Below are 72,089 nucleotides of genomic sequence, written 5' to 3'. Positions count from 1 at the left end.
AGTGGACATGATCTTAATTACATAACTCGGATCTTTTTTCTTGTATAAACTATACTTACGGTATCACTCAATTTATAATGTCCCCCAAACTTCAAAACTACCAAGCGTTTTTATTTAGCTTCTTGCCAGTTAAATTTTCTGTTAACTTAGATGGTTAATGTATCACGTGATGTAAAATGTTCGTTACCTATATAATTTATGAAAAATACAAGTATGCCCTTAAAAAAAATTCAGTGAACTGACCCGGACCCACGGCCTAGTCTTCGGTCATGTTTTTCTTCTTTTTCATTTATTTATTTTTTTTTTCTTGAATTTTTTATTTCATGAAAAGGCATTTTTGTCATTTTTGCTTCTGTTATGATTTAACAGAAAATTCTAGCATATGAGATAATTGAACGGGTGTGGTAGATTAGTAGGATACATATTTTTGAAGTTTGGGAGACATTGCAAAATAGGTGGTATTTTTTTTTGGTGGGGTTGGTGTTAAATTGCAAGTGACCAAGCTTACTCAGCATTCACTAACACATACCTTTAGGATGCTAAGTGTTTATTTACACCAGCATAAGGTCAGACCTGAGAAGAGGGTTGCTTGTAAAAACAGATTTCGGTGGCTGACTTGGAGGTTCACATCTTGAGCTGTTGTTTGATCATGATAACCATTTTCTATCTTAACTTAGAATTCTAATAAGGGGAGTTTTGTCATTGTGCACCGGGGACCCAAGTCAGAGGCAGTAGGACAGAAGAATGCGAGAAAAGAAGGTAGATTGAGAATTAAAAAAGGCTTGATGGCCTTCGATTCAATGCATTAAAAGATTGTGGATAGAACTGAATAACTTCAATGGATTCATGTAGTCAATTCCTGATAGTTGGGATAAGGTTTCCTGGACATTTTACTATCATCTTGTTGCTCTAGTATATTCACAGGTTACCACTTATCATCTGTGTAGAAATACAATTATGCCCTTGGATTAAAAAATAAAAACATTTTTCGGTCATGTTTGGGAAGACATTGCAAATTGAGAGGTAATTAGAGGGGTCATGCAATTAAAGGTTGTGGTCTGCATATTTATTAGTGATTTCCTACTTGGAGCAGAAGCCTAATTAAAACAATTTTAGTTTTCTATTTATGGTTTCATTTTGTAATTGATTAATTGCTGCGTATGCTTTCATTGTGTTTCAGATGTGGGTACGAGTTCTGCTATACTTGTGGAACTGAGTGGAAGAACAAACAAGCAACGTGTTCTTGTCCACTCTGGGATGAGGACCAGATTTGGATTGACCAGGACAGAGACTTCGATGAAGAAGAAGATGAGGGAGAAGACGAAGAGGACGAGTACTATGACTCTGATTATTCAGATCATTACTTTTAAATTGATATTTACTCTTCTCTCTCTCTCTCTCTCTTGTTTGGAACTGCTTGCCTCAAATTTATTCATTTTATCATCTTTTCTTAGGGAGAATGAATGAAAGAATGGGTAAGAAAAGCATTAAGTACAGTTTTATTTTATTATTTTATTTTTTATTCAAATAAGAGAAAGCGAGTTACATGGGATCGAACAACGATAAAATACAGTACATAATCGATAACAGTAATAGTAACAAAGTATAGACAATGGTTTCATTCATGATTCAATGAATCATAAATAAGTTGGGTCTTTTCAAGGGCCACACAAGGCGGTTGACTAACGGCAAAAGGACTCAGTTAAGAGTCCCAAGCGGTGAATACAACTACCTCAATTAAGAGGTAGTTGCAGGAAATGTATTGTAGAAAATGTTGGAGATAAAGATGTGGGAATTGTAGGGAAAAAATAAATGTAGAATACAAATAGAATGAGAAGTAAGTGAAATCTAGACAATCAGAGCAATCTTATTCTCAGGATACAATACTGTCCGATGTAGTGTGCAGATTGCAAACTCTTAACATTACCCATAACAGAAATACCTATCCAGAATAGAAATATTTTGTAACAGCCATTAATAATGGTGAGAGGAAAGAGAGAAAATAAAATTATCTGTAAAAAATAATAAAACTGGTGGGAATTAAAATATATCTATATAATTCCATATTATCTCAGAAGCAGTTTTTTAATTGAAAATAACGGTTACATATATTTTAAAATCTAATGTTGAAAAAGCAATTAAAACTTGAAAACACATGATTTCATTAGTTGAAACTTGAAAACACATGATCTCATATAACATAATAATAGGAGATAATGATGAAGTGGTGGTAACCGATCAAAACAAGATAATAGGATAAAAAGTTATTTATTTAAAATAAATAACTATCAAAACATGATAATAGGAGATCAGTTATTTATTTGAAATTCATAATAATCATGAAATAGTAATAAATTCGAAATTTTAGTTTCATGAAATAATATCAACAATCCCCCACTTATTTCAAGAAAATAAAATTAAAATAATAATAATAATAATAATAATAAAATTGTTGTTACTCCAAAATGTTGATACATAAATGAAAGTACCTTTAGGCCTTGTTTGGTTCGCGGATTATCTAGTCCATTGGAAAAGGATTAGCTACCACTGGGATTAACTACCACTTGGAATAGATTAGCTAGTCTTATTCCTTTGTTTGGTTGTAACGCTGGAATAGACTACTTAATCTTATTCCTTCGTTTGGTACAATACAATATGTTGGTGAATGGAATCGTATTGTGATCTTATTTTCTAAAATACCCTTATAATATAAATATAATTTATATTATTAAGGACTTTCATTCTTTTCTTTTTTTTGAAACATAAACAACTTTACTATAATTTTTTTTTTTTTAGTTATGTCATGTATGTGGTTTTTTTTTTTTTTAAAAAAAAAAAAATTACGCTACAAAATTAAAATTATTTATATAAAAAAATTACATAATCATCATATCACCATATTTTATAATTAAAATTACAAAAAGCACATTAACCATCTTGATATCATTTTGGTAAGAACTCAATTAAAATGGTATAGCAATCGTTCTTCCTTAAAAATATATATATCACTAAACATCTTAACCATCAAAAAATGGTATAGCAATCGTTCTTAATTAAAAAATGTAAACATGCATGCAAACTAAAAATAGTCGATTTTCTGCAACTCCTCAAGCGTCATTAATAATTCCATGCACCAATTCTTCTTTGTCATAATCTGGAACGCTGAAGAATAGATCCATTATCTCAGGCTGACAAACAATCAATCTTGCTGCTTTGAGACGATCCTTACTGCTAAGACCAATTATTTTTGATAGCTCCTCATTAACTTTTAATCTACTCTCTCGTTCTACTGAACCTGTAACTGCCTTGCTAAGATTCTCTGATGCAGTAATTAAATTCGTCGCAAGCTGGTTACCAATTTCAAGAAATTTTTTGGCGATGTTATCTTCGGTACTCTTATTAGGCTTTTTTCTTTTTCGACCCGAAAGTCCTTCTCCTCCATTGCCATTGGTGGGCAACTGTGTGCACGACACGTCTTCATTAAACTCTTCGAACCCATCTTTCTCGTTTTGGCCCATATTGTTTTCATCAGATTTTTCATTTTGTAAATCTTCACAAATGTCAATTGGTGTTTGAGCATCTCTGCCAGTAGCATGGTCTTTTGCATAGACAATGCAAAGATCTTCATATAAGGGAAAAGATTTATTTTTAAAAGCAGCTGCCCCTTTATGACTCTACAAAACCATCAAATATGATAATGTCCAATTAATATATTATGCACATAATAAGATTATAAATATATCAATTGCAACATGATACAAATTTACCTGCACATACGCTTGCCACACAGCATTTTCAGCAACCACACATTTTCTAACATTGTCCCATCCAAATCCACTTGCATTAGGACCACACAACATTGCATGGACTATTTGAAATTCCCTTTTCAAAGTTTTCAGTCTTGATTCTATGTGTGGTTTTGCTTTGATTCCAGCATTTGGTAATGTCTTTGAGAGCTTTACCTCCAAGATTCTAAGATAACCTGGTTGAAGCCTAGTCTCTTGCCTATCGTTTCCTTCATTGTAGTGCTCAACCAAAGCCTGAACAAGTTTGATATCTTCTTCAGGAGCCCATTTCCTTTTAACAGAATCTTGAGAATCCAATGTGGATGAATTCATATCTAAAAAAAAATGATGAACAATGATACATAGAGTAATAAAACTATAATTATCAAGGAAAATATGCATACCAATATGGCTAACATCAACAATAAAGACCAATTGCCAACATGCAAAGAAAGGTTTCAATATATTAAAAAGAAATTGATCCATAATATAGTACATCTTAACATGGTCAATTGCCATCCACACATAACATATTTAAATAATTGTTACATATCAATTGCCTCGCCTAATTCCCCTCCACGCATTAAACATTTCATTTGCCATAGTTGTTCTCAATGCACTCCATTCATCTGAAGCCTCGATATGTGTTATTGGATCATTATTATTTCCGGTATGTGAGTGCTCTTGTTGGTCCAATTCTTCCTCTAATGGATCCATAGGCATCATCCTTCGTATGTAGTTATGCAGAAGACAACATGCCATAATAATCTGATTATGTATCTTAATTGGATAAAATGATGGACTCCTTAAAATAGCCCAACGTAATTTAAGCAACCCAAAACATCTCTCAATAGTATTCCTAGCCGACGAATGTTTCATGTTAAAGAATTCTTCAGCTGTAGTTGGTTGATGTCCAACTCTCCAGTCATTTAGGTGGTATCGCTGCCCTCTATATGGTGCAAGAAAACCCTTGCAATTTGTGTAGCCAGCATCAACAAGATAGTAGTAACCTATATATGTTTTTTTTTTTTTTTTAAAAAAAAATGGCTTTAGTACAACAAAGGATTATTAAAATAATGAAATTGGCAAAGGTATTTTCCTTACCGTGAGGTACAATCAATCTATTTCTCCTATTTATTGCATCTCGAAGCACTCTACCGTCTGCAGCAGAGCCTTCCCAACCAGCTAAAATGTAGATAAAATGCATGTCTTGTGAGCATACGCTTAGTACATTTGTGGTGATCTCTCCCTTTCTGTTGCGGTATCTAGGTTTATCGTCTAAAGGTACCCTCACCCTAATATGTGTTCCATCTAATGCACCTAAACAATTCTTTATATATATATCAGTATGTAATATCATAGTTGGATGAAAATAAACTTAGCAAAAAGCGCATTATAATATACCTTAAACCATTTCCATCTCTCATCTGTAGAGTTTTCGGGAACTGGCTCCGGTTTCTTAAGAAACTCTGCGTGTAACCGTATAACTGCATGTAATACGCTTTTAAAATGCCTACTAATTGTCTCTCCTGAGCACCTAAATTGACGTTTTATAATTCTATTTTTTACGTAATGAGCTAAGATGTATAAAAACATTGCAACTTGCTCATCTACTAGCATGTGTTTTGTGGCTTTTAATCCACCTCTTGCTTCAAGCATATTACATAAATTGCTGAATGCATTTCTATCCATTCTAAAATGGTTATGGCAAGTTTCATCATCCTCATATATTAAACGGTAAAGATCTCCTTGCCTTGAATAAAAATCAATAAAGTATGTAGCTCTCAATGATTTCTGTCGAATATGGTCTTCTACCAAAACACATAACAAATCAAAGAAAGCAACAACAACCGAGAACATATCTATCCAAAACATCAACACCAAATTCTTTCTCTTCTTTATCATGTTCCTTGCAGCTAAATTTAATCGTGCCATAACTGTAAACAACATACGTCAAATTTAAAGATAGGGTCATCACGTTCAAAAATAAGGGCAATTCAAAAACTCCAAACCACAATCATTTATAATTACAAAAAGACACAAAAAAACCACATGCGCGCACAAATTGTAGTGATAGCAACATAAAGATTAATACACACCAATAATCTACAAGGGAATCACACTAAAAACCCCCAAAACAGGTATTTATAACCTGTGTTCAAGCGTATATATATATATATACCCAAAACAGGTATGAATATATATATATATATATACCCAAAACAGATATGAATAACCTGTGTTCAAGCGTGTGTGTGTATATATATATATACCCAAAACAGCGATGAAGAGCCTGTGTATGTTCAAGTGTGTATATATATATATATATATATATATATATACCCAAAACAGGGATGAAGAACCTGTGTACGTTCAAGCGTGTGTGTATATATATATATATACACCCAAAACAGGTATGAATAACCTGTGTACGTTCAAGCGTGTATATATATATATAACTGAATTAAAAATCAAATTGAGAATAGAGAAAGAGAGATGGAGAAACAGAATAAAAAAAAAAAAAATCCCTAAACAAAATCAAAGAGAAACGATACAGAGAATCAAAAAAAAAAAAAAAAAACTGAAGAAAAAAAAAACTGAGAAACATTGCAGAGAAAAAAAAAATCCAGGAAACAGAGAGAGAATGAAATAACCAAGAAACAAAGAAGATAAATCGAAGAGAAGAGAGGGGGAGAGAGATACCTTGCGCAGAGAAGAGAGATTGTTGCTCTTTGAGAGATGGAGATCGTTTTGCAGAGTCTCTTTGAGAGACGTAGGTGCTAGTAGGGTGGGGTTTTTGTGGGCAATTTACACGATAATTTTAATCCCACAAGAAAGGATTAGCTAAGCCACTCATTTTTGAGTGGCTTAGCTAACCCTGTGTGTATAGGATTAGTAATCCCATGGCAATAGACTATTCACAGGAATAGAGTGTTACCAAACAAAGGACTAGCTATACCTAGTGTTAGCTAGTCCAATCCAAGGGTCTAATCCGCGAACCAAACGGGGCCTTAGGGTTTGAACTTTCACTTAGTGTATAATTCTCAAAGCTTTATCAGTGTGATAGTAGACTCAGTGTCTTTGAACTATCATACTTAATGATAAAACCATAGAATTAACACATATCAACATATTAAAATTTCTATAGTTCTTTTCAGCCGCGCATTAATGGCCATGCGCGTTATCCTAACTTCATGAGTGCTCTAGGTGGCTTACCAAGCCCCGACAAAAGCAGCCTGACTTTACACTCACATAGGTAGAGTTCTTCTAGGTGCTCCTGTAGATTAAAAAACACCTTTTATGCAAACTCATTAAGAGTTATATTCAACCTTTCCTTTTCATTACAGGACTCGCACTAAACATCAATTATTCCTCTAGATTGTCTAATTTAGTGCTAACATCATCACCATCAAGATTTGGTTTTCCCATTGAACCTAGAGTTTGTTTTCCAAAGTCTAGGTTGGGTTGCCATCTTGTAGTGATCAATTCAATTGGTTTTAGACCCATCTCAAATGAGGTTTTACGAATCAGATCCTTACTTAGGCCTTTTGTAAAAGGATCTGCTAAGTTCGTGCAGGATTTTACATAGTCTTCTGTGATAATGTCTTCTTCCAGTAATTGTCTCACAGTATTATGTCTAAGACTGATATGTCTTGACTTCCCATTGTAGGACTTACTATATACTCTTGATAATGTAGCTTGGCTATCACAATGCAAGGAAATTGGAGGCATGGGACTTGGCCATAAAGGCAAGTCAATCAAAAAATTTCTCAACCATTCAGCCTCTCTTCCAGCAGCTCCTAAAGCAACTAACTCTGACTCCATAGTTGAGTGAGTTATACAAGTTTGTTTCTTGGATCCCCAAGAGATAGCTGCACCACCAAGGGTAAAAACCCATCCACTCGTGGATTTAGATCCATCATTAACACAATTCCAATTAGCATTACTATACCCTTCAATTACGGAGGGGTATCCTCTATAATGTAGAGCATATGATTTAGTTCCTTTTAAATAACCCAACACTATGGAAATTGCTTTCCAATGTTCAATGCTTGGACAACTTGTGTATCTACTCAATTTGCCCACGACAAATGCAATGTCTGGACGTGTGCAATGCATTGCATACATCAGACTTCCAATAACACTAGAATATTCTAGTTGTGATAGACATCGATTTTTATTTATTCCAAGCTTTAAACTTGAGTTATAAGGAACACGAGAAATTTTGTCATGCAACTGACTAAATTTATTCAAAACTTTATCAATATAATGAGTTTGAGATATGGCATATGCATTTTCTATTTTGTGTAATTCAATACCAAGTATAGTGTTTGCTATACCCATATCTTTCATATCAAAATGTGATGATAAAAAATATTTTGTATCTTTAATACAAGAAATGCTTTACTAAAAATTAGCATGTCATCTACATACAAACATATAATGACAATATTACTATCGAACATTTTAAAATAAATACATTTATCAGCTTCATTCAAACGAAAACCATTAGAAATAACTACGTTATCAAATCTTCCATGCCATTGTTTTGGACCTTGTTTTAAACCATATAATGACTTGACTAATTTACAAACTTTGTTTTCTTGTCTTGGAATAATGAACCCTTCTGGTTGTTCCATATATACCTCTTCATCCAAATAACCATTTAAGAATGCTGTTTTCACATCCATTTGATGGATTTCAAGGTTATATATGGAAGTCAAAGATATCAAAGTTCTTATTGAATAAATCCTAGCCATAGGAGCATATGTATCAAAATAATCAATGCCCTTTTATTGTCTAAACCCTTTGGCTACTAATCTAGCCTTATATTTGTCAATGGATCCATCAAATTTCATCTTTTTCTTAAAGATCCATTTACATCCTATGAGTTTAGAACTGGAAAGTAAATCTACAAGAATCCATGTGTTATTAAACATAATGGACTCCATTTCATCATCAATAGCTTCCTTCCAAAATGTGGCATCCCTAGATTTCATAGCTTTTTCAATGTTAGAAGGTTTATTTTCTATATTGTAACACACACCAACTTCATTCACAATCACTTGAGAGTTGCATTCTATAAAATATGTCAAAAATCAAGACCAAAACTCTTTTCTTCACTAATTCTTTTGGATTTTCTAATTTCAAAATTTTCTTTATTTTCTGAAACAATATTTTCAAAAATATTTTCATTATTAGAAGTACTTGCTTCAGAAAAATTAGAGTTTTTAATTGTATTGGATTCAAAAAATTATGCATCTCTTGATTCAATAATTACATTAGAATCTAATTCAAGAAAACAATAAGATTTACTATGAAAAGAATAACCGAGAAAAACACATTTGGAAGTTCTTGGTCCTAATTTAGATCTTTTAAAATCAGGCGACCTAACATAAGCTAGGCACCCCCACAACTTAAAATAATTTATGTTGGGTTTACGTTTAAACCATAACTTATAGGGAGAAAAATTATTTCTTTTAGAAGGCACTCTATTTAATATGTGAATTGCAGAAAAAAATAGCTTCACCCCGAAGATTTTCAAGCAAACCAGAATGGTTAAGCATTGCATTTACCATATTCATGAGTGTTCTGTTTTTTCTTTCCACTACACCATTTTGTTGTGGTGTATCAGGTGCTATTCTCTCATGAATAATACCATTAATTTCATAGAAATTGTCAAAGTCATTATTAAAATATTCTCCACCTTTATCACTTCTTAATGATTTAATCTTGCAACCAAGTATAATTTCAACTTCATCTTTATAAATTTTAAACATATCTAAAGTTTCATCTTTTGTTCTAATCAAATAGATATAAGCATATTTAGACAAATCATCTATAAAAGTAATAAAATATATTTTACCACCTCTTGTAATTTTACCACTCAAATCACATACATCAGAATGTATTAATTCAAGTAAATTCGAAGATGATCTATTAACACTTGAAAATGGTTTTCAAGTTAACTTTGTTTTAACACAGATTTCACATTTATCTCTATCATCATGCAAATTAGAAGGCAGCAATCCTAATTTAACCATTCGATTCACAGAATTATAATTTACATGTCCTAATCTAGCATGCCATAATGAATAAGAGTCAACAATATAAACAGAAATATTCTCCTATATTAAATTGAGTTTAAACATTCCATTTATAGCAAATCCTTTGCCCACAAACATGCCATTTTTCATCAAGACAAATTTGTCAGATTCAAATACAAGTTTATAGCCATGTTTGGACAAAAGACCACCAGAAACTAGATTCTTTCGAATCTCTAGTGCGTGAAATACATCAATAAGAGTAACTATTTTGCTAGAAGTAAATTTCAACTCAACAGTGCCTTTTCCAACTACTTTGGTGGTAGTTGAATTTCCCAGGTAGAGTTCAATCTCATCACCAACTTTCTCATATTTTTTGAAGAGATTTCTATCTCCACAGATGTGACGAGTTGCACCAGTATCAACCCACCAACTTGAATCATTGATTACCATATTCACTTCAGAAATTACTGCAATAAGATTTTCTTCAACATTGTTGGCCTATTCCTTCTTCTTCAGAACTCTGCAATTCTTGATGAAGTGCCCAGGCTTCTTGCAGTAATGACAAATCACATTTTTCTTGAAATTGCCCTTTTTCTTTGGACCTATTTTACTAGGACCACCAAATTTATATTTGTGCTTTTCCCCTTTTTTGTTGTCTATTTCAACAACATGGGCAGATTTGCTCATTTCAGCCTTTTCTTCGAGTTTGTCTCAAAGCCTTGACTCTTCTTCAATACGAAGTTGTCTCTGAAGACCTTCCAGAGTCAGATCATCACCTTTTCTCTTAAGTGACTTACGGTAATCCTTCCAAGTTGGTGGCAATTTTGCAATAATAGCACCCACTTGAAGATTTTCATCAATTGGAATGCCCTCTAAATACAATTGTTGGACAAAAAGTTGAATCTCATGAACCTGATTCAAAATAGGCTTATTATCCACCATTTTAAAATCAAAATAATTACTGACCAGATAGCTTTTGTTGCCAGAATCTTCAGTTTTGTATTTGTTCTCCAATGCCTCCCAGATCTCTCTTGCAAACTTCTTTGGTGCATACATATCGAACAGTGGATTAGTGAGGGTGTTGAGAATACTCCCCCTACATGTGTAGTTGTCTTCCTCCCATTTGAACTTTACATCAATTTGTTCATTAGTTCTCCTTCCATAGGAACATTCGGACAGGGTGTGTCAAGCACATAGTGAACCTTTAATGTTGTCGGTAGAAATTCAACTTTCTCTTTCCAGCGTTTGTAGTTGTTGCCATCAAAACGATCCAATTTGAAAAGATCTTGTGGCATCACGTTCAGAGAAGTAATAGCAGAATTCATTGTTGGAAGCGCCATTGAAGAATGCAGAATGTTTATCTAAAAATTGTTGGAGATAAAGATGTGGGAATTGCAAGGAAAAAATAAACGTAGAATACAAATAGAATGAGAAGTAAATGAAATCTGGACAGTAAGGCGATTGTGACTCTATCTTTTAGATAAACATTGCCTTCCACTTGTATTAGAAGTCTTACAAAAGGGAATAAGAGCAATCTTATCGTCAGGATACAATACTACCCGATGTAGTGTGCAGATTGCAAACTCTGAACACTATCCAGAACAGAAATATTTTGTAACAGCTGTTAATAATGGTGAGAGGAAGGGAGAGAAAATAAATTTATCTATAAAAAATAATAAAACTGGTGGGAATTAAAATATATCTATATAATTCCATATTATCTCAGAAGCAGTTTTTTAATTGAAATAACGGTTACATATATTTTAAAATCTAACGTTGAAAAAGCAGTTGAAACTTGAAAATACATGATCTCATCAATTGAAACTTGAAAACACATGATCTCATCAGTTGAAACTTGAAAACACATGATCTCATCAGTTGAAACTTGAAAACACATGATCTCATATAACATAATAATAGGAGATAATGATGAAGTGGTGGTAACCGATCAAAACAAGATAATAGGATAAAAAGTTATTTATTTAAAATAAATGACTATTAAAACATGATAATAAGAGATCAGTTATTTATTTGAAATTCAAAATAATCATGAAATAATAATAAATTCAAAATTTTAGTTTCATGAAATAATATCAACAGAAAACTGGATAGGAGTCGTTGAGGGATGAGAGTCGTCAACAAAAGTTTCCTTCACAAGATCAAACTACTTTAGATCAGGGAAACAATAACCCACAAGAAACGGAAAATAAAGCAAAGCATAGCAGAAACAGAAAATACAAGAAAACATTAAAAAAAAAAAAAAAAAACCCACCAACAATGATCTAAACTCCAGCAACAGGTACGCAGTTGGAGGAGCATGAGCGGCAAGGTGTATCCTCTTGCCGGCGCGTGGGTCGTGTGGGTGTCAGATCTAAGCACTGATGGCGGCGTTGCAACGCTGGGGAAGGTGGTGGGCGGGGATGACTAAGGAAAGTAGATCTAGTTTTGAAACTAGATCTAAAAACCAAGCAAAACCCGTCAGCGGCAGAAGTTGAGAGACGAGGATGACGGGATGCAGCAGATCTGGAGAGGTGGTGAGGGTGGGCAGTGGAAGGCGAGGAGGCTATTGGTTTGCGGTGTTGTGGATGGCGGGGAGAGGAGAAAAATGACCGAAAAAGGACACCAAAAAGGGAAAAAAAGGAAGGAGAGGGGAGGAGGATGGAGGCCATACCTCCTCCTAAAAAACACTCATGAGGAGGCGGCTAAACACCACTAAGGGTGTGGAAGAAAACCACTAAGGGTTTTGGAGAAAAGCTTCTCTCAGGATAAAATAAGGAAGCTTGATCTCTATCTGTGACTGAATGTAGCATTAAGTACAGTTGAATTTGAAGGATACAAGACTAAAATGTTGTTCTAACATGGGGTGTATGATGTGGATAGGGTTAACAAAAGCGATTATTTGCATATGCAGATGTGAATAACGATTTTAGGGTATGCGAATGCGGTTATTATGCATATCATTTATACATAATATATGTTATATATTATATTTAATGAATTCACCAAAACAACGTCGCTTTGTATTAGGTGTTTGTTATGTTTACATTGTTTAAGTTTTTTTTGTTTCTTCACAATTCAGTCACTTACTTGGACAAAAAGACAAAAGCAATGTGAGATCAATATATTTTCAAAACGTTAGGGCTTGAAAAAAAGTTAAAACAAGTCCAAAATACTAAAAATCAGTCTAAATTATTTTTAAAATCATTTAAAGTATGTTATAATAGAGACTCAAAAAAAGTTCAAGAGACTAAAATAGGACTCATTACTTAATAATCTTATTTAATAACCACAATAACTGTGCAAATGCGGTTAGTACAAACACATTGTATATACAAATTATTTAAGTGATATTTACATTTTGCAGATGTGGTTGCAGATATTACAAATAATTAGTATTGCAGATACACTCTTACGTTAACTCTTTGACAAAATTGAGAGAATGTTAAGTTTTTATCCTCTCCCACAACAACACAATAGGGATGATTCCATTCTTGCTCACCTATACGGGGTTGGAGATCCACCCCGGCATGCCTCTATTAGGGGAGGGAGATCTACTCCCACAAAGGCTCTACAGATGGCGACTCCACCCTACACACTTCAATGGGAGTAGAGATACATCCCAACGAAGGTTGGGTATACTAATTAAATTTTCATCAAATTCTTAAGGGTTAATTATCTTTTTAATACCTAATTTTTCACTTTCTTATTTTTTCGCACCTAATTTTCAAATCATATCACAAATGGTACTTAAGGTAAAAGACTAACTTAGTACTTTCGTCATAGTCCGTCAACCCAAACTAACGGATTACCTCCTGTCGCCATATAAAAATGCCATATGTCCTAAAAAAAATAAATATAACTAAAAATACTAAACCCTAAATTTACTAAACCCTAAAGGTACCTGAGTATCTACTGCTAGTGCTAAACCCTAATGGTAATCAAATATACAGTAACAAGTAAAGATCGGGTATACTTCAAAATTCAAATAAAATATATAATACCAACAGGGCCACTGGCCACTGGCCACTGGTCACACCCTATTGTTGACTTCTTTGGCAAGCTATCTTTTGGTCGCGTTTTATTCTCTCTATAAAACACCAACCGTTTCTGGTCATTGTCTCTGAGTCTCCTCGCTTTCCCTCCCAGCGAGAAAGTGAAAGAAACTTCAAACAGACCAACCCACGGCAACGATTACAGTCAGGACTCAGGGACGACGACCTCAACACCGCGCTCTGTGGAGTGCTCATGACGGCGAAAAGCCTAGACTCCGACCTCGATCTTGCCTATCACCTCCAATTGCAAGAAGCCATGACCGCCTCCCTCGTGAACGATATCATCAACATCCCCGATGAGGAATGGGAAAGCGATATCGTCGACATCTCCGATGAGGAAGGGGAAAACGATATCATCAACATCCCCGATGAGGAATGGGAAGTCACTCTGCACAATTACCGCCGTCCGTACGAAAGCACAGACCCTTCGTCTTCATCTTCGTCGGCCGCTTTGGTTGAGACCGAATGTTTCAGGTTGTACTTCATGGGGTTTTTGAGCGAAGAGAGCGTTAGGGATACGAAGGTCACCGTGGCCGGAGCAGGGGTCGCGATTTGCGATTCGAGGGATAATCTGATCTTGGAGGTGAGGAAGAATCTGGAGGCATTGGTGGATGTTCAAACGGTGACGTATGAAATTGCTGAGCTGGAGGCTCTGATCGAAGGGCTTAATGAAGCTCTCAGATTGGATTTGAAAAGGCTCACCTTTTTCTGTGATCACTACATGCTTTACCAAAATGTGAGTCACTTCAACTATAATTTGTTTTTGCCTTTTTAAAAAGTTTGCATGATTTGATTTGTAATTGTCTTTATTTTTGGGTGCTGCCTTGTTTGAGGAAATATTTGTGTTCGTTATATTTGATAATATAGCTTGCTTGGTGGGGCTTTGATGGATATAAATTTATAATGTGAGAAATGTTTTGTTAATTGATGGTTAATATGCTAATGCAAAACCCTTTCTTGTGACACCTGGATGTTGGTAAGAGCCTAAGAGGTTGGGTGATTTTGAAGCTGCCTGAAAAAGTGATGTAAATTCCCATTTTGATTTATAGATAGTTGGGTGTTACATACACAATGAATATCGCTTTTGTGATTAAACAAATAGCAGGCACACTATTTGGAATTTAAAAAATATAGAATTTAACAAGTTCTGTGCAAATACCTAGTAGGAAAACAAGGGTACGATTGGTAGCGCAACCATGTAATGAAATAGCTATCCATAGGAATAACTATTCAATTCCTGGGTCTATTACTGCGTACCAAACGTGCCCCAAGTTCTGCATATGTTGCTTCATTTGAGCCACTTCTTTAAAATTTGTTCTATTAGAATGTGCAGAAGCTGCAAGGTCCAAACTATTGGAAAAGCAGAGTGATTTCGTTTGGAAGTATGTATTACCAATATTTTATTGTTGTAAAAAATTTCCTTTTTGTTTTTCTGAAATGATTTGCTCCATTAAAACTTTTCCTACTTAATGTTAAATGATAATACATTGTTTTGAAAGATTTAATAGTATAATGGTTTGGAAAATTGAATATTATTTCTTATTCTTTTTGTTTGTATTCTGAAAATTTATTTTAGTCATCACAATTTTTTGTTTGCGTGTAAAGCATGGTAATCTTAGCCGTCTAATTGAAGCTTGTGTTTAGTGCCACATAATGATATTGTATTCTTGAATACAGATTACAGGTAGAGCACCTCCACGACATAGTAAGATTGCAACATTGGTGAATCAGGTGGCTCTTCTCCGAAGAAAATTTACATACTGCAACCCGTCTCTTCTGGCACGTAATGATGTTAAGTTTGCAATTAAATCTGCAAGAGGTGCTATAGTTTCTCAAATTACCTGTTTGAAGGAGACATGTGTGATATGTTTTGAAGATACAGGTGCTGATAAAATGTTCTCAGTTGATGGTTGCCAGCACAGGTATTGCTTCTCTTGTATGAAACAACATGTGGAGGCCAAGTTTCTTAATGGGATGATGGCAAAGTGCCCTCATGAAGGCTGTAAGTCTGAGGTTAATATTGATAGTTGTGGAAAATTCTTGGCACCCAAGATGGTGGAGGTGATGAGTCAAAGAATGAAAGAATCTTCTATTCCTGTTACAGAGAAAGTTTATTGCCCATATCCCAGGTGCTCGGCATTAATGTCAAAAAGTGAGATTTTACAATATAATAAGACTATAAATGCTGCTGCTGAAGAAACTGGAGTAAGAAAATGCATGAAATGTCATCTCTTATTCTGTATCAATTGCAAAATCCCTTGGCATTCTAATCTGACCTGCTATGATTACAAACGATCAAATCCTTATTCACATTCAGAATATCCAAAGCTCCAGTCTCTTGCAGAGGCAAAACGTTGGCGCCAGTGTGTTAAGTGCAACAACATAGTTGAACTAGCTGGAGGTTGCTACCACATCACTTGCAGGTACTTTATATTCTTCCTTCTAATTTTTGACATTTTTATTGAAGCAATAAAGATACTAAAAATAAGATGAGGAAGATAAATGTACCTTTTGGGAAAGCTAGATGATTGAATAGCTACTTGTATCTTTCGCATGCAATGTTTTTGCAGATGTGGGTATGAGTTTTGCTACACATGTGGTGCTGAGTGGAAGAACAAGAAAGCAACATGCTCCTGTCGAATCTGGGACGAGCATTACATTATACGAGGAGGATGAATATAAGGAGTATGCTGACTAAGATCATCATGATAAGTCTGTATCTATTTCTCTCCCCCTTTCCCCTCTAATTTATTTTTGGTTTTGCTTTTGGAAAAACAAAATAAAATAAAATAAAATAAAATTTATCTTTCTGCTAATGCTGGTGATATTAGGCCCACCATTTTCTTAGTGTTTGTGTGTTTTGCAAAAGATTGAGGTTTACTGTGCACTGCCATTGGAAATCGAGAAAATCACTGGGGGGAGAGAAAGTCAAATAAAGTTAAGACTAGACAATAGGTGATGCTACTCACTTTTAAAAGCATTTTGAGATTACAAGTGTCATATTTTTATTGGTTTGGCATGGATAATATATCTAGTGGCAAGTTTGTTTGCTAAGAACATTCCTAATGGAAGAGCCAAATGTTACTTTTATCTAAAATAGCTCTTCAAATGTTTAAAAAACTTCCTACATTGAATTAACAAAAAAAAAAAAAAAGTAAAATAGATATTTGATTGGAAGAGCAAAAAAAAAAAAAAAAAAAAAACTAAATATAGCAACACTTTTTAAGGGAGCCATTTTATTTTTTTATTGTTTCTCTCACCTGTTTTATCTTTTTTCCAAATATTTTCCTACTTTTTCTCTCACATGTTTTCTTTTTCCCAAAACTTTTTCCATTTTTCCTCTCACATGTTCTATTTTTCCCAAAATTTTTCTCACTTTTAATAATATTTAAATTATATAGATAAAAATATAGTTAATCGGATATAGGAGACCTTTAAAAATTCATTAGCTAAACTAGATAAAGTGTGTTTTAAGAAGTCATTTTGCAGAAAAATTTGGCTCCTCCATTGAGAATGCTCTAATAACTAAATGAAAAATATGATGGAATGACTTACTTGCCAATCAAAACAAATTGAGGGTTTTAGTTAGGGCTGTAATTGAGCTGAGTCAAGTTGAGTTTTAGGATTTCAAGACTGACTTGTTTACGAAGATGTTTATTCGAGCCAATGTATGAAATGTGTGTTCAAGACTGATTTGCTAAAAGCCCAGATGAGCTCGAGTTCGAGCTCGTTGAGAATGTTATTCGAGTTGAGTCGGGCTCATTTATCTATAGTATAAATATATAATACGTAACTATATAAGACATATTAAACAATATAAGAATAGAAGAGCATGTAATGATATAGTTATTTATATTCTTTGATTCGGTAACAATATATATGTTTTAATTGGAATTGAACCACAATTACAAAAATATCCACATTATTTTTTTCTTTTTTAAAAACTCATATTTGAATTAAAATTTTTTAAAAAAATTGTTGAATTTGGGGTGGTTGGCCCGCCCCCCCAGTGAGTACCTTAGGGTGGTCTCATTGGGGCAGCCGGCCAACCACCCCTAGAGCACCTTTGAGGGTGCTTCATGGATGGTGTGACCACCCTTGACGCTCTTTCGAGGTAGCCAAGCCACCTATGATTGGCATCGGGAAAGGCCACGGCCACCCATGATTGCAATGGGTGAGGCTGTGGCTACCCCCGATGAGATTTAGGGGTGGCCAAGGCTACCCCAAAATCCACCGAGGGTGGTCGCACCATCCCCAAAGTGCTTTATGCGTGGTGCGACTAGACCCAAGTACTCAAGCAACCAACCCCCAAAATTCAACATTTTATATTTCCCTTTTTTCTAAAAAAATAAAAATAAAAATTAAAGAGTTAACGAGATTTTGAAAAAAAAAAAAGAAGAAGAAGAAGGTATTGTTTTGGAAAATGATGTCTATTCTTCAAGGAATAGCCATTCATCTCATTTTTTAGAGCGCTATTCCCTTATGAAAGGGATTAGTAATTCCCACAAAAATAACTATTTATAGGAATAGACTCATACCAAACAAAAGAATAGTTATTCCATAAGAAGAATTATTTTATTCCATGAGTCAATTTTGCAAACCAAACAGGGCCTAAATGAAAAATATAATAGAATGACATACATGTCAATCAAAACAAACTGAAGGTTTTAATTATCAAAATTACAGTCCCCAAGGGGTAGCTCAATCGGCTGGGAGCCATGCCTTATAAAGCAGATGTCACTAGTTCGAATCCCTCCTCCCTCCTCTTGTGTGGACTTGTTAAAAAAAAATTAAGGGTAATTACCTTTTCCCCCAATCAACCACAACACCTTAGCAATTTTCCCTCATGAACTACCAACTGTGACACCTAACTCTCATGAACTACCACTTTGTGCCCAAAACCCCCCTTCCGTTAGTCAAAGGAGTTAACTCAGACGGTCTACCCGTCACTTTGCCCCCAGAAACTACAATTCATTGTCACTTTGCCCCCATGAACTACAACGCATTGTCACTTTGACTATATGAGTTAACGTTTTTGACTGACGGAATGGGCCTTTGACTGACAAAATGGGGGTTTGTGGCACAAAATGGTAATTCATGAGGGTCGGGTGTCACAATTGGTAGTTCATGGGTGCAAAGTGAAAATGTGTTGTAGTTCATGGGGAAAAAGGTAATTACCCCCAAAAATTATCAAAATTACAAACTCATGTCCTTAGTAGTTATTTGTGACATATCTAACATAGACATTTGAGACAATTTCCCATTTAAAAACATCCAAAAGAGAGAATTGTAAGAACATGTCATCCTTTCTATTATGTCATTCATGCAAACGACTAGCCAAGCTATTCCCAAGTTGGCATGATAGATTGATCATCTAGTTGCTAAATTCAATCGGATAGAAGAAGAAGAGCTTCAAAGTCAGCCAATGGTTATCAGACACTACATGATTGATGATGATGACTCAAGTAGTTCTCATCATGAGCATGTCCAAGCCAACCCACCCACACACACACAATCCACACACCCCCCCCCCCCCCCCCCCCCCAACCCCAATTGAGCACCTGAAAAATTCATATATGTTTAATGACAAGGAAGTGAGCCCTGAAGCTTCTTCGTCTATCACTTTCCCTCTTAAGACACATTAAGAACCCTCAAGCTTTATTTCCTCAATGTCTCAAAGAACCATCTTATGCCAAACTTCTCAAGGACTTATGCACACAAGGTCACAAACCTAGGAACCATCTTCCTAAGAAAGTCCTTCTAAACAAGCAAGTTGGCTACCTTAGACGACAAAACACTCCTCTAGAGTGTTACGTCATTTTGAAGAGAAGATAATGAAAGGGGTTAATTGGACATCCGAAGGATCGAGGAAAACACCTTTGACCTCGAAATCAAGCTCAAACGATTCAGACCCTAGAGGGATCAAGTGCAATCCCTGTGCACCATAGTCTTCCAACGGGTAATTGGGATCGGGATCGAGTGTAGACCCTGAACATTCAAACCCTGCAGAAGATTACTATGCTCAAGCACACTCAATCGCTCAAATGTCTTGGCATCATCTAAGGCACATGACTCTTCCTTCCCGCCTCTCGAGTCACACTATTTTCTTTTTTCTTTTTTTCTTTCTTTCTTTTTTTTTTTTTTTTTTTTTTTGGATGAATAAGAGATTTCATAAAGCTCAAAACTCAAACAAAACAACACATCAAACCCTATTTCAAGCCTTTACAAAAGGCCAAACTAGAAAAAACACAAAACCAAACTGTAACTTAACTCCTACATAAGTATTCTCCAGGAACAACCCCCAAAAGACCATTACAAGTCTTTACAAAAGACTAAAAACTGAAAACAAGCAAAACCAAAAAAGGAAATTCATCTACAACCTAGCAACTACATGAGTAGCTCTTCAAATAAGTTCCACAAGGAACAAAGCATGATGTTCTCCTTAGTTCTGGGATATTTTCCTCTCCCAGAAATTCTATTTCGAACTTCCCAAACAATCTCTTTCAAAATCTGCTCCTCTGTACACGGCTGTCCATCATGAACAAATTCATTCCTAGTGAGCCAAAGGCTATAGACAACTGATCCCATAACCAATAGATAAAGCAAGCACTTGAGAAAATTGTGAACCCAATTACTGCATCTTTGTTGCACAGTGTCATCCCATTTCACAGGAAGACTTTCAACTCTACACCTCATCATACAAAATCTCCAAATTTTGTAACTAAAGCTACACTTAAAAAACAAGTGATCAGGATTGTCCAATTGGTGATGACAAAATCTGCATTGAACATTACCTTGATAACCCCATTTCAGCAATCTTTCCCCTATTATTAGTCTATCCTTCATAGAAAGCCATAGAATGAAAGCCTGCTTAGGAATAACAAGAGGAAACCAGACCAGCTTACACCACATAACCTCCTCATTCTTCTCCCTAAGAGCCTCCTAAGTATCAGAGCGAACATAAACTCTTTTCCTGGAGGCATTCCAAACAGGTGTATCACAAAGACCCAAATCAACTTCAGTTAATCTTGCTTGAATCTCAACCAAGTCCTCTGATATAGCTGGTCTCCAAAACCAATTACCATTTTGAATAACAGTCGCTAGCTTGGCTTCCAAACTACTTATGGCATCATAAACAACCCTATAACCAAAATTTTCAAACAAAACTCCAGCAAGATGCCACCTGTCCAACCAAAGATGTATGCTTTCTCCATTTCCAACCTTAAACCTCAAGAATCTTTTAGCAATATCCCTCAATTTCATAATCTTCCTCCAGCTCCAAGAACAATTTTGAGGTATGTCAACACTCCAAAAGCTCTTCCTTTTTAGCATATTTTCTTTAACCCAAGCCACCCAAATGGAACCAAACCTAGCAAAAAGGCTCCAAACATGCCTAAGCATAGATGACTGATTCCAAACTTCTAACCTCTTCAAACCCAAACCACCCTCCTTCTTAGGAAAACAAACATAAGACCAAGCTACTTTGACCTTTGTAGTCCCTTTAGTCTTCCCATTCCAAAGAAATCTATTGAACTTTTGCTCAATAGCTTTTAAAACCTGTTTGGGAAGAATGAAAATTCTTGTGCAATACACTTGTAAGCTGTAAAGAATAGAAAAAATTAGTTTTAATTTGCCTGTATAAGAGAGATTTTTAGACAACCAAGAATCTATCCGACAAGTGATTCTATTAAGCAAAACCCCACAATCAACTACAGAAAGTCTTGAAGAAATGAGAGGAACCCCAGGATATCTCACAGGAATATGACCTTTAACCATTCCCAAATCATCCAACAAAATAAGCTTCATTTTGTTAGAAATACCAGCACAATAAAAGGAACATTTTGAAGGATTAGATTTTCAGGCCAGAAAAGTCTTCAAACTCAAGCAAAACATCCTTAATAACATTTATAGAGCTAAGACTAGCCTCAGAGAAAATGAAAAGATCATCTGCAAAACATAGATGAGTAAGCTTCATACTAACATAGACCAAGCAAACTTGAAGAAATCTGCAGATAAACCATCATGACTAGGGGCTTTATTTGCCTTCATATGAAAAAGAGTATCCTTAATCTCTTTTGCAGTAACCTCCTTTTCTAACATAGTTACTTGATCAGCAGAAACAACAGCAGAAATAAGCTGCCTTATGCAAATTGCCTTTGAATCGGTGAACTACAGCTGATTTGAACCTAATAACTTCTTGTAAAAACTCCTAGCTACTTGCTTAATTTGTTCAACATCCTCTACTCTGTTTCCATACTCATCCCACAAAAGAGTGATAGTATTTTTTGCATTCTGGACCTTAAGAGATCGATGGAAGAAACTAATATTCTGATCTCCCAATTTCAACCATTGATTCCTATCCTTCTGCTTCAAGAAAGATTCCCTAGCCTTTGTAATGGAAACATAAGCATGTAAACACTCCCTCTCCTTAAGTAAACAGTCAACCCTCCCAAAAGAAGCAATGACCTCCTTTTGAGCAAGAGTAAGGTTATCATGAGCCTGAATAACTCTATGTTTCAGATTCCCAAAACAAACCAAATTGTGTTCCTTCAAAACAGCCTTCACAACTCTAAGCTTCATATAAAGCTTATACATAGGAAACCTCTCAACCTGAGTATTCCAACCTTCTTCCACCCAATTCAAGAACATTTGATGCTCCAACCAGTAATTAAAGAACTTAAATGGTTTAGGGCCAAAACTCTGCATAATTCTAGCTAAAATAACAGTAGGAGAATGATCTAAGATGCCCCAAAATGAAATTCTACAATAGTCTTCCCAAAAGAGCTCATCCAATATTCATTAGCTAAGACCCTAACCAATTTCCTGGCAACAAATCAAGGTTCCTCACTTTTATTAGTCCAAGTGTAAAAACAACCACTAAAGTTTGAATACAAGACCTCAAGGTCATTTAAGCATTTACCAAACTCAGTTTCATAAGAATTGAGCTTAGTAGAACCCCACTTCTCATCCAAAGACTAAACCGCATTAAAATCTCCACAAATCATCCAAGGGTTATTAGCTACTCTCACTTTCATAGTATTTAACTTGCCCCACAACATCTTCCTGTCCACACCTTTATTAGCTCCATAAACAAAAGAATGGAACCAACAATAATTGGTCTTAAGAGATTTAATCCCACATTATACTATGTTCACTCTTATCAATGATATTCACTTCAAAGTCTAATTTCTTCCAACACAGCCAAATCCTACCCAAGAAATGCTGATCATAGTTGAAAACATAATCCCACTCACGAACTATACAAGATTTAACCCTTTCAGCCTTATTCTCCTTCACTCTAATTTCAATTAGACAAATTAGACTAATCTTATGCCTTTGGATCATACTTTTTACCTCCTTCTATTTAGAGGGGTGATTCAAACCCCTCACATTCCAAATCAAAAAATTCATATAGTATGAGAAAAACCCTTCATCAAGACCTCCTCATCTTCCCCCATTTTACCCTTTCCCTTAACCCTCAATAGGTTATCACTCTCCTCATTCAAAGCATTTTCTATAACATTTTGAAGAGAATTAGGAAAAGTACCTGAACCCTTCACTACACCACCATCAGCCCTGGCCAGTAAATGAAAAGAATTAGTCCAATGCCTGACTATCCCTGATAGGATCCTTACACACCGGAGTTCTCCTGACAGTCCTAACCACATTCCATTGATCTTTAGCCATAGTACTAGGAACAAAACTCTTCGTTGCAGTTGCCTTCATTTTCAGATGATCCTCCTGCACTGGTAACTCCTTCTGGATAGGTTCAAGCTTTTTAGGAATCCAAACCTTCTTTTCAACCTTAGTACATGCATGAGATAGATGACCAAAAGTCCTGCATTTCTTGCATTTTATAGGGAGCCAAGGGTATTCAATCCCAAAAACTACCCTACCCCCAACAATACCAATAATTTCAACTTCTTTAGGGAAAACAGATTCCAGATCCACTTCAACCAAAACTCTAGCAAAACCAAGCCGAATTTGCTCTTTAGTAACAAAATTAGCACAAAGTGGTTTGCCAACACCACTAGCCATATAACTCAAATATGTGGCATTCCAAAATTCAATTGGCAAATTATGCATCTTAATCCAAACAGGGACAATAGATAGGGAAATATTAAGAAGCTGCATACCTGGAGTCCATTTTCGCAAAATCAGAGGTTTATTGGCTATATGTCATAATTTCGCCTCCATAACCTCATCTCGAGTCCTTAGATCTGGAAATCTGAACAAGAACAATCCATTCTCCAGCAAGAACACATCAACTTTCCCATATTGAGCCCACAACTACCCACATCACGTTTCACAATATAGTAAGGGAGGGGTATATCAAGAAATTGACCTACCAAGGAGGGAGACCATTTCGAGATACCTTCCTCAATTGCTTCCTTTGGTGGCTTCACAACAATTTTTCCATCTTCACTAGAGGGAGCAAAATATTGTAATGCACCTAACAATTTCTCCGATTTGAACAATTGCCTCCAATCCTAAGCTAAATTCTTTTGATCAACCTTTACAGGATCAGCAACCCGTAGCCCAAACTCCTCAACATGAACAATAGAATTCCTCAGAACCTCCCGCTCATAGAGAATAGAAACATTCTTTAGCGATTTCAAACCAGATATGCTTTCAACAGGAACTCCCTGAACATCCACCAGCGAAGAACTTATATCTTCACTGGCCAAAAGATCACAATTCTCCTCCTCCTCACTCAATTCCACCTCACAATCCAAAGATCGTGAGGCAACATCCAAATCAACCGAAACCTCCTTCAGATGCAACTTGGAATTCTTCTTCCCGCCACGATCCCTATTTGCTCGTCTGGCCATGAATCAGCAATTGAGCATTCTACTTTGCAAGTACCAAAAATTGCTGGCACACCTTCACCAAAATCTTAGTCGTCGGATAAAACATGCGCAGATTCAGTAAAGCGCGTCGCTCCCAGCCTCAAGAAAACTAATAGATTCTAACCATCTCTAGGAAACCAATGCCACGTTAGCAAAAGTCCCAAAAAACTTCAGCCCCTCTTTCATTTTCTTCTTATTGTTCTTTTTTCTTTTTCTCTATCATTATTTTTTGGAAACGATGGGATCTTCTCATAGGAAGGTGGTACTAAAGGTGCAAAAGTCTCTGTCGTAAAGACCCTATCTGCCAACACTCGAGGCACAAAGGCATCTGGGGAAGAAAGTCTTAAAGAAGGGAGCGCGATCAGCAAATCTCGGGGGTGCTCGGAACTTGCGAAGGCCGTCATTCACTATTTTTGTTTGATTTGAAATTAGACAATGTTTAAAACAGCCTTCCAGCTTCTCACCCTGCATCCCCTGCAATTCCATTTCCTTCCTTCTTCAAGAGCTTTGTCCTTTCTGACATTCTCCCAACTATAAAAATGGCCTCTTCCTCTACCAACTATAGATATGTTGACCTAAATGTTGTGCCTCTTGCACAAACAGCCATCTGGAGGCCAACATTTGACACTGCAAATGGCCCCATCATAGTGACTGATTCTGTGATGAATTATGATGTTATTGTTGTGCAAATTTATTTAACTCGCAAGTGCACGAATCAATTGTAGTTTAATGGATTGCAAGTGCGAGGTTGATCCTACAGAGAATTGTATTTTTGAAAGAACAATTTAAATCTAAACTAATTTTACCCTAACATAGTTCCAAAAGGGTTTTGATTTTGGTTTTAAAAATTAAAAGACAAACATAAACTAAATAAAATAAAACAAAAGGTAAAGACTAAGGTTTAGGAATCCACACTCACAGAATCATAACAACATACTCCATGTTAATCAATATTTATCCGAAGTTCTCACAATTTAAATCTTAAGTATGTTTGACTATGCTTCAAAGAATTAATCAAAACCATCCCATGTATCCATTCATTGCCCAAATCACAAAAGGAATCCAAATTCAATTGAACCACCAGATGTATCCGTAGAACAAATCACAAGGGATATCCAATTTTTATGAGTTAAAAACCAAGCAATCAATCATATGAAATTATCTTAAATCATCACATGTATCCTTGAATCACAAGAAATATCCAAGAATCACTCCACACATTGATTAGAAGTAAAACAATTGAAATATAACACTCAATAAAATCGGATAAATAAAGACTTACATAAAAGTAATGTCATTCTTCATCAGTGAGGCTTCATCCCCAACCTTAGTTGGGAATTTAGCTCCACATAAAAATAAAATCTAAACCTAAAACTAAAGAAAAACTAAAAAAAAAAGAATTTTGCTCTCTGGAATTGTGTCTCTTTTCTTGAATGCAAAGAAGTCTATTTATAAGCTTAGAAAAGTCCTAAAAACCTTATTAAACCTAGATAATTCGGAAGTCTGTCTCCCAGTCAAAATAGAAGTCTGAAATCGGAATAGGATTCTTTCAGATTTGTGTCTCTTAATTGTAGGGCGATTTTGACATAGTAACTGTACGAATTAGAAAAATCCTATTTCACAACGAATTGTAGTATTTTGAGTTAGCTTTCCAATGCCATTTGAATCACTTCAATGCGAAATTTGAGCGGAGAGTTATGGTCAAAATACCGAGACATATACAGAATCTGAATTTGAATCCGATCCGAAATCTTATCCAATTTGAACTTTAATCTGATTTAACCTTTTCTTGGATTTGGTTAGACTTAACCACATCATCTAGGTCTTCTCAAAGTATGCTTCCTTCCAAACTTTGCATTTTTCCCTTTAAAGCTGTAGTTTTTCTTTAATGATCTACAAAACACTAAAAACACAAAACTAACACAAAATATTAAATAACGACACAGCTAAAGGATTAACTAATATAAATAAAGAGGTCCAAATATGCAATATTTGGCACTGATCAAACACCCCCAAACTTACATTTTGCTAGTCCCTTAGCAAAACAAAACGAAAAATAAAACGAAAACAAAATAAAACAAAACATAAATCCTCTTTCGTGGGAGAAACGATTGTATTTAGCATATGCAACAAGCCTTTTAAACTCCTAGGCATCCCTAGTGGACGAGTGAAGTCTCGTGAGGGCTTAACAGGAATGATACCCACAAACATTGTAGCACTATGTTGTTAACAAGAAAAAAGTTTCACATAAACCATGGTTTTTATTCATGAGCAAACTTAAAAAGACAAACACCATCATAATAGTCGAAAGGAAATCCAAAATCAAATCACTCATAAATGGACAATTGAGACCTCATATGTTCTGAAATGTGTAAAGTGTAATTAGCATACAATCATGAAGCTTTCAGTTTAAACTCAAGACAAGTTCCATAAAATTTGTAAAAATCTTTATCAAATGAAACAACCAAGGCAAGATACGTTTTTTTTTTTTTTACAGGCTCTGCAATGTCTAACTCCCTTAAGCTTTCTAATTGACTCATGTAACAAGTGTTAGGCCAATGACTCCCAAGCCAGGTAGTTTTAGGGCACTAGATGTAGATTATCCTTAAGGGCTTATTAACTTAGGTCAAAAAGGCTACAAAGTCAGATTAGCCATATCATAAATCAACACTGAACTTCACACCTTTTGACGCGAACACTCAATGCTCAATGAGGCAAGAGGTCCGGTTACTTAGTGAAAAACTCAACATGATCTTTCTTTTCTTTTTCCTTCTCTTTTTTATTTATTTATTTATTATTATTATTATTATTTTTTATATCTTGCAAGCCAATGGTTATTCATCAATAGGTCATCCAACAAATCTCAAAGAGAACAAGCCTAAGCTCAAACATCATACCTCACAGAAAACATGCTAATGTGCTCGTAAAATTTTATCTCAAAAGAAGTGAAATCTCTTTTACCCAAAAATAAGTCAAAGGACTCAGACTCCTAATGACATAATGATGATGTTCAACCCTTTAAGCAAGCTAATGAAATGCAAACCACAGTCACAGTTTAACTCAAACTTGACAAAAACATAGCATAATTATTATTATTATTATTTTTTTCAAATTTTTTAACACAAAAGACAAATAAAAATAAACAAATAAGAACAAAAATAAATAGACAAAGTGTTTTTCCATACCCCCAAACTTGAATTACACATTGCCCTCAATGTGTAGTATAGAAATACATTACCGGAAGTAAGAAAATCTGAGTGTGAACAAGGCTAGGGCATCCCCCAAACTTAAATACCAAAACACCTGTCAACAAAAAACTAACCGCAATATTTTTTTTTCATAGAAACAAATATCAAAAGATTAATTGCTGTTAGAAACAAAAACAAATAAAATTAACATGTAATGAAAAAGGAAAGAAAGAATTTGTGGAGTGAAGTGCAGAAAATAAACTGGAGGAGAAAACTTTACAACGCTTCCCCCTATCATGCGGATGTCCAACCAATCCTTTCCACCCTTTCTTCTTCAAAACTTCATAGCCCTCTGGAAGGATGTTTCGCCATCTTATGTAGACTTCCTTGCTTCGACGGATCTTCTTAGGAAAGTGGTTCCTAGATTTGTGTGCTTGTGTGCACAAGTCCTTGAATATCTTGACATAAGATGGCTTCTGATGTGCCTCAAGGGGGACAGTGATGTAGGCAGGAGCTTCAGTACTCACTTCCATGTCACTGGGCAAATTAGGATCCATTGGAGGCTTATTATTCTCAGGGTGCTCAACTTGCTCCTCTTTCTCTTCCTCCTCTTTGTTATCCACAATTTCCTCACTCTATAGTGTGATGGTGACTTGGGCATGCTCATGATAAGAATTTTCGGAATCATCCTCATCAATCATGTAGTGCCTTTCAGCCATCAGCTGACCTTGAAGCTCTTCTTCCTCTATTCTGTTGAAGTCAGCAACTAGATGACTGATCTGTCCTTCTATCTTGGTCATGGCCTGCTTAAGTTCTTGTATGTCTCTGCCATTAGCCATGTTGGAATTCCTCAGCTCCTGTACAGCTTGGGAATTGCTCATGGTAGCATTCTTCATATCTTGTATGTTCTTATCCATTGATTGCATGAATGCTTTCATCATGTCTTCCAGTGATGACTGTGATGCAGGCTGTGGCACTTGAGTGGTAGACTGATAAACAGGAGGTTGAGCTTGATAATCGAACTGCGGATATTCTGAATGGTGCAATTCATCAAATTGGTGAGCATAATTTCCTGTAGCCTGAGCTGATCCTGAGAAATCAAATTGGTTGCTCTAGTCCGGGTTATAACAATTGAAATTTGAATCAAACCCCGGGTTGAAGAAACCGGTGTTTATTTGTTCATATGAAAAGTTAGATCTAGCTGCTCTGATTTGGTCTAATTTGTCCCATAAGTCGTTGAGCTCAGCTCGCAGATCTAGACAATTGTTCTCCTCATGATAAGGATTGAAACAAAATGAACATGGTTTAGGTGGGTAAACATTTTGAGGGTAGTTGGTAGGAGTTGGTGTCCTACAACTAGGAGAGGCATTAAAATCATTAAAATGAAAATTCATGCTTTTCTTCACTTTTTAGCATGCAGATATCCCACATAAAACATTAACCAATGTTTTTTATTTTTTTTATTATTATTTTTTTTTTATATAAAATAAACTAAAAGAACAGCTAACACAATAAAAAAAAATGAAAACTAAAATTAAAAAACTCACCAAAAATGACCAAAAATAAATTTTTGGCAAAGATCTATAGAACTGCTGCCTTTGCTGTGAGTGCGCTCAATCGCGCTAATTGGGGAAGGTGCTGCGGAAGAACTGTAAAACAAGCCAAACAAAACAAAAAAAAATAACAAGAAAAATCTTTTTATTTATTTTTTATTTTTTATTTATTAGTAACACGAATAAAACAAAGCAAATTGCAGAAAAATAAAATCCTAATTATAACTAGTAGAAGAATAAAACTAATTTAGAAATAAATTGGTTTAAAAAATTGAACAATTCTCCGGCAACGGCGCTAAAAACTTGTTGTGCAAATTTATTTAACTCGCAAGTGCACGAATCAATTGTAGTTTAATGGATTGCAAGTGCGAGGTCGATCCCACAGAGAATTGTATTTTTGAAAGAACAATTTAAATCTAAACTAATTTTACCCTAACCTAGTTCCAAAAGGTTTTTGATTTTGGTTTTAAAAATTAAAAGACAAACATAAACTAAATAAAATAAAACAAAAGGTAAAGACTAAGGTTTAGGAATCCACACTCACAGAATCATAACAACATACTCCATGTTAATCAATATTTATCCGAAGTTCTCACAATTTAAATCTTAAGTATGTTTTACTATGCTTCAAAGAATTAATCAAAACCATTCCATGTATCCATTCATTGCCCAAATCACAAAAGCAATCCAAATTCAATTGAAACACCGGATGTATCCGTAGAACAAATCACAAGGGATATCCAATTTTTATGAGTTAAAAACCAAGCAGTCAATCATATGAAATTATCTTAAATCATCACATGTATCCTTGAATCACAAGAGATATCTAAGAATCACTCCACACATTGATTAGAAGTAAAACAATTGAAATATAACACTCAATAAAATCGGATAAATAAAGACTTACATAAAAGTGATGTCATTCTTCATCAGTGAGGCTTCATCCTCAACCTTAGTTGGGAATTTAGCTCCACATAAAAATAAAATATAAACCTAAAACTAAAGAAAAACTAAAGAAAAGAATTTTGCTCTCTGAAATTGTGTCTCTGTTCTTGAATGCAAAGAAGTCTATTTATAAGCTTAGAAAAGTCCTAAAAACCTTATTAAACCTAGATAATTCGGAGGTCTGTCTCCCAGTCAAAATAGAAGTCTGAAATCGGAATAGGATTCTTTTAGATTTGTGTCTCTTAATTATGGGGCAATTTTGACATAGTAACTATACGAATTAGGAAAATCCTATTTCACAACGAATTGTATTATTTTGAGTTCGCTTTCCAATGCCGTTTGAATCACTTCAATCCGAAATTTGAACGGAGAGTTATGGTCAAAATACCGAGACATATACAGAATCTGAATTTGAATCCGATCCGAAATCTTATCCAATTTGAACTTTAATCTGATTTAACCTTTTCTTGGATTTGGTTAGACTTAACCACATCATCTAGGTCTTCTCAAAGTATGCTTCCTTCCAAACTTTGCATTTTTCCCTTTAAAGCTGTAGTTTTTCTTTAATGACCTACAAAACACTAAAAACACAAAATTAACACAAAATATTAAATAACGACATAGCTAAAGGATTAACTAATGTAAATAAAGAGGTCCAAATATGCAATATTTGGCACTTATCAGTTACTGCTGCAACTGTAGCTCAAGGCCTTATCATCCCACGGAATGTGGAGATGTTGGCCGAAATGACTGATGCTAATGCCATCGAGGACTCCTTGGCATTTAGCATCCAAGGAGTTGTTTTGATATCAAACTTGGCTTGACGATTGAGCATCAAAGCAAATGAAGTAAAAGCATTAGTGACGCAAGGCGGAAGGAGAACAATGGAAAATATATAAAAAATAACAGAAAATAAGATAAACCACGTTGATCAGAGTCTCACAGGTCAACAATGGGGTTTTGGTAGAGTCTCACCAACAAGAAAAGAGCAATCATGCCTCCAAGAAAACATTTTTTTTACTAATCATCATTTGATCTCCATAGGAGTACAAAGAACATTTAAATAAACACAGTATGATAAACCCTAACCCTAATTTGACTAACTTTGGGGTAAGCTCATTATCTAATTATAAAATATCACTAACTCTAGATTAGATGACTTTGGGCCAAGCCCATTACAATAACTCTTAAAATATGGATAAAACACCCATCTAAATATAAATAACCTAATTAACTAATAAGACTCAATTAAAATTAAAAAACGAACTTATTTATTTTTCCTTCTACATCAATTAGACTCCAATAACAAGCTTTTGAAGGAATGGGTGAAAGGATTTAAACATGAAAATGAGGAACGTAGGAGAGAAAACATGGTCCTGAAGAAGATGGTGGATCATTATGCCATTGAGATGAAAGAAGAATGTGCTAGGCAAAAATATCCCCGATTTTTTTAAAAAATAAAAAAATAAAAAACATTTTGGAATTAAGGGTAAAGTTGAAATTTTATAAAAAAAAGTCAGGGTATAAACGTCATTTAAGGTTTAAAATATGACGGAGGAGTCCAAATTGATTGCAATTGAAAGTTCAAGGGACTAGATTGAGAGATTTTGAAATTTGGGAGAAGGGGTTGTCAAATCGGGTGGAAGTTCAGGGATCTTCAGTGAAGTTACCCCTTTATTTTTTGTTGTTATTTCTATTATTTTAAACTTTTTGTGCAATTTGTAAAAATATAATTATTTCTTTTTAGTGTTTTATTTTTTTCAATGTGATTTTATTTTTGTTTTTAACAGCAATTAATCTTATGATGTATATTTCTGCTATGGAGAATTGCTGTGATTTTTAGGACGTGTGTTCTTGAGTTTAAGTTTGGGGGAATGTTGCACCCTTCACATGTATAGATCCCCCAAGTATTGTATTTATATACTACACATTGCGGATAATGTGTAATTCGAGTTTGGGGGTATGGAAAGACAATGTCCATTTGTTTTAATTTATTTGTTAAAAATTATTTTAATTTATTTGTAAAAAAAATAAATAAATAAAAATGTTGTTATGTTATTCCTAATAATGGGTTGAGCTTTAACTGTGATTTGCATTTTATTGGCGCGTTTAAAGTTATGAATGCATGATCATTTCATTATGAATCTAAGTCTTGTTACTTATTTTTGGCAAAAGAGACTTCACTTGTTTTGAATTGAATTCATCACGAGCACACTAGAATATAATCTGTAAGATATGAAATTTGAAAACAATTATGTTTATCTTGAGATTTGTTGGTTGACTTATTGGATGAATATATATATTAAAAAAAGATCATTTTAAGTTTTTCACTCAGTAACCAGACATCTTGCCTCATTAAGCATTAAGTGTTCGCGTAAAAATGTGAAAAGTTTGAATTGATTGATAATATGGCTAGTTTGGTGACATAACATTTTTTTACTCAAGTTAATTAAGTTTATATGGATGTTTTACATCTAGTGCCTTAAAACCATCTGGTTTGGGAGTTATTGGCCTAACACTAGTTGCATGGGTCAATTACAAAGCTTAAAGAAGCTAAGCATTGCACCAAAAAAAAAATTATAATAAAAAAATATTGGTAAATAAAAGCCTTAATTGTTTCATTTGATAGGAATTCCAGTAAATATTGAGGTGTGATATGTCAGTTAACTCAACACTCGTATGTTATGAGCATATTTACCTTTTACGCAACTTGGTAACTGTCTTAATAATTGATTAATGAGATGCATTGTATGACATGATATATTGGTATGTGTAATATAATGGCCATAGGCTTATTATATATACTTGATTTTATGGTCAAATGTGTATGTGTTATAGAAGTCTTGGATCCAATGTTTGTTTTGTGACCGGTGTAGCCATGTATGATTGGTGGGTCACTACAGGGCGTATATTATTAGTAGCATGGGCCACCCTTAGTCGAACTCGATCGGGCTGCTAATTATAGACGATAGCGTACAATGGCTGAGGCATCGGCATTGTATTATAGGTCCCCTGGGACATCGTCAACTTTACTGAGAATAGGTGATATCGTAGGTAGACCATGCATAATAGTTACGACATATTAAAGAATTAGTTTTTTTGCATTAAAAATTATTGGCGATTACCGATGGGATTACACCTACTTATTGTCAAAATAAAACTATGCTTTATGGTGTAATAACAGAGACACACATTCAAATTCTTACTAAAAAATACACGTTTATTTTCGTTCATAAATACTGGCTCATTTCATACTCGACTATGAGATTTACTTACTAAGTCCTTAAACTTACGCAATTATTACGGCTTGTAGGTTATCTAATTTGAGGGAACCCCTTCTTGAAAAAAGGTCAGTGGTATGTTCGTCACATCAGGTTATTTAAAATAAGCTAGAGGTGTAATTTGCATAATCCAGGTTTGCTTAGAATATTTGTATTTCTAATTAGTAGCTCCCTGTCAATGCTCGATGTTAATGTATGCATATGTTACTATTTTAGATACCTTAGATTTATCAAATTCACCTTCTTATACATTTACTGTTATTATGCTGAAGAATGACGATTCCTAAGTTAGTTACCAGTTAGCTGAATTGGGGCAACTGCCGGTGACCCTACCAAACTAGTTAAGGCCATTTTTGGGGGTGTTACAGTAGCCCGGGAAAACCACTCAGACCATGCTCTTGGAGATTGTTTTAGACCATAAAAAACCTTCTTTAGTTTGCACACTTTTCACACTGTGGATCAATCTTCTAGTCCAAGAGGAATTTTCATGTATACTTCTTCTTCTAGATCTACATGAAGAAAAGCATTTTTTTACTTCAACTTGATGAAGAGACCAATCCAGATTTGCAGCTATAGACAATAGTACTTTGATCGAGTTCATCTTTGCTACCGGAGCAAATGTCTCCTTATAATCAATCCCATAAGTTTGTGTTAAATCTTTTGCAACAAGTCTGGCCATGATGGTCTATTGTTCAACCTTAAATTACGTGCCAGTCAGCAGTGTGCCAAACTACAGGTTATTTAAAAAAAAAAAAAAAAACACCTGATTACAGATTTATGAGTGTTGATGAGTTGCTTTTAGTAATTTTTCTTGTATTTGCAAATTTTCTTTGAGCCCACTAGTTGCGTTGAAGCAATTTATTTTGTAGGATGTCTAATTCTGATTTGAAAATGTCCGAGATAAATCAAACAAAAGGGGTTGAGAGTCGGGTGACCTCCCAGCTTGAAAATCCAACTCTCCAAATCACAACGGTCAAATTATATGGGCTCAACTATCTTTACTTGGTCACATTCAGCTCTGTTTTCTATTAAAAGCGGATGTAAGATGGGATACTTGAATGTCAAAATTTAAGAACTAAAGGTCGATGCTCCTACTTATGATAAGTGGGAAGTAGAGAATTCTACTATTATATAATGGTTGTTGCATTCAATGCAACTGGAAGTCAGTTAGGGATACTTGTTTCATTGTACGAAAAAAGAGGTTTGGGATGCAGCTATTCAGACTTATTCCAAAATGGGGAACACCGTACTGAAATATGACTTGAAGTGACAAATACATGGACAACCCAAGGTGACAGGTTAGTGGCCACTTATTTTCATAAGCTCCGGAGTTTGTGGCAGGAGTTAGATCACTATCAAAACTTACAACCTGAGTGTGTCGTTGATGCTATGAAAATTAAGCAGATGATTGAAGAGGAACGCATTTATGAATTCTTAGGTGGAATGAATTTAGGGGTGGTGTGACCACCCCCAAATCCATCGGGGGTAGTCGCACCACCCTCGGGGGCACCTCGTCCATGCCAAGGTGCTCTGAGGGTGCTGCGACCACCCCCAAGTCTTGCCAGTGGGTAGCTGGCCACACAATGGGGTTGCCGGCCATCCCTTAAATTCTAGGTTTTCCTTTTTCTTTTTCTTTTTCTTTTTCTTTTTTTTTTTTTTTAAATAAAAAACAAATTTTAGGGTTAAAATGAAATAAAAAATAATAAGGGTTTTTTTTTTTTTTTTTTTTTGGAAAAATCTATTCCATTCTATAAGGAATAGCTATTCCACTAATTTTTTAGAGCAATAGCTATTCGTGTGTGTATGAGATTAATCATTTCATAGGAATAACTATTTCCAAGAATAGACCCATATCAAACAAAAGAATAACTATTCTATAGGAATGACCATTCCATTCTAGAAGTCTATTCTGTTACTGTAAATCAAATGGACCCTTATTTTTTTATGTTGTTAATGTCAACCACTTTGAGATAGGGGTGCAAAGGCGGGCGGTTAAAAACCGCCCGCTAACCGCTATAACCGCCTAACCGTCTAACCGCATTAACCGCTAACCACCTAACCGCTATAACCGCCTAGCGGTTAGCGGTTATTGGGTCTACTAACCGTAACCACTAACCGCTAACCGCCTTTTTATATAATATATTTTTATAATTATAATTATAAAAATATTTATACATATAACATAATCACTTAATCATTAAATCACAATTTTTTTTAAAAAAATAATTAAATCACAATTTGAGTATTAATATATTATCACTATATTTATATGATTATATCATATAATCACTTGATCATTAAATCACAATTTTTTAAAAAAAAATAATTAAATCACAATTTGAGTATTAATATATTATCACTATAATTTATATGATTATATCATATGAGATTGATCATTAAATCATTTGATTATATAATAACAAATTATACATATATAATATGACATAACTCATAAGTATACCAATTCATACTAATACAACAATTAAATATCTAGAGACTTATTTCCAATGTATGTTATAAACTTATAAGTCTATATATGTTATAAGTCTATATAAGTCTACATATATATATGAATAATATAAATGTATAATATCAATACTTAATCATATGATTCAATGGCAATTCAAATACTTTATTCAAGAGTTCAAGTGAATCATATTATTAATGTACAATGATGATATAATTCGTATTATATCAAATTAAGTAATTGACATTGGATTAAACAATGACCAATGTGTTACTTATAAACACAATTTAAGTATTAATGTATTATCATTATAATTTTAGTAATTTATATATTATCACTATAATTGATATGATTATATCACATGATGACTTGATCATTAAATCATATGGTTATATAATAATAAATAATACATATATAATATGACATAACTCATAAGTCATAAGTCTACAAGTTAATCATATGATTCATGTACAATAATAATCACAATTGATTCAATTGAATTAAACAATATATTACTTATAACTACAAGTCTACAATTTAATTAAAGCATTATTAGATACTTTAGGAATTTAGGATTTAGGAGTTTGAACATTACCATTTACCATTAGATATTAAGTTCAATTCAAAGAAAAAAGATTATAAGTAAATATGATAAGAATTTAAATAATTAACCGGTTATGATTTAATATTTAAGGAAATTTTTTTAAAGTACAAGTAAATGTAAATTTTGGATCAAATATTTTTTATTTTTCAATATGAGCACTTTTTATAGCAATTGGGCCCAAGAAGATATTAAAAATACAAGAAAAAAAATGAGGGTAAAAAAAAGCCCAAAAAGCCCAAAAAGCCAAAAAAAAAAGCTTAATTTTAAAAAAGCGGTTAGCGGGCGGTTATCTATTTCGCTAACCGCTAACCGTTAACCGCTAGGCGGTTAGCGGTTGCGGTTAGTAAAATCTACTAACCGCTAAGGCGGTTACGGTTAGCGGTTATTGCCACTAACCGCTAATCGTAACCGCCTTTGCACCCCTACTTTGAGAGTGAAATTTATTTAATAGACATGAGTGAGTTAAATTTATAGCTAAGGCTAGAAATTTTTGAGATTATTTGTTATTTTTTATAGATTAATAATTGAATGTCGGTAATAATTTTAAGGAAAAATTACACTTTACCTTCTAAAGTTTGAAACGATTTTCAATTTAACCTTCAATATTTTAATTTTTGCAATATACCCTAAAATTTTCAAATTTTTACAATTCAACCAATCTATCAGACAAAGCCGTTTGATTAACGTAACAGTGATCCGTGGGTCGCATGTGATCACTTTTGAAGTTTTGTTCCCCAAAATGCCCCCATCCCCAAGGCTGCAGCATCGTCTCCGACCCCGCATTCTTCCCGGTGAGATTCGAACGCAGGGCATATCTGGGTCGTCCATGGAAGGCGTTCTTGAGGACCATAATCAGGGAGACCCACATTGACAACTTGATCCAGCCGGAAGGGTTGTTGCCTTGGTTGGGGGATTTCGCGCTCAACACTTGCTTCTACGCCGAATTCCAAAACGCAGGCCCCGACGCTAATTGTCAGTATTTTCCTTAATAAGTCGATCTTGTATTGTATTCGATCGCCTTGACCGGAAGAATATTGGATACATATCAGCAGTATTTTCCCCAATTATTGGCAAAGATTAGTGTAATTTCCTCTAATTATTTTGTATATTAGGGAAAATTCCGTGCTTTTCATGTTTTTCATGTTCCCTGTATTGATACGTGGCTTAGATCGCCGGAGGCAAATATGGAAAATTCCGGTCAAGGCGAAGAAGCCCAGGTGGGAATGTGAAAAGCATGGATGCAAACAGCTAGCCTAAGAACTCAAACAGCTTCCCACCTGGGCTTCTTCGCCTTGACCGGAATTGCCCAAGAGCTCTAGCGTCAGAATGGGCAAGATCCACGAGGACAGAAGCTTTGACTGACGGATTGTGTTTTGATCATCGGCTTGAGTGTTGTGTTTTGAGAAGCAGAAGCTACGCTGTCACAAAGAGAAGTGTTGTGTTTTGATCATCATCTCCTGCAAACAGTCTTGTGTTTTGATCATCGGCTTGAGTTCCTCCGCCGTGGGAATCCTCCGTGTGGGTGGAGGGCATTTTGGGGAAGAAAACTACAAACGTGATCATGTGCTGGTCAAGTGATCACTTTTCTGTCGATCAAAACGGTTTTGACTGACGGATTAGTCAAATTGTAAAAATTTGAAAATTTGGAGAACGCATTGCAAAAATTAAAATATAGGAGGTCGAATTAAAAACTGCCTCAAACTTTAGAGGTAAAGTGTAATTTTTTCTAATTTTAATTTGAGAGTACTTTTATAAGAACAAATTCATTTTGATTTGTTATAATTTTTGTTTATATCAAATACTTATTTTATTTGATTTCATATGATTAGAATCGATAATAAATGCTTAATTTATTTTGTGTCATGTTATCAAAACCGTATTCAATTTATTATTTATTTTTTATTGGTGTTTTATTGCTTTATCTTTCTATTATTGGAATTGACTTTTTTTAAAAAAAAAAAAAAAAAAAGAATGGACTTTCTACTATTCTTTTTTTTTTTTTTAACGGAAATTGTAAATTTTATTAATAAAAGATCAAGAACATAAAGCAATATATAAAGTATAGGAGTGGGCAAATCAACCGATTACCGACTTTAATTGAACCGATATTAACCGTAACCGATAGTTATCGGTCGGTAATCGGTTAAAAATTTTATACCGATAAGCTTATCAGTCGGTAATCGATCGGTTAAAATTTTTTTATCGAAAAACGATATGACCGAAAAGCTATTTTAATTTTTAATTTTTTAGAATTTTATATTTATTATTGTAGTGGATCAATATGAAAAAAAAAAAAAAAAAAAAAAAAAAAAGAGCTTCAATAAGCTATTTTAACCAAAAATATACTCTAAAATAATTAATTTTTAATAAGCTATTTTAGGCTTTAGCCCAACAAAAAGTATTTGGGCCTCCAAAACAATTAATTTTTGCCCAATTAGCAAACAGTAAAAGTCCAATAAAAAACTCACAAAAGTCCAAACCGATTTAACCGACTGGTTAACCGATTACCGATATGACCGATAATTTTCGGTTAACACTTCTTATCGGTCGGTAATCGGTTAGGATTTAGTTAACCGATAGCTTATCGGTTAACCGACAGATAAGCCCATTAACCGGTCCGAACCGACCGATACCCAGCCCTAATAAAGTATAAAGCTCTAAAAAATCATAGCAAAATATTATGAGATTACAAAATCATAGATGCAAGCAAAAAATTCTTACAATGAAGTGCGTATCTATGACTTCAAACTTTTGCTACCCCATGTACAACTACGGACTATAGTTATGGAACAGATATGTTCCCAACAAACTAGATCTAGGACATGGGTAACTCAAATACAAAAGCAAAAACCCAAAAAATTTGGTCGTGCGACATAACCCCCACACCGATTTACTCTTCCTTTGCCCAAAGGTCAGGAGACAATTCAAATCCTTGACCCAAAGGCAAGGAGAGAAACATGGAGTCAAATAAAAATAAATTAATATACATATTAAGACACCACTTTTAGCCCAAAAGCTTAAGCTAATGGGCTTGGTTCTACTTAGGTATATTAACCACTCTGATTATTTATACTTTCTCAATGAGGGACACAAACCTTACAAAAGCAACAGCGGAACACCAAGGTAGTCAAACAAGAGTAAATTAATATACATATTAAGCAGGGCCGGCCGAACCGCTAGGCAAGTTAGGCTGACGCCTAGAGCCCCTATTTCATAAGCCCCAAAATTTTTTTTCTAAGGCCAAAAAAAAATACAAAAAAAATTGCATAAAAATTTAAGACCCTCAACATGCTTAAAAAATATATTATTACTTGTTTATAATATCAAGGCCCTCAACATGCTTTCTTAAGGCCTTCAACGTAATTTAAACATTTTTTTTTTTTTTTTTTTTTTTTTTTTTTTTTTTATAATATGGAGGTCCTAGCATGCTTTCTGCCACAAGGCCCTCAACATGTTTTAATATATATATATATATATGTTATTTGTTTATAATAATGAGGCCCTCAACATGCTTTTTTAAGGCCATCAACATGCTTTTAAAAAATAATTTTCGTTTTTTTTTTTTTATAATATTGAGGCCCTCAGCATACTTTCTCTGCACAACAACCACAATTCATAAGGCCCACAACATGCTTCCTTGGCTGTACAGTAAAAAATAGAACAATAAAACCACAACTCAGTTTTATTGTTCTATTATTTTATATATATATAAATCATGTTTGTTTAATTTTTTAATATTTTTAATCAAATATTTCTACCAAAAAATATGCATATGGATATGAAAACTTAAAAAAAAAAAAAAAAAAAAAAAAAAAAAAAGAAAGTAGAAAAGTTGATTGAATCTCAAAGAGGAGCTCTAAATAAATTTGTTATTAGCAATAAACAAAATATATATGATAATTTAGGTGAAAAACTTGTAAATGAACAAGAAATTCATAAAAAAGAATTAGAAGATAATGAATATTTGAATAGTATCTAACTATATCCCTTTCCTCATTTGAATAGGAAAAAAAAAAAGAAAAAAACTCGATTGTTACAAATATTTATGACCCAGGCCAATAAAAAAATATTGATGCAAAATTAAGGGATTTATTAGTAGAAAAGGGGTTCAATAAGATAATAATATAGATTTTCTTAAAGATGAGAACTCTAAGCATTTTTTTAGTACATATTATTATATACGGAAATTATCAAATGGGGAGAAGCATAATAGAAAATGATTAGTTTATTCAAAAAATTTAGATAGAGTATTTTGGGGGAGAATAATGATTTTTAAATAAAAATATAATAACAATAATATTAAAATAAATATTATTTAATTAATGTTTAAATATTTTAAAAAATAAAGCAACATTTAAAAGTTGCGCCTAAGACCCTAAAAACCATTGGGCCGGCCCTGATATTAATACACCACTGTTACAAATATTTATGACCCAGGCCAATAAAAAAATATTGATGCAAAATTAAGGGATTTATTAGTAGAAAAGGGGTCCAATAAGATAATAATATAGATTTTCCTAAAGATGAGAACTCTAAGCATTTTTTTAGTACATATTATTATATACGAAAATTATCAAATGGGGAGAAGCATAATAGAAAATGACTAGTTTATTCAAAAAATTTAGATAGAGTATTTTGGGGGAGAATAATGATTTTTAAATAAAAATATAATAACAATAATATTAAAAAAAATATTATTTAATTAATATTTAAATATTTTAAAAAATAAAGCAACATTTAAAAGTTGCGCCTAAGGCCCTAAAAACCATTGAGCCGGCCTTGATATTAAGACACCACTTTTAGCCTAAAAGCCTAAGTTATTGGGTTTGGGTCTACTTAAATATATTAACTATTCTTATTCTTTATACTTTCTCAATCTGAGACACAAATCTCACAAGTGCATGCACAAAAAAAAAAAAAAAAAAATCACGAGCAGCAGCGGAGGAGCACGACATCGTAAACATCGCTAAGAAGACACGTCTTAACTGATGAAGACAATCAGATTTAAGTCTAAAGAAATAGATCTATATCTATAAACTAGATCTATAATACACCCGCCAAAAATAGAGATCTTAAGAGACTACAAATAAAATACCAAGCACCACTACCAGGGAAGTGGGAAGAGAGAAGATTTTGATCTTCCCTCCTTTATGATTTCTTCTTTAAAATTGTCCTAAGGAAGAGAGAAAGAGAGTTTTAGAGAAAAAGCATAGCGTCTATCTCTAGAAAGTTAAGAGGGTAAAACAAGCTAAAATTGACTTTCAACTGGTTGAGTTAATTATGTCTGTCGAGAATAGGTAATACTACCCCTTAATGTTAAATGATAGGCACAGCCTATTGTTTACTTGTTTGGCAAGCTATCTTTTGGTGGAACTTATTTGGCAAGCTATCTTTTGGTCGAGTTGTGTTCTCTCTATAAAACACCAGCATTTTCTCTGAGTCTCCTTGCGAGAAAGTGAGAGAAACTTCAAACAGAACAGCCCACGGAAAAGATTACAGTCAGGACTCAGGGACGACAACCTCAACGGAGTGCTCATGACGGCGAAAAGCCTAGACTCCGACCTCGATCTTGCCTATCACCTCCAAATGCAAGAAGCCATGACCGCCTCCATCGCTCTCCAACCTTCAACCTCACGCTGCCCATCCGCCGCCGCGACGGTTATCCTGCGAGAGCTCAATTACCGCGTGCTAAGAGAACCGGAGATTGGGAAAATGCGGGAGCATCTGGACCGTCGCTTACACAATCAGAAGCTCGCGAACAATATCATCATCAACATCCCCGACGAGGAATGGGAAAGCGATATCATCAACATCTCCGATGAGGAAGGGGAAAACGATATCATCAACATCCCCGACGGGGAATGGGAATTCACTCTGCACAATTACCGCCGTCCGTACGACAGCACGGACCCTTCGACATCTTCGTCGGCCGCTTTGGTTGAGACGGAGTGTTTCAGGTTGTACTTCATGGGGTTGGTGACCGAAGAGAGCGTTAGGGATACGAAGATCACTGTGGCCGGAGCTGGGGTCGCGATTTGCGATTCCAGGGATAGTCTGATCTTGGAGGTGAGGAAGAATCTAAACGCATTGGTGGACGTTCAAACGGTGACGTATGAAATTGCTGAGCTGGAGGCTCTAATCGAAGGGCTTGAAGAAGCTCTCAGATTGGATTTGAAAAGGCTCACCTTTTTTTGTGATCACTACAATGTTTACCAATATGTGAGTCATTTAAAATGTTTTTGGATGCTGCCTTGTTTGTGTTCGTTATATATGATAATTGAATATTATTATGTCTTATTCTTCTTCTTTGTATTCTGAATATGTATTTTACTCATCACAATTTTATGTTTCTTAGCCGTCTAATTGAAATTTGTGTTTAGTGCTAGTGATATGTCACTTGAGTTAGGCTCTTAATATACAAAGAAGGGCCAGGTATCAGTTAAATCGGTACAGGTAGAGGTATTTTCAAGTTTTGAACCAAAATAGTCGGTTAATTCGGTTAAATCTTATCAACAACAATTAATTTCAAAATTCTTGGTTAAAGTCGAAAATCAGTCGGCTAAATTGGTTAACGATTGTTATCAACTTGACTTTCTAAATTAGGCCAAGACAAAAGCTAGCCCACTACTTTTATTAAAATTAAAATGGGCTAAAGATGGGGCGGATCTTTCCCATTCTTAATTAAATAAGGAAAAATGTTACAGGGAAGGATCTTTCCCATTCTTGATCCGAATGGAAGAGAGAATGAGAGATCCTTTGAGAATGCTTCAAAACACAAGCTTGGAAAAACAAAAGTTTAATGTTGAAAATACAAAATAATAAAATCTCCTTTTTTGGCCAAATTGGTTGGTTTTGTGGAGATCCTTTGGGAATGCTTCCAAACACAAGCTTGGAAAAACAAGAGTTTAATGTTGAAAATACAAAATAATAAAATCTCTTTTTTTGGCCAAATTGGTTGGTTTTGGGTCCAAATAGTTTTTTTGGGCTAAACAAGTGTTTATTGGACATTTTTATAAGCACCCTTAAGATATTCATATAGATTAAATTAAATGAACACCGATTAATATTGTTAAGACCTTGCCTACCATACTTTGGCAGTATTTTGGACACCTCTAATACAAAGATAAAGGTGGTCGATCGGCATAATGACATTGTATTCTTGAATGCAGGTTACAGGTAGAGCACCACCACGACATAGTAAGATTGCAACATTGGTGAATCAGGTGGCTCTTCTCCGAAGAAAATTTACATACTGCAACCCGTCTCTTGTGGCATGTAAAGATGTTAAGTTTGCAATTAAATCTGCAAATGCTATAGTTTCTCAAACTACCTATTTGAAGGAGACGTGTGTGATATGTTTTGAAGATACAGATGCTGATAAAATGTTCTCAGTTGATGGTTGCCAGCATAGGTATTGCTTCTCTTGTATGAAACAACATGTGGAGGCCAAGTTTCTTAATGGGATGATGGCAAAGTGCCCTCATGAAGGCTGTAAGTCTGAGGTTAATATTGATAGTTGTGGAAAATTCTTGGCACCCAAGTTGGTGGAGGTGATGAGTCAAAGAATGAAAGAATCTTCTATTCCTGTTACAGAGAAAGTTTATTGCCCATATCCCAGGTGCTCGGCATTAATGTCAAAAAGTGAGATTTTACAATATAATAAGACTATGAATGCTGCTGCTGAAGAAACTGGAGTAAGAAAATGCATGAAATGTCATCTCTTATTCTGTATCAATTGCAAAATCCCTTGGCATTCTAATCTGACCTGCTATGATTACAAACGATCAAATCCTTATTCACATTCAGAATATGCAAAGCTCCAGTCTCTTGCAGAGGCAAAACGTTGGCGCCAGTGTGTTGAGTGCAACAACATAGTTGAACTAGCTGGAGGTTGCTACCACATCACTTGCAGGTACTTTATATTCTTCCTTCTAATTTTTGACCTTTTTATTGAAGCAATAAAGATACTAAAAATAAGATGAGGAAGATAAATGTACCTTTTGGGAAAGCTAGATGATTGAATAGCTACTTGTATCTTTCGCATGCAATGTTTTTGCAGATGTGGGTATGAGTTTTGCTATACATGTGGTGCTGAGTGGAAGAACAAGAAAGCAACATGCTCCTGTCCAATCTGGGACGAGCATTACATTATTATACGAGGAGGATGAATACAAGGAGTATGCTGACTAAGATCATCATGGTAAGTCTATATCTATTTCTCCCCCCCTTTCCCCTCTAATTTATTTTTGGTTTTGCTTTTGGAAAAACAAAATAAAAATAAAAAAAAGAATAAAATGTATCTTTCTGCTAATGCTGCATAGATCAAAGTTTGTAAAAATGACTTCTTGGTGATATTAGGCCACTGTTTCTTAGTGTTTGTGTGTTTTGCAAAAGATTGAGGCTTCAGGCTTGAAACTCCTGAAATTAAAGGAGGTTGACTGTGCACTGCCATTGGAAATCGAGAAAATCACCGAGGGAGAGAAAGTCGACAAACGTTAAGAATAGACAGTAGCGATGGGTCACAAATTTCTTTCAAACCCGTCAAGAGAAAATTTGTGTTCATAGCGATGCTACTCACTTTTAAAAGCATTTTGTGATTTTTTGTACGCACCAAATACCGTAAAATATTTTAAAAAAAATTATTTTTCAAAAAAATATTTTCTGTTGAAAATATTTTTATTTTCCGACAAAAAATATTTTAAGTCAAAACAAAAAGAGCTTAAGAAGAAAGATTGTCCAATGATGAGTTGGAGTTACTGTGGCAGGAGACAAGTGTTTACAGAAATCAAATGGTAGTTGAAACATCCACATTGATGATTCAATCAAATCGTTTGATTTCTCACAAAACATGGATGAACCTAGTGTTTATAGAAAGGTCGGTGGGAGCACTATTACATTTCTAAATTTTTATTTGCATCACATACTACTCATTGGGAATGGCCTAGGAGCAATGTCATCTATGAAAACATCCTAAGACCTTGGTGAAACATCGATCCTACATACGCGGGATCAAAAATATTTTGAGACGTAAAGAAAATATTATTGGGACTTTCACAAGTCAATTACATTGACAAGATATTGGCTAGGTTTACCTTGCAAAATTCCAAGAAAGGGATTTTGCCTCGTAAGATGAGAAATTGTTAAAATTGCTTCAGCAATAGGAAGTCTCTTATACACAATGCTTACGAGCAGTCAGCGTTGTGAGTAGATATCAATCCAATCCAAGTCCTGGGCATTTAACAATATTGAAACATATCCTCAAATATTTGAATAGAGCCAAACATTATTTCTTGGTGTTTAGGGTGAGGAAATGATTGTTCAAAGGGTATATAGATTCAGATTTTCAATCCGATATTGATATAGAAAATCAACTTTTGAATTTGTATCCACTCTTGGTGAAGGAGAAGTAAGTTGGAGAAATTTCAAGCAAGATTCTACTTGAGATGTGATATCATATGTAGGGGTGATGTTGCAATAACAAAGATCCATTCACAAAACAATTGAGGGAGACGAATTAACCCGGTCACTCTCTTTTAATTAGAGAGAGACTCTCCGCCTTCTCTCTAAAAAAGAGCAAGGCATTTTCACCTCTTTGGCGAGGCTTTTCTTCCACCTTCGATGGTTTTTTAAGGGAGGAGGGATGGATCTTTTCCCCACCCTCCTCCCTTTCCTTCTTGTTTTTGTTCCTGTTTGGTTTTGTTGTTTTTCCCACTGTTGTCGTCTTTGTTTCCTCCAAACAACACCATTGCAGCACAGTCACTGCCACCGGCCAATTGCCCCTCGCCGCCACGCTAATCTCCAGCTCCTTCCCGCTCCACGTTGCTAGCAATCTTCCAGGTCTGTAGAGGTTTGGAGATCTGGTTTTTCCAAGGCCAGATTTGTAAGCTTCCATCAGCCCCGCCCACAGACGCCCCCCCTTTGTGCTCCTGGACCTCCCCGCTCACTGTCGCTCTCCTTCGCGTAGCCGTCTACAGTGGCGGAGCCACACGGAGGCCAGAGGTGGCCACAGCCCCTACGTGGAATTTTTTAAACTCCTCCATTACTCCTTAGCTTCTCAAATCTCGCGCTTCAGCCTTCTTTTTCCTTTCTTTTTCTCATTTTTCTTCTTTTCCCACCTTCTCCGCCAACTTCCTCTTTCTCCTTTTTGTTTTTTGTTTTATTTTTATTTTCTCCTTCCCCACCACTCACTTTGTTTTATAATATTTACTTTATTTCTTTGTCTCCCACCACCCACTTTCTTTCTTTTGTTTTTTTTTTTCCTCCCTTTCTCAAGCTTCCGGCTTCTTCTCTCCCTTTCTCTTCTCCCTCTGGTTTAGTCCCTCTCAATTTCTTAAATAAGATACTCTCTCAATTTCGACTTTATTAAATTAGGGGTTTTGGTATGTAAATTTGATATTAGTTTATTGTCAATGAATTTTATATTAATTTATTGGAGTTTGATCCTGAATTGCGTCATCACATATGAAAATATGATGTTAATCAACGAGGTGCAAAATAACTTAACGCATGTCACACTTTTTGAGGTTAGTACTCTAGTTCAATTCCTAATCTAAGTGGTCTTGTAATTTGAATATTTTTGTTATTAACTATTGAGAATATTGGTTGTTAGAATTTAAACATTTAACTGGAGAATTTAATACAATTCTAAGCTCAATTCATCATTGTATTTAAGTACCAGTGATTAGAAAAAGAAGAAAAAATAGAAAAAAAGTACCAATTCATTACACGGTGAAAAAAAAAAAAAAAAACTTAAGAAATTTTTTTTTAGTTTAACAGCCCCTTCAATATGAAAAGGCTGGCTCCGCCACTGGCCGTCTAGCCTCCACGCGCCAGTGCGTGGTCCTCACGCGCTAGCTCGTGGATCTCACACACCGGTGCGTGGAGTCCTCATCCCAACGCGTAGCCTCTCGGTCTCGTGGCTCCACCGCCCTCCTCAGCCGCTACTATTGTTTTTTGGTGTTTTGTTATTTTTCTATTTTATTTATGGTATTTTTCTCCAGGCTTTTTGGTGTTTTGTTGCTCTCTTTGTTTTTTGTGAGTTACCGTCTCCCTGCTCAGTTGTGGTTGTTTCATTTAGCGAAGACTTTTGTAGCCGGCTTTTGTTCCTGCCAATTGTTCTTGTTCGATTTTTGGCAATACTCCCCCTGCAACAACTGTTTGACTGGGGTTGTCACACACACTGCTTGGGGCTCCTAACCGAATCCTTTTGCACCTATAAACCGCTTCATGCAACCATTGAAGAAGCCCGGAACCTTTTTGGAACCGTTGCCTACTGTTACTATTTGTATTTGTATTTTCCTCTATATTGCATTTTTCGTTTGGGTCTTGTTGTTGGGGAACTTACCCCGCTTTGTCTGTTTATTCCCTTGTAGTCCTTGTCCCATTATTAAATAGAAAAAACAAAAACAAAAAAAACAAAAAACAAAAAAACAAAAACAAAAACAAAGATGCATTCACCAAATCCTTACCACATAAAGTGTTTAAGAAAATCTTGAAACAATGGGAGTAAAGTGCCTGTATGATTGGTTTTGAATGTAAGTGGGAAACTATTAGAATTATATGCCTAAAAAACTAATGAGAAATGCTACTTTTTATTATTATTATTATTATTATTATTCAAAGGGGGAAAAAAGATGGTTACAGAGGATGATCTTTTCCGCTACAAATTCTTAAAGAGGAGAGGATGAAAGAGTAAAAAGGAATGCTTCTAAACATACGATTTGAAGCGGCCCATTTGGCAACATGGTGTGTACATTAAAAACAACTAAAGTGAATGTGAATCACATAGACAAAAATGCTGAGATATGGACACTTGATAATACTAAGTAGCATTTCTCATTAGCCACAAAAACTGTGGCTAATGAGAAATGCTACTTAGTATTATCAAGTGTCCATATCACAGCATTTTTGTCTATGTGATACATTCACATTTACTTTTGTTGTTTTTAAAAAAAGAAAAAAAAATAATAATAACAAAGATAATGCTGAAAAATTGACACTTGAAAAGGCCGAATAGCATTTCTCAAAACTAGTCTTATGAATTTTATGAATTTACTATTTGATAATAGATTTTTATTTTTCCATGCATAATATATGTGACATGAGATGTCTAGGGAAGTGAGGAATACTTTTTCAGTTCCTTAAAAACCAATTATTGTTCTAGGCTGTGGATATTGACTAATTATTACCCCACTAAAGTTCACACATAAATATATAATTGTTGGTAACAATACCTCGCATGTAATTCCCTAATCTTTCGGGGTTAATTGCAATGTATTGATGGTCATGATTGTGGACAAAAATTTCTTGGATAAGGTTCTCTCAACATTATTTTAAAATTTGACGTGTTTGGGTATGCGTTTGAGGAGCTTAAAAGTACATTTAACACTTAAAATGTCTGTTTAAAGAAAAAAGTATTTATTTGGTAAAAAAAAAAATTGAAAGTACTTTAAAGGGTCCAAAAAACTAACCAAAACGCTCTTTTTACAAAAACGTTAAAAAAAAGTTTTTTTTTACTTTCAAGAAAACACACCCACAAATCATTCTTTTATTCAATCAATATCATGTAGGAGAGCCCATATATACCAGAAACTCAAATGTGATCATTGAGGCGAGCCGTGCAGTCTAAAACAACTCCCAAGAGTTAACCATGACTCCCCTAATTGATCTTTTTGTTTCTCCAAACCAACCAATATACACTCAGATTGAACCCAAATCAACCTCAAAATTTCATGCACAAATGGAAACTAAAATTTGAAGAGTAATGATATAAGGATCATTTACAAAATGGGCCTTAACCGTCTTTTCCTCTTCCATCAAAATCCCTCTTGACTTGGGTCTTAGAAATCATTTGAGTACTTGTCCTCCAAAACAATCTATTTAGAGAAACACATTTAGGTTTACTGGATGCAGTTTTTGGATTATAACATAAGCCTAAGGTGTTTCCATATTGTTTGTCTTCTGGAAATCGGCATCCTGAGAGGGAAGTGTATCCTTAATCATCTTTAAAAAGTGTAGCATCTTAATCCTCAAAATCATAGAAATATTTCCTTGAAGAAGTCAAGTTAAATTTGAAGGCCACAATTGTCCAGCCAAGAGATTGCTAGTTGTTCAAGGGGTCAAAGATCAATAATCCTATCAGACCGTTCATCTTGAGGGGTATTAAGCCATACAAGACAATGAGACAAAGCAAGAAAAGGAAACAAAGCAATGGCTAGTATATCACGTGTATAAATAAACCATCAGTAAAAAGAAATGTATTAAGGGAAAAAATATAGTACCTCTTTCTTCCCCCCCCCCCCCCCCCCCTTACCTTCTCAATAATCAATAATTTTCATAATTGTCCCAATTAAAAGTTTAGAGGGAACATTGTTAATTGTGTGGTAGTTTAAAGAGGTATGTAAACTTTCTTCAAAATATTTTTAGTACCTAAAAAATTGTGTCAAACAAAAAAAAAATGGCATGTTTGGTAAAAAATTTCAAAATTATTAATTTTGATTTCTTTATTATAAAAATAGTCAAAACACACTTTCACAAAAACTAAAAAATGAAGTTTTTCTAAAAAATACTTTTTAACTTAAAAACTTTATTTTCAAACGCAATTTCAAATCGCTTTTTACAATGATGGTGTTAGGGACGGTGTTAGGGTTGTTTGCCAAAGGACTAAAAACAAAAGCCTCATATTATTCATATAAAATTAAACTTAAATATTTTTTATCTTTTACATTACATCAATCACATTTTATTACTATTTAAATAAAATAAAATAAAATAAAAGTATAGTCGGTTTTTTCACAAATCTTGCTACAGTTGCAAAGGCAACTTTCCTTTTTTTCAAGCCATTGGCAAGCAGCCTCAACGTAGGACCACTCGATGAGCAGTCGGTCAATTCGAGTCAAATTGGGTTGAGTAAGTTAATGATCAATCGGATTAAAGAGAATCACTTTTTATCATTTGTCAACGTGGCAAGATCTTATAGATGTCATTGGGTCCCACACTCCACAGCCTCACATACTTGTTTAGCAAGCTAACCCTTTTGTTTCCCTGCCAATTTGTTCTCCCTTGAAAAACTGTCTACACTGAAAGCGAGAGAAGCGAAAGAGAGTTGAAAACGAAGAAGCCATGGCAAAGAGTACGGAGACGGAGGACCTAAACCTCGCGCTCTCCGAGCAGTGCCGGGTGCTCATGGCGGTGAAAACCCTAGACTCCGACCTCGACCTGGCCTATCACCTCCAAATGCAAGAAGCCATGGACGCCTCCATCGCTCTCCAACCTTCAAGCTCGCGCTGTTCATCGCAGCAGCCACAGCCCGACGACGTCGTATCATTTCCCGAGGACAACGTTTTGGACGTCGCCGCGACGCTTATGCTGCAAGACGCGGAGAGGTTCGTGCAGGAGCTGGAGGACCGAGAGCGAAGCGAGGCGGAGATGAGGAAAATGTTGGAAGATCTGGACCGTCGGATCCACGATCAGAAGTTCGCGGCCTACATCCTCAACATCCCCGAAGAGGAATGGAAAGTCCACGGGGACAATTACAATAGTCCGTACCGTTCTGACGCTTCGTCTTCGTCGTCGTCGTCTTCTTCGTCGACTGTTTTGGTTGACGCCGAGTGTTTCAGGTTGTACTCCAAGGGTTTGGTGAGCGAAGAGAGCGTTAGGGATATGAAGGTCACGGTGGCCGGAGCTGGGGTCGCGATTTGCGATCCCACGGATAATCTGATGTTGGAGGTGAGGAAGAATCTGGAGTCGTTCGTGGATGGTCAAGTCGTGACCAATGAAGTTGCTGAGCTGGAGGCTCTGATTGAAGGGCTTCATAAAGCTTTCAGCTTGAATTTGAAAAGGCTCACCTTTTTCTGTGATCACTATATGCTTTACCAATATGTGAGTCAATACTATAATCCCTTATTTTTACATTGTTAAATTTGGATGCTCTCTTATTTTATTTTATTTTTGTAGGCAATTTGTTTGTATTGATTGTTATTGTCTTATTGATAATATTGCTTGGTTGGTGCCTGTTGGAGCCTTGATGGATATAATATGAGAAATGTGACACATGGGTTTTGTGATCTGATATAGTTTGTGTTTACATGTACAGAGTACAGTGCATATGGCTTATGTTATTAAAACAAATAGCAGGCACAATATTTGGAATTTAAACTGGAAAATGGGAGGCATTCCATTATCTAAACTTTTCTTCTTCGAGCTTTTCAATTGCATTATTATGATTCATTGAGTTAGCCTCTCTTGTTCAACATTGTCAATTATTAGCATGTGTTTATTAATTTCTAAATCACCCGCTCTTTAGCTTTTTGGAAGTAGGAATTGTCATTATTTTGTTGTTACAAAAGTTTCATTTTTCTTTGTCGATATGATTTGCTAAAATGAATATTATTTCTTATTCTTCTTGCTTATATTCTGAAAATTTATTCTAGTTATCATAATCCTTTGTTTGGATAAAGAGCCTAGTAATCTTAGCATTCTAATTGAGACTTGTGTTTAGCCCCGTTGATATTTCACTTGAGTTGGGCTTTCTGATGCAAAGATAGGGTTGTTTTATCTACATTGTATCTCTGAATACAGGTTACAGGTAGAGTAGCACCACAACAGAGTAAGGTTGCGACATTAGTCAATCAGGTGGCTGGTCTTCAGAGGAAATTTACATATTGCAACCCATCTCTTGTGGCGCGTAACGATATTAAGTTTGCATTTAAATCTGCAAGAGATGCTATAATTTCTCAAATTACCTGGCCTGAAGAAACTAGCAATGGCAAGACTTTGAAGGAGACATGTGTAATTTGCTGTGAAGATATAGATGTTGACAAGATGTTTTCAGTTGATGGTTGCCTGCACAGATACTGCTTTGCTTGCATGAAACAACATGCGGAGGTCAAGTTGCTTAACGGGATGGTGGTGAAGTGCCCTCATGAAGGCTGTAAGTCCGAGGTGAGTATTGATAGCTGTGGGAAATTCTTGGCACCAAAATTGGTTGAGGTCTTGAGCCAACGCATGAAGGAATCCTCTATTCCTATTACAGAGAAAGTTTACTGCCCACGTCCCAAGTGCTCAGCACTAATGTCGAAAAGTGAGGTTTTGCAACATACTAAGACCACACATGTTGCTGCTGCAGAATATGGATTCAGGAAATGCCTGAAATGCCATTACTTTTTCTGTATCAATTGCAAAGCCCCTTGGCATTTTAATATGACCTGCGATGATTACAAAAGATCAACTCCGTATTCCCATTCAGAAGATGCAAAGCTCAAATCTCTTGCAGAGTCGAAACATTGGTCCCAATGTGTGAAGTGCAACAACTTAGTTGAACTAGCCGAAGGTTGCTACCACATCACTTGCAGGTACGTTGTATTCATCTGTCCAATTTGACTTTTTCTCGCTCTTATTATTGTGAATGTACATGTGTGTTTGTGTACGTATTTTAGATGGAAGAGCTATTTTTTTAGGGAAGAAAGATGCTAATAGAAAATGAAGAAAAAACTGGATGATTGAATAGTTAGCAACTAGGACAAAATATTGTAAACCTATTTTCGGGGATTAAATGTATTATGAGTTCTTCTTATAATCCTCCATTTGCTTTGTGATGAGGTCCAAAAGGAGGATTATCACAGTAAGATAAAGTTCAAGATGTCATTGGGTTGGTTGGGCGGAATGTTTGGTATTTTTCTTTCAACTAGTGTCCTCATCTTTGTCATAAAATTCATGTCTTTGTACTTCCCAAGAGAAAATGTCACTACAAATCAGCCATTCTTTGTTTCTTGTTTCTCTGTAAAATGCTTGTATCTCCCCATGCAATATTTTTGCAGATGTGGATATGAGTTTTGCTACACTTGTGGTGCTGAGTGGAAGAACAAGAAAGCAACGTGTTCCTGTCCAATCTGGGATGAGCGTAACATTATACGAAGATGATGATTAGGAGTATGATGACACTTGGTACAGATTCACTGAGATCATGACTGTATTTTCTTTTATTCCCCCTTTACTTGGTTTTGCTTTTTGAAAAATAACAGCAAACATGTATTGTATCTGCTATGTTGCGAAGATCAAAGTGTGTATGCCTAAAAAAGTGATATTAGGCCACGGTTTCTTAGATTTTTGTTGAATTTTAGCTTTGATGACTCTTACATTACAGATGGACTGAGATGGTTATCGATCTATATGTGTTTCTCTCTCCATTTTTTCTACCTTTTTCGGTTTATTAAAAAAAAAGTTAAAAGGTTTGTTTTGTTAATCCAAATATAATCCGAGAGAATGAATATGTTAAATGTGAGGAATATAAATGTTTGGGAAGTCGCATGTTTTAACTTATAAACACTAATGTGTACCAATCATTATTCTTTAGGTGTGTTTAATAATCCTCCTATCCACTTATATCTTTTTTTCTTTTTTTTTTTTTGTATGTTGAGTGTTTAATCCTCTTGACTTCCAACAATTGTATGAACTGATTATAATTCTTGGTAATGGAAATAAAATGAAGGAAATTGTTTTGTGTAACTTGTAAGCTGGTTTTCCTATTGAAATAATGAAGATTTTGATGCAAATAATGGATTTTGAGTACGTAAAAAGACATGACTATGACTATTACTAAAAGACAGTTTTTTTCCAAGTTATAAGGAAAATTTTCTAATATCTTTTAGGGTTAATAACTTTTTGGTATTTAAGTTTTAACGTTTTTATTTTTTTTCTCCTAAGTTTAAAAACAAGACAAATTTAGTACCCTCACATATGAAAAAAGACAGAATTACTATCTCTTTTAGTTTTCATCAGTCTCCCATTAACGGAAGTCCACGTGTCACTCCCATAATACGCCATATGTCCTAAAAATAAAAAATAATTAAAAATATAATAATAATAATAATAAATAAAATAAAATAAAAATGATCTCATCCAAAAAAAAAAAAAATTAAACCCAACATCTCTCTCTCCTATGTTTGGTTGTTAAGAAAATCCTGAAGATGGAAAAGAAACATAAATGGAACGAACCAGCGCCATTGGATCCAACAAGGAGGCAGCGATCACCAGCGTGGAGGGTGAGAGAGAAATTGTCGATTAGAGGTGTGGAGCCTGAGTCGGTGGGGGGTGGAACCAAGTCTCCAATACAAATTCTAATATCTCTCTCCTTTGTTTGGTTGTTAAGAAAATTGAGGAAAAGAAAATAAATCAAACACATTGTATAATCTCATCCTCTCCTTTTCTGTTTCCATTTAGTTTAACAATCAAACAGAGAGCGAAATCTCTTTAATCTTTACAGAAAACCCTAATTTTTGATCCTGCGTTCAACGGGATGAAAAATGCTTAGTGCTTGAACAAAAGATCGTGTCGCAAAGCTTCAAGATCTCGGCCCTGAAGTCCAAAAAAAAAGAAAATTTGAAGTTCCAGCCACCCCTAATCGATCATTTCCTTTCTTCCTTCACTTTGATCAAGGATTGTTGCTTGAAGGGCTCTTGCCCATGTCTAACGCCTTCTTAGATGAAGACGAATAGCTAGTGCTCTAACCTGATGTCGGAATAGTAGCTGTGAACGGAATTGGGGAATTCTCCAAAGCGTTATTTGGTTTTGGGTTGCAGATTGGTTTTAGGCGTGGAAGATGGGGACCTCAAAATTTATTATTATTATTATAGGTTTAGTTTTTTTTTTTTAATTATTTGTTTTAATTTTATTTTTTTTAATTTTTAGGACATGTGGCGTATTATGGGAATGCCACATGGACTTCTGTTAATGGGGGACTGACAGAAACTAACGGAGGTAGTGATTCCGTCTCATCCCATATGTGAGGTATTAGATTTGTCATATTTTAAAACCTAGGGAGAAAAAATAAAAACGTTAAAACACAAGTACCAAAAAAGTTATTAACCGGAATCTCATCCCATATATAAGGTACTAGATTTGTCATGTTTTAAAACTTTGGGGGAAAAAATAAAAACGTTAAAACACAAGTACCAAAAAAGTTATTAACCCTATCTTTTAATAAATTAACATGTGTCTTTATATATATATATATATATATATATATATATATATAATCCTTAGAATACGTGATTCTCATATGTATTTAAAAAATGCATAAGAATCATATGCTCTAAGAACAAGTCCCAATTTGATAGGGGGAAAACTTTATCCGTTACTAAATGGTAGTTTAAGCGGGGTGGTTATAACCGCTCCGCTAATCGCATAATCGCTTTGCTAGGCGGTAAATAAAAACCGATAACCGCTTAGAGCGAGGCTGGGTGGTTAGTGGTTTTAGGGTAAGAAAAAAGCGGCTAATAACTGTTAATCGCCTACCCTTATATATATATAACATCAAAATGGTGCCATTTTGGTGTTTTTCTTCAAAACAGTGTCATTTTGGAGGAAAACAAACAAACACTCACTCACTTAGCCTGATTTATACAGATTAGGGTTTCACCATACTCTGTCAGTCTCAAACTCTCACGACTCAAGTCTCGAGCGGCGTCGTCCCTCTCTCTCGGACTTTCTCTATCTCCTCTCTCTCGTCGCCTTTGTCTTTTCTCTCTCAATCTCTCTCAATCTCACAGGTTGAATGGCTGATGATCACGATCGGGTGAGTTTTTGTATATTTATTTTTTAGATAATGGGAATGCCTGCTTGTAGTTGTTGAGAAAGTAAGGGAAAAACTCACTGACTGTTGCATTTATTTTGCATCTTCATGATTTATACAAATTGCTAATTGTTGTATTCATTTTTTTGTTAATCTTGTTTTAGTTAGTTGTTATATTCATCTTGTATTTTACCACTTAAAGCACCTAAAAAAACCCAAAGGCCCATATAAAAAAGCAGTTATAAAACCGCCAGTTATTAATTTTAGTATCCGCTGGTTATAAAACAACCGCTAACCACATAAGCGCAAAGGTTGCGGTTATTAAAATTCAATAACCTCTTTAGGCAGTTGCGGTTAACAGTTTAAGCCAAAAACCACTAACCGCAACCGCTTGTACAACCCTAACGGCAGTATCAGAAGGAGAAGGCCCAATCCCGTAACAAGTTCACCGGGATTCAACTATATTTATCACGAGATCAGAAGAAGATGAAGAAACTAATCAAAATGCTACTCCCGAAGGTGAAGGCCCCATCCCCCAACAAGTCTAGAGGGATTCTTCTCTCTTTATCATGGTATTGAAACCATCTTCTAGTGTTGTTCCAACAATTTTCACGGGATACGAAGAAATTGGTCGAAATGCTCCTTCCATCATGGCAATATCAGAAGGTGAAGGCTCCATCCCGCAACAAGCCCATCGGGATTCTACTTTGTTTATCACGGGATCAGAAGATGGTGAAGAAATTTGTTGGAATGCTCATCCCGAAGGTGAAGGCCCCATCCCCCAACAAGTCTAGAAGGATTCTACTCTCTTTATCACAGAAGCATCTTCTAGCGCGGTTGTTCCAATAATTTTCATGAGATCCAAAGAAATTGGTCGGAATGCTCCTCCCAGCCCACAACAAGCCCATCAGGATTCTCCTCTCTCTATCACGGGATCAGAACCTCATTTTGATCATTAGCCTTCTTCTACAGAGCAACCAATGGAAGAATCTCATTTTTATCATCGGCAATCTTCTACTGAGCAACCAACGGATACCAATGTAGCTGTTGTTCCAACAATTTTCACGAGATCCGATGAAATTGGTCAGAATACTCCTCCCAACACAGTATCAAAAGGTGAAGGCCCTATCCCGCAACATGCCCAACGGGATTCTATTCTCTTTATTGGATTGGAAACTTATTTTGATCATCGGCAGTCTTCTCCCAAGGATACTAAGGAAGCTAATATCGGGGGGCCACAGCTGAACACTACTCTAATAATGAATCATAATGTGGAACAAGCCAGCTCCAGTTTAGAGGCCACACAAGTATGTAACTCCTTAGACTTAGGGCACAGGCTTAATGAGACTTCGAGACTTAGACTGTTTAAAATCTATGATTAAAACCCTTATTTGGTTATTTGGTGTAACAATATGACAAGAACAAGTTCTTAACTGAAACTACAGCGAATGCATACAATACAAATTTCCAAAAGTGTGTTATACTGATAGAAAAAAGGGTAACGCACTCCAATGAACCTGAGACCATTATTGCTCACCAGTGCTGGGTTCCCTCAGTGCCCAACCGTCAGAGTGTCTATAAGGATGTGATAAGAGAGATTTATTGAAGGGTGTGTGAATTTTTGTATTATTTTTTACTATTTTTTATTGAATTCAAAATTGTGAATATCGGGGAATAAAAAAAGCATTTAAAAATTATGTTTGGATGGATAGTTTAGAGAATATGAAACAAAATTAGAAAACATGTTTGGAAAGATGATTTAAATTGAATATATTTGATAAAAAATTAAAAAGAAATAAATAAAAATGAACTGAATTTAAAAAACGAATAACATTTAGATAGAGGAAGAATCGAGGTGTATTAAGAATGAAGGCCAGATGTCCGCAAAGTGCAAACACACGAAATTATCCGCTGCCCGCCCGCCCCAAATTTTTACTTGAACCCTAAAACCCGCAATATCTTGAAGTGAAAATCACGGGCCTCATACCTATTTCTTTCAACCCTAATTCGTTTTCCTTTAGGTAAGCACAGCTTCCAAACCACAACACTTACTTTGCCCACACTGTCTACAGCTACTTGTCAAGGTAGAACCTGATTATATGTTTTTTCCGGAAGTGCTTGCAACTAACTTTTTATACCCGGCGCTCAGGGATGAAACGCTCATTCCAAAAGAGTTCGTCAATGTATAGGAGAAAGAGGCTATTCTTCCCCATCGCGACGAAAGATATTATGAGTCAATTTCCTATTGTAAATAATCGTATATGTGATTCTTACTATTTTATCGTATCTCGTATGCCTCGACTAATAGAGAACGAAAGAAAGTGGTTTTTAACCCATACAGAAATGACAGCTCCTTTATACAATATAAGAAAGTACAAACACATGCATGGAAGAAGGATAACGGGTTGGCGGATAGATATAATTGAGCCATTAAAAGATGGAGTAATGGCATCCGCTTCTAGAAAATGAACTTAAGGTATGTCTCATCTTCCTGTCCAATTACATTTATTTATAAGTCAATATATAAATATTTTTTAATATATTGTTTTGTTTGTTTGTTTGTTTGTTTTATTTTATTTTTAATATGTTCAAAAATTTGAATCTGCAAATGATTAAAATTTTTGAAATATTTATAAAAAATAAAATAAAAATAAAAATAAAAAATAAAAATAAAAAATAAAAAAACCTTCTCAAATTTCACGCTGTTCAGCGCCCCATTGCCCAACGCGCCCAAGGGCATCCAACTCTTCTTATCACAGGATCGGAACTATCATCTAGTGCTACTAATCAAACAATTTTCACAGGATCTCAAAAAATTGGTCGGAATGCTCTTTCCATCACGACGATATCAGATGGTGAAAGCCCCATCCTGCAGCAAGCCCATCGGGATTTTACTATATTTATCACGGAATCAGAAGTAGGTGAAGAAACTTATCGTAATGCTACTCCCGAACGTGAAGCCCCATCTCTAAACAAGTCCAAAGGGATTCTTCTCTCTTTATCACGGTATCGAAAACAACTTCTAGTGTTGTTGTTCCAAAAAATTTCATGGGATCCAAAGAAATTGGTTGAAAAGCTCCTTCCATCACGGCGATATTAGAACGTGAACGCCCCATCCCGCAAGTAGCCCATCGGGATTCTACTTTGTTTATCACGGGATCAAAAGATGGTAAAGAAACTTGTCGGAATGCTCCTCCCGAAGGTGAAGGCCACATCCCCCAACAAGTCTAGAGGGATTCTACTCTCTTTATCATGGAAGCATCTTCTAGCGCGATTGTTCCAACAATTTTTACAGGATCCAAAAAAATTGGTCGGAATGCTCCTCCCAGCCCACAACAAGCCTATCGGGAATCTCCTCTCTCTATCATGGGATCAGAACCTCATTTTGATCATTAGCCTTCTTCTACTGAACAACCAATGGAAGAATCTCGTTTTGATCATCAGCAATCTTCTACTGAGCAACCAACGGATACCAATGTAGATGTTGTTCCAACAATTTTCACGAGATCTAATGAAATTGATTGGAATGCTCCTCCCAGCACGGTATCAGAAGTTGAAGGCCTAATACCACAACATGCCCAACGTGATTCTACTCTCTTTATGGGATTGAAAACTTATTTTGATCATCGACAATCTTCTCCCGAGGATACAGAGGAAGCTAATATCGAGGGGCCACAGCTGAACACTACTCTAATAATGAATCATGATGTGGAATAAGCCAGCTCTAGCTCAGAGGCCACGCAAGTACGTAACTCGTAAGACTTAGGGCACAAGCTTAGTGAGACTTAGAGACTTAGAGTGTTTAAAATCTATGATTAAAATCCTTATTTTGTTATTTGGTGTAATAGTATCACAAGAAGAAGTTCTTAACTAAAACCATAGGGAATGCATACAATACAAATTTCCAGAAGTGTGTTATACTGATAGAAAATAGGGTAACGCTCTCTGATGAACTTGAGACCATTATTGCTCATTAAGGTTGGGTTCCTTTGGTGTCTAACCGTCAGAGTCTCTATAAGGATCTGGTAAGAAAGTCTTATTGAAGGGTGTGAGAATTTTTATTTTATTTTTTACTATTTTTTATTGAATCAAAATTGTGAATATTTTAAAAGGGGGGGGGGGGGGGGGGGAGAAAGCTTTTTAAAATTGTGTTTGGATGGATAGTTTAGAGAATATGAAACAAAATTAGAAAACATGTTTGGAAAGATGATTTAAATTGAATATATTTGATAAAATACTAAAAAGAAATAAATAAAAAATGAACTAAATTTAAAAAACCAATAACGTTTAGATAGAGGAAGAATCGAGGTGTATTAAGAATGAAGGCCAGCTGTCCACGAAGTGCAAACATGCAAAATTATCCGGTGCCCGCCCGCCCGCCCACGCAAAATTTTAATTGAACTCTAAAACCCGCAATATCTTGAAGTAAAAATCACGAGCTTCAAACCCATTTCTTTCAACCCTAATTCCTTTTCCTTTTGAGCACTAGCAGCAGACTCCCTAAAGCCCATTCCATTCCCTATGTTTAAGAAAAATCTAAAAAAAAAACCACAAAAAAGCACCCACATCAAAAGCCCAAAATATAACCAATATCAAAAGGCACCTATAGTGTTTTCCAATGCATTGGGAAACACTGTAAATACCCAATGCATTATTAAATTATAAAAAATCGATTCTCTCTTCTCTCTCCGTCACATGTCCCAACAATTCTCTCTCATCTCTTTTCTCTCATTGGTTGAAATGGTAAAAAAAATAATATTTAATTCATATAGGAAAAAATAAGGGAATCTATTGTGAAATATTCTTTTATAGGAAATCAGAAAGTAATTTTATTCCCTAAATTGAGGAAAAATGGTTGGAAAGCTGCTGCTAGTGCTTTTAGAGCATCTCCCGCAGTAAGAGGTATTCTACCTAGTCAAAAAGCACAATTCTCTATTTTAGCTACTCATTTTTTAATACAAACTCCAACAGATTCTTTATTTCATTATTTATTTTATTAAATATTATTTTTTAATCTTTCTTTTTTGATCCACGACCGTTTTTGCATCATCTTGTAAATTGCAATAGAATTGATTCATGCAGCATACCTGTGTGTTATTTTTATTTATTTATTTTTTTCATTTTTAGTTTGTCAATTATATGCATGCTATTAAATTTTTTTTGGGGAGTTTTTAATGATTCAAAATACTTAAATTTGTATCATAAATTCATGAACAGAGAAAAGAGAAGAGAGAGACATATTGAGGGAGGGAGAGAAGAGAGAAGAGAAAGAAACGTTGAGGGAGAGAGAGAAGAGAGAGAAAATAATGTGGAAATAATATTATATTCAACAATCTAGTATACTACAATGAATAGCAATATGAAACTATTCACTGTAGTAGTTAAGGTATAATAGCTAATATGAAGCTATTCTATTGGAGCAAAAAAAATGACAAAAATAGATAAATGTAGCTAATATCTTCCTTTTAGCTACACTGCTGGAGATGCTCTTAGGTAGGCGCAACTTCCAAACCAAAACACCTACTTTGTCCACACAGTCTACCGCTGCTTATCCAGGTAGAACCTGATTATATGTTTTTTCCGATGCCGAAGGTGCTTGCAACTAACTTTTTATACCCGGTGCTCAAGAATGAAACGCTCATTCTAAATGAGTTCGTCAATGTATAGGAGAAATAGGCTATTCTCCCCAAATCAACGAAAGATATTATGAGTCAATTTCCTATTGTAAATATTTGTATATGTGATTCTTACTATTTTATCGTATCCTGTATGCCTCGACTAATACAGAAAGAAAGAAAGTGGCTGTTAACCCATACAGAAACGGCAACTCCTTTATACACTATAAGAAAGTACAAACACATGCATAGAAGAATGATAACGGGTTGGTAGATAGATATAATTGAGCCATTAAAAGATTAAGTAATGGCATCCAAACCCGAGCTTCGAAAAAATGAACTTAAGGTATGTCTCATCTTCCCATCCCATTACATTTATTTATAAGTGAATATATAAATATTTTTTAATGTATTGTTTTGTTTTTTTTTTAAAAAAAAAAATTAATCAAAAATTTGAATATGCTTGAAATAACACTACAAAAAAATAGATGTTTTTTGACGTGGCAAACAGTAACTTATGTTTGCCACGTCAAAAACTTTTGACGTGTCTAAGTAGACACGTCAAAAAAAGTATTGTTGACGTGTTGTATTTTAACACGTCAAAAGTTTTTGACGTGCCTATTTGACACGTCAAAAGTTTTTGACGTGTTAATTTGACACGTCAAAAAAAATAAATTGTCTAGTTGTAAATAATTTGGTAATAATTGATATCAAAATATGTATTAAAAAACAACTAATTTTAATTGGCATAAAAAATTAAATTTGATTGGATAGGAAAATTAAGTTTATCATATTAATTAGTATAAATTACTTGGTATATATGTATACGTACGTATATATATATCACATGCATAAGAAGAAAAAAAATTGTAATTGTGTTGTATAGATAATGTGGACATATAAGAAGAAAAAAATTATATAATAGAATAAATATAATTTTTAATAGAAATTATATGATAGAGTAAATATAATTTTAATAGAACTATAATTTAATATATAATCTTAATAAAATTAAAATAAATATAATTTATTATAATTTAAATTATATAATATAATTAAATATAATTTTATATGTTTTTGACGTGTTAATTTAACACGTCAAAAACTTTTGACGTGTCCAAGTTTTTGACGTGTCTAACCAGCACGTCAAAAAAATGTATTAAAAAACAATTAATTTTAATTGGCATAAAAAATTAAATTTGATTAGATAGGAAAATTAAGTTTATCATATTAATTAGTATAAATTACTTTTTCTTTTTTTTTTTTTTTTGAAATGAGATTCCATTGAAAAGGTCACAACAACCTCATATCAGCACATACAGCATAAGAGATACAGGGGGGGAAATCAGTGGTCCAAATTTGATCTACATGACTATCTAAACCCAACTTGGCAAGTTCATGTGCTACCACATTACCCATCCGGTTGGTATGAGACACCTGCCATTCCCCAAAAGTAGCCAGCAAAGCTTTGGTTTCGTTCACCACTGCCCCATAAATGTTCCAACATGGGCCTTCCTTCTTCAGAGCATTAACAACTTCTAAAGCATCGCCTTCAAGAACAATACTGGAGAAGCCTAGTTCTTGGCATAGAATTACCGATCTCCACGCTGCAATAGCTTCTGCTACCGCAGGATTAGTGACATTCGACCAAGACCCACACATGGCAGTAATTACCCTCCCTGCAGAATCACGCACAATCGTGCCAATTCCCATTTTTTGCCTTCCTTCGTCCAGAGCTGCATCCCAATTAATCTTAATCCTCCCTTCCTCAGGCGGCCGCCATGTGGTTCCTTCCTGCACAGATTGTTTGGGCATTCCGGCTATTCTTTCCTGCTCTGCTTTGCGATAGTGGTCCACTTGGGTCTTCGCCATATCAAGAATAATGGAAGGTGATTGACACTCATCTCCAAAGACAACTTTGTTTCGTCTGAGCCATATAAATCTCGCCACAATCCCCCATTTTTGCATCTCATCTTCATCCAGTCTTTCAACCAGACTCACAAACAAAGAGGCAAAGTCAACATCTATTGTGGCACATTTTTGTGTCCTTGAGTTGCAAGCTGCCCACACATCCCTAGCTGACTCACATGTCCATAAAATATGTTCCACAGATTCCTCCATTAAACCACAGAGAGGACATAGGGCATCTGGAATAATTCTCTTCCTGAATAGATTAAGTTTAGTGGGTAGGATATTGTTACACGCCTTCCATAGAAAGACTTTAACTACTTCCGGCGCCCTTATCTTCCAAACAGCCCTCCACATACTTTTGCTTTGCTCATCATTCGAACAGCTCCCATTAGCATCCTCTTTACGCTCCATGGCTAAGTGGTATGCACTTCTCACCGAAAAAGCCCCATTGTTGGTGCCCACCCAAACCAAACGATCTTGTTGACGCTGGGGACAAACAGGCATATTGCATATGATGGCTGATTCCTCCCTACTGAAAATGCCTTGTATAAGCTGAAAGTTCCACCAATTAGTCCTCTCATCTATAAGGGAACAAACCTTTGCATCCGGGGCAAAATGACGATTCGGAGTTTGAATGGCATAGGACAATGGCTTTGGGATCCACCGATCACCCCAAATATTTACTGACTTACCATCACCTATTCTCCAAATTAGTCCTTCATTTAGGAGAGCCCGAGCATTCCAAATGCTACGCCATGTGTAAGAAGGACTCCTCCCTAGTTGCGCTGTTAAGAATGTTCCATGTGGATAATATTTCTGTTGGAAGACCTTGGCCACAAGAGAATCTGGGTATTGCAGAAGCCTCCACCCCTGTTTAGCTAGTAAGGCCGTATTAAAACTTTCCAGGTCCCTATATCCCATTCCACCCTTCGCTTTCGACATACCCAATTTCTCCCAACTCATCCATGACATTTTAGAGTTGTTTTCCTTATGACCCCACCAAAACCGTGACATCATAGAATTTATCTCCTTACATACCGCTTTAGGTAGTTGGAAGACACTCATGGTGTATGTGGGGATGGCTTGGATCACCGCCTTGAGCAGTACTTCTTTGCCGGCCTGAGATAAAAACTTCTCCTTCCACCCATTCATTCGGCTCCAGATAGTACCCTTTAACCCAGAAAATGCCTCTATTTTAGACCGTCCAATTAAAGCCGGCAACCCAAGATATTTCTCAAAAGAGGGTGTTTGTTGGACCCCTGCAATCGAAAGAATATGTTGTTTTGTATCCACATGGGTGTTCTTACTAAAAAATAAAGAAGTTTTTTCCCGGTTAAGTTTCTGCCCCGAAGCATTTTCATAGATTTCCAGCACCTCCTGTATGTTCACCCATTCATTTATATTTGCCTTGCAAAAGAGTAGGCTATCATCCGCGAAGAACAAGTGATTTAACCTTGTTCCCCCTCGGACAACCGGAAGCCCCGTAATTTTTCCTTCCCTCTCCGCCTTATTTAGCAAAGAACTAAGCCCTTCAGCACACATGATGAATAAGTAAGGTGACAGAGGATCTCCTTGTCGAATACCCCTAGAAGGGATAATTGTTCCATAGGGCTGCCCATTGATGAGGATCGAATAAGAGACTGTACGAACACAAGTCATTACCAAATGTATCCATCGCTCCTTAAATCCCATGGTCTTCATGGTCTCTATCAGAAAATCCCACTCCACACGATCATAAGCTTTGCTCATATCCAGCTTAAGAGCCATATAACCACCTCGACCCTTCATTCGCCCACTCATAGTATGCAATGCTTCAAATGCCACCAGAATATTATCCGTGATTAGTCTCCCAGGGATAAAAGCACTCTGGTTTGGGGAAATGATATGGGGCAAAAAAAATTTCAATCTATTTGCAAGCACCTTCGAACAAAGCTTATATAAGACATTGCACAGACTAATGGGACGGTAGTCCATTAGCCTACAAGGGTTTTTCTTCTTTGGGATTAGAGCAATATAAGTAGAATTGATAGAGGGATCAAAAATATCATTATTTAAAAAGTCCAAGACTGCCTTACATACCTCCCGTTGGACAGTTTCCCACGATCTTTGGTAAAAGCACGCCGCAAAACCATCCGGACCCGGTGATTTTAAGGGGTGCATTTGCCCAAGAGCCATGACAACCTCCTCCTTTGTGAACGTTTTCAAAAGATCCTCATTCATAGCGTTAGTGACACAATTCTGCTTATCAGAAAGGCAAGCGTCTGCTCCATGGGTGTTTCCTGCCGTGAACAACTTTTTATAATATTCAACAAAAGCTGTACTGATGTCTTCTATTTTCTCCCACACCTTTCCTTCCTCATCTTGGATTTTCCGGATTTGGTTGACTCTCCTCCGATGGGATGCCCACGCATGAAAGAAGGGAGTATTTCGGTCCCCACTGAGATACCAATTCTGTTTTGAGCGCTGTTTCCACTTAGTATCTTCTCTTTCCATAATAGCATCAATTTCATCTTCAAGTTTCTGAATTTCCTCCCAGTTTGCATCCCCTTCTTGCTGTACTAGGAGCTCAAGTCTTTTGGTTTTCTTCTTTAACTCCTTTCCAGCATTACCAAATTTTCTGGAGCTCCAGCTTTGAAGCTTTTTTTGGCACCACGTCAGCTTCTGCTGCACAGGTTCCTCTCCTACATTTATGTTGTCCACATCATTCCAAGCCATATTGACAATATCATCATATTCGTCGTCATGCATCCAACTGGCTTCGATTTTAAAATTCTTTTTGACAAATCTTCGATTTAATTCCTCCTCACCAAGTTTCACGAATAGAGGCAGATGGTCTGATGTACCTCCCACCAGAGCCCTGACTTCCCACACCTTGCACATACTGCACCAAGCTTCATTTGCAATGGCCCTGTCAAGTCTTTCCTTGATGAGATTTCCACCATACTGCCGATTTGACCAAGTATACTTAGCCCCTTTATACCCCAAGTCACACAAGCTACAATCTTCAAGGGCCATTCTAAATTGCAACATTTGATTTTCCCTTCGTGCTGCTCCTCCCCATTTTTCCGCTTGGTCAATAATTTCGTTAAAGTCCCCAATGCATAGCCAGGGTGCTGGTTCGTGAGTCTTGAGATGATTAAGAAGGGTCCAAGATTCCTTCCTTTTGTGCCACTCCGGGTGCCCATAGAATCCTGTCAATCGCCATGGGCTGTTGCTGTCCAACGGACTGATTATTGCATTTATGTGCATCCGGGTATAATTTTGAATTGTAACCAGGTTGCTGTCTTTCCACAATAATGCCAATCCACCACTATGGCCCATAGCATCAACTACAAACATACCTTCGTACCCCATTCTCACACGTAAGATTTCCATCTTGTTCTTCCTACTCTTCGTCTCCATTAAGAACAAGATGTCGGGTCTTTTTTCTTTTGCCAACCGGCAAAGTTCGCGAATTGTACGGGGGTTCCCAAGCCCCCGGCAATTCCAGCTGATCAGAATCATTACTCTAGGCGGGGCTGGACCCCAGCCACCGCCTCTGTTTCGTCATCTTCCCTTCTGGTACGCTTCTCAGGTGCTTTTTGTTCACCCACCACAGCCAGTAACTCCTTTCGTTTTCCGAGAGCACATCTCTCCAGAGCAGATTCTCCCTGGTCCCCACCATTATTTCTAGCCTCCCGCTTCCATTTCCTCAGACTCTTTCCAGCTTTAGCCCCACCTCTGTTGTCCTCCCTCAAGCTCCCTGCTTGGGCATGTATAGGTAAAGTGCATTCCTTGGGCTCCACAGTGATTGGATTGAGCACAAAGTCCATGGACGTATCCTCTTCCGCTTGTTGCTCAGTTGGGCCCCCATCCCTTGAGTTAGCCACAACTTGCGAAACCAGGCTCCCCACTTCCAGCCCATCACCAGCGGCCTCATAGTCCTTGGGCCCATCGTCAACAGCATCTGTTCTGCGCGCCTTTTCTTTTTTAGAACTTTCCGAAACAGCTATAGCATTATTTTGAATCTCCTGATTATTTCCTTTTTGGAATTTGGATTCACCATTATGTCCTCCTGGGTTCTCGCTTGAAAATGAATGACTTTCCTCCTTGTCCGCTGATAAGTTATTGCTCCATTTAGGGTTTCCCAGAATGTTAGGACTTGCCATTTCAGGCCTATCCCCATCATTCTGGTCCTCCCCATACGGCGGTTCGCTACTACCCGACGTCCTCCACCCGTATGCCCCTTTGTCTGTTAGCTGCTTCTTTTTTGACCCCTCCGCCCGCAGGTCAGGTCCCCACGGCTTCTCTCCAGTACGGCTGTTGATCCGTTGGTTTTGTTGTTCCGGACATCCCAAGGTGCCATGCACTATTCGACCACAATGGAAGCAGAAGTTTGCCAACTTCTCATATTTGAAGCTAACCCAATGATTCTGCCCCTCCAATTTCAACATCCTTCCACGTTCCAGAGGTTGAGTTAGATCAATTATTACTCGGATCCGTAGGCTCCTCCCCCAACCTACACCGTCCCCCGCAACGTCCACATCCTTGAGCTCTCCCAAGGACCGACCAATCTTGCTTCCCACCCCTTTGGTCATACATAAGAGCGGCATGTCGTGCACCTGGATCCAAAATGGAGACGAATAGAAGTCCATTTTTGAAGGAGGGACACACCCCTCAAATTCTTTGAGCGCCAAGATCTGCCTATCAAAAGACCAAGGTCTTCCTGCCATTACTCTCTTCTTATCAGCCTCATTCTCGAACTCAAACAACCATAATTTATCCTGAACTTCTTTGAAGCACACCCTACCAGTGAGTCGCCAAAGTCTGGATAACACTGATTTGAATGCTTCCTTGTTAATCCCCTTTTCCGTCCAGAGTCTTCCGACCAAGCAACGATTCCCTTGTGACTTGGCTTCTGCTATCTCATTATCATCTATCAAAATCCCGATCTTTTCCTTGTCCGTCAGGGAAATCCTGCTACACAGTTGCTCCAATTCTTTCTCCATTGTCCCCCACAAACCTCCTCGCCTGTTTACCAGCAGGAGACTAAAAACCTCTACTCACACGTTTGCTCCTTCAGATACTCCGTAGAGAAACCCCTACCAAGCAGCCTCAGAGAGAAAACCCTAGAGAGAGGACAGAAACTTTAACCACATGCTTAATTAGTTATTTTGTAAAACAATTAGTATAAATTACTTGGTATATATGTATACGTACGTATATATATATCACATGCATGCCAATTAATATCACATGTATATATATATATATATATATATATATATATATATATATATATATATATATGTGTGTGTGTGTGTGTGTGTGTGTGTGTGTGTGTGTGTGTGTTTGTTGTATATATGCATGCTCATTTTATATATTGTATGCCAATGAATATAATTATCAAATGCATGCATCTAATTCAACCATTTCATTAATATTAATTTGAACATAATATTATCATGCATATATCAGTCTAGTTATAATATTAATATGATAGCTGGCCATATTAATTTCTTAAAAATATATATTAAAACTACTCAATACATTTATTTTATAAGACCCGCAAACCTCACATTAACTTGGCCAACACAAAATATGTGGTCGGTGAGTTGGTACATCTAATTATCTATATATCTAGAATATTAATTTATTTACTCTCTAATTAATTGTAATTGTGTTGTATAGATAATGTGGACATATAAGAAGGAAAAAATTATATAATAGAATAAATATAATTTTTAATAAAAATTATATGATAGATTAAATATAATTTTAATAGAACTATAATTTAATATATAATCTTAATAAAATTAAAATAAATATAATTTATTATAATTTAAATTATATAATATAATTAAATATAATTTTATATGTTTTTGACGTGTTGTATTTTAACACGTCAAAAACTTTTGACGTGCCTATTTGACACGTCAAAAACTTTTGACGTGCTAATTTAACACGTCAAAAACTTTTGACGTGTTAATTTAACACGTCAAAAACTTTCTCTAATTAAAATTTTATGTTTATAATAAAAAAAAATTAAAAAAATATAGGTAGAATTTTTGACGTGCCACATTTGGCACGCCAAAAATTCTTGACGTGCCATGTGGCACGTCAAAAACAATCTCGGGAAGGCGCGCATGCCAGCTGCCTTCCCAATTTTTTTTTTTTTCTTTCTTCTTTCTTCTTTCTTCTTCCTTCTTCCTTCTTTCTTTCTCTCCCCCGCGTCTTCTTGCTGCAGACCCATATTTTCAAAATATATCTTCTTCTTTCTTCTTTCTTTCTCTCCCCCACGTATTCTTGCTGCAGACCCATATTTTCAAAATATATTTTCTTCTTTCTTCTTTCTTCTTTCTTTCTCTCCCCCGTGTCTTCTTGCTGCAGACCCATATTTTCAAAACCCATTTTCAAAATATATTTTCTTCTTTCTTTTTCTGCAACATTTCTCTCGGTGATCACCCGCGTCCTCTCTCTCAGCCAGGTCTTTTCACGTTGTCTCTCTCTCGGTGGTTCTCTCTCTCTCTCTCCCTCGGTGGTTCTCTCTCTCACCGGCGCCCGTCACCTCTGCTGCTCCCTCCGGCGACCAAGCCTTCTCCGACGCAGTCTCAAAAATCAGGTATATATATATAGTTATTGATTATATATATATATATATATATATATATATATATATATATATATATATATATATATATATATATATAAACTAATTTATTTATTTATTTATATATATAAATAAATTATATAAATATGCAATTTACAGTGTATTACTTGTTAGGTAATTAATTATTGCAATTATATATTGTTGTTGTATTATATTAGCAAATTCTTTTTACATGTTAGCTAATTAATTAATTAATTTTAAACAAGTATACTTGTTTTACATCTATGTTTTGTTTATGGTGAAAATATTGTTTAATGTAGGGAAAAATATAAAAAAGCCCCCCAAACTACCAGCCGTTTGCGATTTAGCCCCCTGATGTTCCAAAACTCATAAAGTAGCCCCCCAAACTACCAAAATTTTGCATTTTGGCCACTCCGTTAGTCAAAACCGTTAGTCTGGACGGAAACCTCGAAACGACGCCGTTTTATTAGGGTTAAGTTACGAAATCGCCCTTATGGCATTTTTTTTTTTTTTTTTTTTAAAGCTGGAGCAAAACGGCGCCGTTTTGCTTATGGTTAAGGAACCCTAAGCAAAACGGCGCCGTTTTGCTTAGGTTTATAGGTAAGAGTTTGGCCTCCTTCTCCTTCACGCTCACGCTCACGCTCACGCATCTCACCCGTTCCCCTGCCCCGCCCGATTCTCGGCTTCCCCGTTCACGCAGCCCCACCGCACGGTGCGCCGCCCGATCGTAGCCATCTCCCGGTCACGCAGCCCCCCTCGCACGCGGCGCCGCCCGATCGTAGCCATCCCCCGGTCACGCAGCCCCCACCCAGCCCCGCGCACGGTTCCGGCCGGTCGTCGCAGTCCCATTCACGCATCCGGTCCCGTCATCCCGAAGGTAGCCCACTTTCCCGATTGAGTTTTTCCTATGGGTTTGGTTGTTTTGTTAAAGATTTTGTGGAAAATGGGTTTGGTTTGTTTGTAGAAGATTTTTCTGGAGAATGGGTTTGGTTGTTTTGCAGAACATTTTGTGGAGAATGGGTTTGGTTGTTTTGTTAAAGATTTTGTGGAGAATGGGTTTGGTTTGTTTGTAGAAGATTTTTTTGGAGAATGAGTTTGGTTGTTTTCCTTCACATTTTGTGGAGAATGGGTTTGGTTGTTTTGTATATGTATTGATGTTCTGATTAAGTGCGAAGGAGAATTCGCTTTATAGTGTCCAAAAGTGATATGGGTCCCTATGTTTAGAATATTTTTGCCTTGTCTGCAGCACAGCCGTTGTTTTTAGTATAAATTTTTTTTTTGGTTAAAAATTGAAAGTTATTGGTTGCTGTGTATATTGTCTGCTTATTGGTTTACAATTTTGCATTCTGCCTCCCCTTTGTTCTGTGGTCCCCCTTGTTGTAATGCATGTCACGCAGCCGGTCCCATCGTCAACGATGGAGAAGTTTGCTGGCGAAGATGATGCGAATGGCTGTGTATTGTCGGTGGGAAGTTCGCCGGCGAAGTCTACCTCTATGTGTACGAAATGCCTATGCGGAATAGAATCACCAGTGATGACTTCTCGCACGCAGAAAAATCTTGGTAGAAGGTTTATTGGATGCGGTAAATATAAGGTGCGAATTTAGGTTTTAA

The 72,089-nt window shown here is 35.7% G+C and overlaps 5 protein-coding genes and 1 pseudogene across 6 annotated transcripts in view; 4 read left to right on the top strand and 2 right to left on the bottom strand.

Moving 5' to 3' along the window:
• The window catches only part of LOC132164147 (E3 ubiquitin-protein ligase RSL1), a 3,611-nt gene extending 2,115 nt beyond the window's left edge, over positions 1–1,496 (top strand). The window contains exon 3 of the mRNA XM_059574579.2: positions 1,181–1,496. Within this exon, the coding sequence (XP_059430562.2) occupies positions 1,181–1,370 (190 nt within the window). The 3' untranslated portion in view covers positions 1,371–1,496. The remainder of the gene's footprint in view (positions 1–1,180) is intronic.
• A 1,611-nt stretch (positions 1,497–3,107) lies between these two features.
• Positions 3,108–4,118, bottom strand: LOC148584215 (uncharacterized). The gene is made up of 2 exons (XM_088518801.1): positions 3,768–4,118; positions 3,108–3,674 (listed from the first exon to the last, which is right to left on the bottom strand). The coding sequence occupies exons 1-2, from the start codon at positions 4,116–4,118 to the stop codon at positions 3,108–3,110; spliced, it is 918 nt and encodes a 305-aa protein (XP_088374927.1).
• Positions 4,119–13,896: 9,778 nt separating this feature from the next.
• On the top strand, positions 13,897–16,700 carry LOC132164079 (E3 ubiquitin-protein ligase RSL1-like). The gene is made up of 3 exons (XM_059574495.2): positions 13,897–14,620; positions 15,562–16,307; positions 16,455–16,700. The coding sequence occupies exons 1-3, from the start codon at positions 14,078–14,080 to the stop codon at positions 16,558–16,560; spliced, it is 1,395 nt and encodes a 464-aa protein (XP_059430478.2). The 5' UTR covers positions 13,897–14,077; the 3' UTR covers positions 16,561–16,700.
• Positions 16,701–20,826: 4,126 nt separating this feature from the next.
• On the bottom strand, positions 20,827–22,590 carry LOC148584214 (uncharacterized). Its single transcript, XM_088518800.1, has 3 exons — positions 22,102–22,590; positions 21,881–22,020; positions 20,827–21,484 (listed from the first exon to the last, which is right to left on the bottom strand). The coding sequence occupies exons 1-3, from the start codon at positions 22,588–22,590 to the stop codon at positions 20,827–20,829; spliced, it is 1,287 nt and encodes a 428-aa protein (XP_088374926.1).
• A 19,676-nt stretch (positions 22,591–42,266) lies between these two features.
• Positions 42,267–44,940, top strand: LOC132163024 (E3 ubiquitin-protein ligase RSL1 pseudogene; annotated as a pseudogene). Its single transcript, XR_015912933.1, has 3 exons — positions 42,267–42,991; positions 43,942–44,684; positions 44,832–44,940. The product of XR_015912933.1 is annotated as an E3 ubiquitin-protein ligase RSL1 pseudogene (transcript).
• Positions 44,941–50,827: 5,887 nt separating this feature from the next.
• On the top strand, positions 50,828–53,958 carry LOC132164078 (E3 ubiquitin-protein ligase RSL1). The gene is made up of 3 exons (XM_059574494.2): positions 50,828–51,652; positions 52,352–53,124; positions 53,590–53,958. Exons 1-3 carry the CDS (start codon positions 50,894–50,896, stop codon positions 53,690–53,692), a joined length of 1,635 nt encoding a protein of 544 aa, XP_059430477.2. The 5' UTR covers positions 50,828–50,893; the 3' UTR covers positions 53,693–53,958.
• Positions 53,959–72,089: the final 18,131 nt, after the last annotated feature.

The sequence above is a fragment of the Corylus avellana genome, chromosome 8 (assembly GCF_965113065.1).
Source record: "Corylus avellana chromosome 8, dhCorAvel1.hap1.2, whole genome shotgun sequence".
NCBI classification, from domain to species: Eukaryota; Viridiplantae; Streptophyta; class Magnoliopsida; order Fagales; family Betulaceae; genus Corylus; species Corylus avellana.
The sequence above is the reverse complement of the archived record's forward strand: the minus strand, read 5'-3'. Positions and strand labels throughout refer to the sequence as shown.

Bases quoted from the DNA above. Each gene is read 5' to 3' on its own strand.
- LOC148584214 (XM_088518800.1), bottom strand. From the start codon at position 22,590: ATGCAGAGTTTTGGCCCTAAACCATTTAAGTTCTTTAATTACTGGTTG. The intron at 22,021-22,101 runs GTAGCTAGGAGT...TGCATAAGGCAG, and splicing joins ATGTTGAACAAATTAAGCAA to CTTATTTCTGCTGTTGTTTC. The intron at 21,485-21,880 runs GTTTGCTTGGTC...TATTCTTTACAG, and splicing joins TTATCTGCAGATTTCTTCAA to CTTACAAGTGTATTGCACAA.
- LOC132164078 (XM_059574494.2), top strand. From the start codon at position 50,894: ATGGCAAAGAGTACGGAGACGGAGGACCTAAACCTCGCGCTCTCCGAG. The intron at 51,653-52,351 runs GTGAGTCAATAC...CTCTGAATACAG, and splicing joins ACTATATGCTTTACCAATAT to GTTACAGGTAGAGTAGCACC. The intron at 53,125-53,589 runs GTACGTTGTATT...ATATTTTTGCAG, and splicing joins TGCTACCACATCACTTGCAG to ATGTGGATATGAGTTTTGCT.
- LOC132164079 (XM_059574495.2), top strand. From the start codon at position 14,078: ATGACGGCGAAAAGCCTAGACTCCGACCTCGATCTTGCCTATCACCTC. The intron at 14,621-15,561 runs GTGAGTCACTTC...TCTTGAATACAG, and splicing joins ACTACATGCTTTACCAAAAT to ATTACAGGTAGAGCACCTCC. The intron at 16,308-16,454 runs GTACTTTATATT...ATGTTTTTGCAG, and splicing joins TGCTACCACATCACTTGCAG to ATGTGGGTATGAGTTTTGCT.
- LOC148584215 (XM_088518801.1), bottom strand. From the start codon at position 4,118: ATGAATTCATCCACATTGGATTCTCAAGATTCTGTTAAAAGGAAATGG. The intron at 3,675-3,767 runs GTAAATTTGTAT...ATGGTTTTGTAG, and splicing joins TGTGGCAAGCGTATGTGCAG to AGTCATAAAGGGGCAGCTGC.